Source organism: Chenopodium quinoa, unplaced genomic scaffold (genome assembly GCF_001683475.1).
Source record: "Chenopodium quinoa cultivar QQ74 unplaced genomic scaffold, ASM168347v1, whole genome shotgun sequence".
NCBI classification, from domain to species: domain Eukaryota; kingdom Viridiplantae; phylum Streptophyta; class Magnoliopsida; order Caryophyllales; family Amaranthaceae; genus Chenopodium; species Chenopodium quinoa.
Genome location: NW_018744093.1, coordinates 2,936,207 through 3,008,295, shown reverse-complemented (window position 1 = coordinate 3,008,295; position 72,089 = coordinate 2,936,207). Strand labels below are relative to the sequence as shown.

The window sequence follows — 72,089 nt, the reverse complement described above, 5'->3', positions numbered from 1 at the left end:
TCAAGACCCGCCCCTTAATTAAAGCAATTAACAAGCATAATAAACTTAATCAAACAAGACTAATTAAGAACAAGAATTATACCTTTGTTGCGTGCTTCGCTCCCGAAGAGCTCTTACTTCAAAATCCCGAAACCACGAGATCTCCGATGGATCATACCCTCGACCCGACCCGAGCGTCCTAAGTCTTGAAGATTAGTCAAGACCCGGAGAAAACAAAATTATGAGTTTTACGAACCAAAGGTTTACTCAAATTATAAGAGTTGCCTTTTTAATTCCACTCAAGGTAATCCATTTCCCAACACCCTTGAAGGGTATTTATAGGGAAATGGGTCCTTGGTTTTCAATCTCCCAGCAATGTGGGAGAGTTGAAAAATCAATGATTTATTTAAATCCAAATTAAATAAATAATCAAGTAAATCACATTGCGACAAGCGGCATGATCATGTGCAAAGAAGTAGTGCCCAAGGTTAGGTGGGGGGGGGGGGGGACCATGTGCCTTGCTCCCCAAGGGGTTGGATTTTGGTCCCCACACCCTTCCTCAATGCCGCCACACAGCTGTTGGGCTGGCAGCCAGCTAGCACATGCCCAGCAGCCCCAGCAGCCTAGCAAGCCAATGCGTGCTGGCGCTGGGCGATGCTGGTGCTGGTGCTGTGTGCTAGCGCCTAGCGCTGCTAGCACATAGTGCCGGCGCTGGCCCCCAGCATCCCACGCACAGGCTAGCATGCACACACCTTGCGAACCACGCACCAGGCATCATGCTATGCACCATGCACCACGCATCATGCTATGCACCACGCACCACGCACTAGCGCTATGGCCACGCACCACGCATGCACTAGGCACTACGCAGCATGCACCAGTGCCATGGCCACACATTGGCTAGGCAGCGCACATGACTAGCATGCATGCACCAGCCTCACGCCATTTCATTGCTAGCCCAGTGCGCCCACACACTAGGCCATACGCCAGTTCCTAGCACTGGCTGTGCTTGGTGTGTGTGGCCCTGCTATGCGCGCCCAGCATTGTCCTAGGGCTGCAATGGTGCCCAGCCATCCTAGGGCACGCATGGTGCGCCTAGAGATGTTGTATGGGCTGCGATGGTGCCCAGTCATCCTAGGGCACGCATGGTGCGCCTAGCACACCTAGTGTGCTTAGGCTTGCGCCTAGCCATGATGGGTGCATTTTGGCTCGAACTAGCCTAGCATCCACATGGCTAGGCCAGTGTGGTGCTAGGGCTATGTTCATATTTGTCGCCTTGCGATTTTGCGACGTTCGGTCTCGACGCCCTAGGCTCGATATCCGACGTCTGTATTCGTAAAACTCTGTCGACTCATTAAATCCTTTCGGATTAATTCGTCGTCTCGGATCGGTGATTCGATTGGGTTCGACCCGAAGGGTTCAGTTAAGATTAAGCTGTAATATCAATTGTACTTCGATATTACTGATCAGGAGCGGCCTCCACCTAGGCATTCCGATCACTTGACCTTACTGAAGAATTAGCTCTGTAATAATTCTTAACCCTCTATCGGAAGAATACACTTGTTGGAAGGACACCATTCCTTTCAATCTCCCACTTGTCCTTCCGGACAAGTGTGCATATTGTGTATAGCTCATTTCCTTTGTCACTTAATGTTTCTTCGTGAACTATAAGGTAAGATTCTTTGTCATCCTTATTACGTTCAGAAGTCGTCTCTGTCAGTACATGTAGGAGACTGTTAGTACATGTAGAAGACTGATCGTGAACTTATTCTTCATGAACTTGAAGTCGTCTCTGTCAGTCTGGAAGCTAGCGTCGGTGTAACCTTCAACAACCAGTTCTTTGTGGCCTCCATACACCAGGAACTTATCCTTGTTCCTTTTCAAGTACTTTAGGATATTCTTGGCTACAGTCCAATACGCCTTTCCTGGGTTCGATTGGTGTCGGCTCGTTGCACTCAGGGCATACGATACATTTGGCCTTGTACATATCATGGCATACATGATCGATCCGATCAGCGAAGCATATGGGATCTGATGCATTCTTTCTCGCTCAACAAGTGTCTATGGACACTGTTTCTTGTTGAGAGTTATGCCATGGGACATGGGTAAGTGCCCTCTCTTGGCATTCTACATGTTGAATCGAGCCAGTACCTTATCAACTTAAGTACTCTAGCTTAATCCAATCATCCTTTTAGATCTATCTCTGTAGATATTGATGCCCAATATGTACTGTGCCTCTCCTAAGTCCTTCATTGAAAAACACTTTCCCAACCAGCCCTTTACGGACTCCAGTAATTTTATGTTGTTTCCAATGAGAAGTATGTCATCGACATACAGGACTAGGAATGCAATATCACTCCCACTGACCTTCTTGTATATACAAGATTCATCTGGATTCTTGATAAAACCAAACTTGCTAATGGCTTCATTAAATCGCAGATTCCAACTTCTGCTGGCTTGCTTTAGTCCATAAATAGACTTCTTCAGCTTGCAAACCTTTCTAGCGTTGCCTGGATCGACAAAACCTTCTGGCTGTGTCATATACACAGTTTCTTCCAAAATTCCATTTAGGAAGGCGGTTTTGACATCCATTTTCCATATTTCATAATCGTAATATGCAGCAATCGCTAGGATGATCCGGACGGATTTTAGCATTGCAACTGGTGAAAAAGTTTCATCATAGTCAATCCCGTGGATTTTTCTATAACCTTTTTCCACCAGTCTAGCTTTATATATCGATACATTTCCATCCTTGTCTGTCTTCACTTTGAAGATCCATTTGCAACCAATGGGTGTATAACCCTCGGGCAAATTCACCAAGTCCCAGACCTGATTTTCAGACATGGAGTCCATCTCGGATTTCATGGCCTCTTGCCATTTTGCAGAGTCGGGGCTCGTCATAGCTTGCTTGTATGTCGCCGGCTCATCACCATCCATGACTAGGATGTCCTAATCATCGGTTAAGACGATACCGAGGTATCTGTCTGGTTGAGATCTTTGCCGTTGCGACCTACGAAGGGTAATCGGTTGAGCATTTTCATTGTCAGTTTGATTTTGACCGATCTTCTTAGATGCTTCCAAAGCATCTAGATTGTCAGTTTTGTCAGGTTGACATTGTTGCTCGTCTTCTCGAACTTCGTCGAGTTCGATTTTCCTCCCACTTGTCATTTTGGAAAGGTGTTCCTTCTCCAAAAAAAAACACCATCACGAGTAACAAATACTTTGTTCTCGAATTTATTGTAGAAGTAATACCCTTTAGTTTCTTTTGGATATCCCACAAAGAAACACTTATCCGATATGTGGAGAAGTTTGTCCGAAATTAATCGCTTGACATATGCTACGCATCCCCAAATCTTGAGAAAAGACAACCTAGGAGGTTTCTTAGTCCATAATTCATATGGAGTATTTTCAAAAGCTTTTGACAGAGCTCTGTTTAGTGTTAGTGCTGCAGTTTGTAGCGCATGTCCCCAGAAAGAGACAGAGAGTTCACTAAGACCCATCATTGATCGAACCATGTCTAACAAGGTTCGATTCCTCCGTTCCATTGAGGAGTTCCGCGAGGTGTCAACTCTGAAAGAATGCCATTTTCTTTCAAGTGATCGTCGAATACATGGCTCAAATATTCGCCACCTCGATCCGATCGAAGTGCTTTAATTTTCTTGCCAAGTTGATTTTCAACTTCTTTCTGAAATTCTCTGAATTTCTCAAAGGATTCAGATTTATTCGACATTAAGTAGATATAGCCATATCTACTAAAATCGTCGGTGAAAGTGATGAAATATTGGTAACCTTGTCTTGCGGGTGTACTCATTGGTCCACATACATCCGTGTGTATTAGACCTAATAAGTCACTTGCCCTTTCTCCCAACTTGGAGAATGGATGTTTTATCATCTTTCCTAATAGACATCCTTCGCAATTTTCAAACGACTCTAAGTCGAATGAGTCAAGAACATCTTCTTGAAGAAGTTTCTTGATGCGCTTGATGTTAATATGGCCAAGACGACAATGCCACAAGTAGGTTTGATTCGACTCGATGGTCTTAGTTCATTTGGTATCAATCCTATTGTCTTTGTGTAAAGCATGCAATTTAATTTGAACATATGTTTGAAAGATAATCTTTGAAACAACTACGTTAGAATTCTTCATTTCAAATATCTTGGTGTCCAACACCATCGATCAAAATATTGTTCAAAAGCATGACAAAACTAGGATTAGTTTTAATTACATCTCAAAGACAAAATAGTGCATGCAAGCACGACCGAAAAACCAACACTTGATAAGCTTCTCACTTGGTCCCTGAAAAGGCAACATAAAGTGAGTCATACTTGGTATCCAATACCTATGATAAGCTTAATTCACAAGTGTTTAGGAAGATACCTGAGGTAGATGCTCCATTCCTCTCTTCCTCTTCTCGAAAGAGCTTGCATTCTCTCTTGAAGTGGTCTTGCCTGCCACAATAGAAGCAACGCATCTTAGCCTTAACCTTGAAATCCCTCCTTCTTGACGGTCTTTTGGTTGCCCCAAATGAGTTGGCTCGGTGAAGTAGCTCCACCACATTCTTTAAAGAATGTGTCTCCTTCGATTCAGAAATATATGCCCTTAGTGCATCATATCCTGAGTGGAGTGAAGTGAGCATAATATGACGAGCCATTCCATCTTCTAGTGGAATTCCGAGGAGTTCCATGTGCTTTAAGAGCTTAGTCATTCTTGCCACATGGGGTCGGAGGGGCATACCCGGTCTCAATTTGGTGTTGCAGACTATAAACCAAAGATGGTACCTCTCTTTTGCAAGACAACCTTGATCCGATGGCTTCACATTCATGTCTGTAAGTAACCTAGTCACTTCAAACAAGAGTCCATCATTGTTGTCGTTGAAACTCTTAGAGAATCTCACACCAATAACATCCCTTAGTCCTCCAAGGAACAAGTCCGGAAAAGAGAATGGAAGTTTTTCTTTTCATTCTTCCGGGATGGAGTTAGCCATGAGTTGTGACACTAATTTGAAATCTTTTGACCATGCACAATAAGTTTTGTCACTTAAGTGTTTCTTGGTACAGAGGGTTGGGAGGGAAGTATCCTGAACATACTCCTTGGAACAACTCCGGAGAGTTCTCCTAAGTTCTTCTTCCCATTCTTCAAGGTTTGTTAAGTTAAGCTTGATAGCTAACTTTTCGGGGAGTTTCGGGCACACATGGTTGTTGTTTGAGTTACTTGCAGACATTGTTCTACAATTGACAGAATTTGAAGTGAAAAACCATTCATAAATCAATAAGTTGAAATTTAAAACGTTCATGCATATTTTCAATCTTATTGAGCATTTTATCCACGCATTTATAAAATTGTCCCTTTTAGGCGAGAATAAAGTGATTCCGAGATCCCAAAGATCAAGAAATGGTTAAGCATGCTTTGGCTTGTCTTAATCATTAAATATCTTAAGGTAAGCAATCCAATTGCTAATAGCTCCAAGCTACTCTCGGTTTGATAAAATATCGCATCTAATGCATCCTTGATATTTTATCTCTTTTGCCACGACATCTAAGGACTCCTTACTGATATCGTTGAGCTTAACCAAGACAACTTGTATACCTAGTATACCTTACGTTCCTAGGGAAGTAGTGATGTCTCGCTTTGGCGTAGTCCATCACGTACGCGCATTAGTTCGGTAAGTGTTGTTCTTGGAACGGCAAATTTTAGCTCAATATTATTAAGGGACCTAGGGTTTCTATGTTGGTTGATTTAAGTGAACTTAACTAATCGTCACAACATATAAAAATCCTAGACATGCATCTAGCAATCATATATAAATAACAAAATTATATATAAGGCATAGAAATAGATGCATTTGGCAACTAGCATGACCCCTTGAAATCTTCAATTTCCACGGGTCTTCATTTTGGCTCGTCTTCATCGAAACGTCGTCTTGAGACATCTTGGCCAAAATAAAATAAAGCTATCTAGAACGACTAAGATTAATCTAATGGTACAAAAATACTTAACGATTCGCAGACCGTATTTAGATTTACAAAAATATATAACGGAACGCAGTCCGTATTTTCTATCCTAGTCGGGCCCCACTAGTTGCCATTTTCAAAGACCTGTTTTGAATAACAATCTTACATTCACCCATTCACTATTTGTGAATGGCCCATGCAATTTTACGAAATACATAATTAAACACACAAAACTAGTAACTAACTTAGGTGGTTAATCTGATTAACGGGCCTAATTAAAACTAGTCAAAGTTGTTTAATCCATTATTTCTAAACGCAAAATGCTCACGCAATTAATTAAGCTCCCACTAAATTCCACATCCATACTTAATTAATCCGATTAATTAAGTCGGCATAACCCATAATTTGTCAAAATTTTGCAAAACCGAAAATCGAGGTTTTTAGCCTCGTTAAAATAATTACATAAAATATTTTAAAGACGGGATAATGCAAAAATCATAGCCCGAATTTTAAGCAAAAATGCCCCAACATAACCCTTTGAGGGTGCGCACCATGGCTGCTAGGCAGCCCATGGCATGGCTCCATGGTGCGTGGGCGAGGCCTGCTATGCCCAGCAAGCATCCCTGCTAGCCCAGATGCCTGCTAGCATGCTGGTGCTTGCGAGCAACTTGCGTGCTGGGCTGGCGCCTACTGATGCTAGTCAGCATGCATAGGCAGCCCTGCCCAGCCATTTCCCACGCAATGCTGCGCCCAGCAAGCTCCCTGCCACACAGCCACACGCATCATCATGGCACACCCCTGTGTGCACCATAGGCAGCCACATGTGGGTTGCTAGGCAGCCCGGCTAGCCTTGGTGGCGCTTGGGTGATCTTGCCTTGATTTGCGTGCCAATTCTCGCAATTTAATTTCGATTTATGTGTGACAATAATTAATTCTAAATTACATTTTAGAATCAATTTGAGGAAAAAATAAAATAAAATAAAATTAAGTCCAACTTAAATAAAATTAATTTTATTGGTGCACAAGCCTAAATTATCCAAAAATTTTATTTTGAACAAAATTAGGTCTTACTTTATGCTTAAAATAAAATGAGCTATGTCCATTATTAATCTTGCCAATATGCAAATTAATAATGGGTTTGACAAATGGGAGTTGGAAAAATAAATTAACCATCCAATGATAAAATTTTCCAACTTTCATACTTGTGTAAAATACCAAGATTACATCTTCTAATATGAAGATTAATCAAATTTTACTCACAAGTAATTGAACTTGATGGATTTTAATCAACCAAACATGAAAAATCCAAACTTTGTTCAACATGGAATTTAGGGTTAGGGTTCCAATCATTTAAACCTTTAAAGATTAGAACTTTAACATTATAGGAACTTAAAATTACAAGATCACAACAAGCTTTCACATTTTATTGCAATTTATTTGCAAAATTTGTGAAAAACAAGTTTATGTGAAAAATGGTATATCAACTTAAGCACTAATAAAAACTCCATTATTATGCTTAAGGATATTTTAAAACCAATAGATTAGTGATGCAAATGTGCATTTAATCTAACCTTGTAATGCTTGCATTAATCAAGGCTTAAAAAGAATTAAAATTTTCGTTGAAAAACGAAAAACCCCAGAAAAAATGGGTTTCTGGTTCGAATTTGGCTTCTGGACAGTTGTCGAAGAGGGTTGAATCTGTTCCAGAATGTCGATTCCACCCAAAAATCACTATTTTTGAGCCAAAATCTGGGTTCGACAGCCAAGTCGAGAATAAAATCGAGTTTTAAAATTAATTAAAACGAGCATTTAATCTAATTAGAAGAACATGAACCAAAAAAAAATAAATTCTTTAAAACACCTTAATTAAAAAAAAATTGCAAAAATTAAAAGGAGCGTGGCTCCGATACCGCTGTAGGGTTTCGTAGTGACCCGACACTACGGGGAAGGAAACCCCCCAAGACCCGCCCCTTAATTAAAGCAATTAACAAGCATAATAAACTTAATCAAACAAGACTAATTAAGAACAAGAATTATACCTTTGTTGCGTGCTTCGCTCCCGAAGAGCTCTTACTTCAAAATCCCGAAAGCACGAGATCTCCGACGGATCGTACCCTCGACCCGACCCGAGCGTCCTAAGTCTTGAAGGTTAGTCAAGACCCGGACAAAACAAAACTATGAGTTTTACGAATCAAAGGTTTACTCTAATTATAAGAGTTGCCTTTTTAATTCCACTCAAGGTTATCCATTTCCCAACACCCTTGAAGGGTATTTATAGGGAAATGGGTCCTTGGTTTTCAATCTCCCATCAATGTGGGAGAGTTGAAAAATCAATGATTTATTTAATTCCAAATTAAATAAATAATCAAGTAAATCACATTGCGACAAGCGGCATGATCATGTGCAAAGAAGTAGTGCCTAAGGCTAGGTGGGGGGGGACCATGTGCCTTGCTCCCCAAGGGGTTGGATTTTGGTCCCCACACCCTTCCTCAATGCCGCCACACAGCTAGCAAGCTAATGCGTGCTAGCGCTGGGCGATGCTGGTGCTGGTGTTGTGTGCTAGCGCCTAACGCTGCTAGCACATAGTGTTGGCACTGGCCCCCAGCAGCCCACGCACAGGCTAGCACGCACACACCTTGCACACCACGCACCAGGCATCATGCTACGCACCACGCACCACGCATCACGCTACGCACCACGCACCACGCATCATGCTACGCACCACGCACCACGCACTAGCGCTATGGCCACGCACCACGCATGCACTAGGCAGTATGCAGCATGCACCAGTGCCATGGCCACGCATTGGCTAGGCAGCGCACATGACTAGCATGCATGCACCAGCCTCGCGCCATTTCATTGCTAGCCTAGTGCGCCCACACACTAGGCCATACGCTAGTGCCTAGCACTGGCTGTGCTTGGTGTGTGTGGCCCTGCTATGCACGCCTAGCATTGTCCTAGGGTTGCGATGGTGCCCAACCATCCTAGGGCACGCATGGTGCGCCTAGAGATGTTGTATGGGCTGCGATAGTGCCCAGCCATCCTAGGGCACGCATGGTGCGCCTAGAGGTGTTGTATAGGCTGCGATGGTGCGCCTAGCACACCTAGTGTGCTTAGGCTTACGCCTAGCCATGATGGGTGCATTTTGGCTCGAACTAGCCTAGCATCCACATGGCTAGGCCAGTGTGGTGCTAGGGCTATGTTCATATTTGTCGCTTTGTGATTTTGCGACGTTCGGTCTCGACGCCCTAGGCTCGATATCCGACATCTGTATTCGTAAAACTCTGTCGACTCATTAAATCCTTTCGGATTAATTCATCGTCTCGGATCGGTGATTCGATTGGGTTCGACCCGAAGGGTTCAGTTAAGATTAAGCTGTAATATCAATTGTACCTCGATATTACTGATCGAAAGCGGCCTCCACCTAGGTATTCCGATCACTTGACCTTACTGAAGAATTAGCTCTGTAAGAATTCTGAACCCTCTATCGGAAGAATACACTTGTTGGAAGGACACCATTCCTTTCAAGATAAAGACAAGGCCAAACAAACATACAAACACACAATCAATAATGCTGAGTACATAAGCGTAAATAGTACACACTAACATGCTTTCATCCTATCAATACACAACTTACCTTGTTGCACCTATTTACAAGCATACAACACAACCAACCAATACATAGCTAAATAAATTGCTTATTTAATTTGATTACACATCGAACGGGTTTCAACCAAATTCATGCCCAAAATAAATTGAGGTAAACTACACCGGGAGCTAACCGGGTAGGCAAATGCCACATGAAAGTGATTGGACGTTTTGCGCATAAAATAAATAAAGGAAAATACAGCATCTTGTACTTCCAGTACAAGTTATGGTGAAATATAAAGTCGCATAACTCCTCCCATATGTTCATACTCGAGGTATATACATTCCAAGAGTTTTGGTGCGTAATCTCTTTCACTTTACGTGATTTACACATTTTTAGACTTGGTGATGACTCTCAAACCATAAGACAATTAATCATAATAAATTATTCAAGCAATCAAACACACCAATTTAATTCTTGAATAATTAGCGACCACATAAATTTAATGTTGAACCCTTTTTAAACTACCTCGACGTTAAATAGCACCTTAAGCGCATAAAGCACCGCAAATCCTATCCCTCAGTGTTTAGAACACCTTAAGTGCACTTAGGCACCGCAATACATTTTATTCATGTGTACTAAGACACTTAATAGCTCATTCCCCATGCTTAAAACATCAATAAACATTATATGAACCATAACAAATTCCCTTTTTAAATTCCAAACCAAATTAAACAGTTAGTTTAATTAAACATGCTTTCAATCATGCCAATAATAAAAGTGTGTCTCATATTCAACTTGCCAACATAATTAATTTCAATCATCAATTCACCACAAATAATTCATACTTCACAAATCAATCACCAACATCAATCCAATCAACAAATCCAACCAATACCTATCATGATACTACCTTGGAATTAATTAACAAAGTCTAGCATGCTTCTATACACTTAAATATTTACCGAGTACGCGAACGTACCTCGAATATGATCTCAAAATCGCCAGGATTACACGAAATCACTCACTTGGAAATCTCCTCCAACCCAAAATTACAAAGAGACATTAATACCTATTCAATATAAATTTCCAGCAATATATACACTCTTTAAATCACTTATAAACCCTCTAAAACAAGCTGAAAATTAATTTAAAACTCCTACTTTTTTTCCAATTAATGGGTAATTAAAAATCCTTTCAAGAAACATAATTCTAACCTTTATATAAAAATTTCAGCTTAATAAAAACATGTAAAATTGCGTAATTATGTTAAAAAAAACACCTATTTCAATAATTCCAACCAACTACAATCAATTTCCATCAATATACATCAATTTAGAAACCTAGGGTTTTCAATTTGGGGCTTTTAAATTCAAAAACCAAATCTGAAATTTATATACATAATAATCATAATCAAACATCATAAAAATCATCACAACACCCAAAAATAATAATTAAATCAAGGCTAGGTTAGGATTAAAACAAAAAGATTTTTTTTTTAAAAAAAATCGCACAACCACACGACGGGGAGGGGGCTGCTGCCGCCCTCCACGTCGGCGGCTGCTGCTGGTGGCTGCTTGCGGTGGTGGCCAGCCGGTGGGAGGTGGTGGTGGCGGCCGACCACCTTGTGTGTGCATGTGGGTGTGTAAAAAAAATAAAGGGGGGGGGGGGAAAAATTAAGGGAGAGAGAGAAAGAGTTTACCTTTGGGTATTCTACACCTTGGGCAAGATCTAACTTGCTCATAAGATGGGTATTTATACCCCCTCTCAAAACCCTTGTATCCTTAAATTCCCTTTCTACCCTTAATGATCCCTTCTCCTATTCAAATTAGTCATTTGACTTTCTTTTAAATACCATTGACTTTAAATTTCCTTTTATAAAATAATATGCCCCATAGTTTCTAAATAATAAAATAAAAATATTTTCAAAGCAATTAAATAAATAAAATGGACCTTAAATTAAAATAAATCTTTTTAAGTTAATAAAATACCATAAATAATTCATTTCAAATTATTTAAATGCTTTATAAAATAATGATTTAAATTATAATACGTATAAAAATACGGGGTATTACAAATTTACTCCAATTGGGTCAGTCCACAAATGATCTAATTACAAGCCCAAAGAAGGTTCAACCCAAAAGCATGTCAAGTCAGTCAAAGGCCCAGTCAACATGGTAAGACCACTTGGCTTCAAGGCCCACTCAATCTATTTGGGTAAGGTATAAAAGCCTTCACTTCTTCCTCTTAATTTATTCACATTAAGCCTCAAGCAATTAATTCTCCTGCATAATTTTCTCTCTCTAGAAAACACTGTACTAACTTCGGCATCGGAGCGACCTTCCTCGGCACAACCCCCGATGTCAGTTTACGTGTGTTTACTGTGGAGGAAACGCTCGTCTCAGTCATCATTTGGGCCGAGTCCAGTTTTCAGCCCACAGAAAAGGTCCAGACGAAGGACCCATTGTTTTCACCCGAAACAATTACGATTCCATTATTTGATTGACATGCTCCGTTGATCTAATAGATCAACTAGGGTAGCCTCGATGATTTGGGTTCCTAACTCGTACTCGCCCTAGTTTTTAGTCTAGGCTAAAATTCACTCAAGAGTCAAGACTAGAGTCAAGAATATGGCTCAATTTCTAATCAAGAAGTTAGGGGGGGCAAATGGGCAATGTTGAAAAAATTAGCGCGACACCTTGACCTTACAATCTCATTCTCAAGGCCACATTTAAACACTTTCTCTAGGTATCTCTCACACTCCCACACAAAAATGGCCGACGACCCCACCACAACGCCCTCTGCCGCCGCCGCCGCCGCCGCAACCGCCGAACCCGCAGACTTAGCTCCACCCCAACCACTCTCGAAGAGCGCCCAAAAGAAGTTAATAAAGCAACAAAGGTACGAGGCCAAGAAGGCGGAGAAGAAAGCTGAAGTGAAGGAGCACAAGATGAGAGAGAAAGAGAGGAAACGGAAAGAATGGGATGAGAAGCTCGCAAACATGTCTTCTGAAGAAGAAAAGTTGAAATTGATTGAGTCAAGAAAAGGGGTTCGAAAGGAGAGAATGGAGCAGCGGTCAGAGGAGAGAGAAAAGAAGTTGGAGCGTCTTTCTTGGGCTAAACTTCATGGTCAGAATATTGTTATTGATCTTGAGTTTTCTCATCTTATGACGCCTAATGAACTCAATAGCCTTATTCAACAGGTCTCATTTTTCTTTCTTTTTGTTCTTTTTCTTGTAATTTTATCTGGGTATCTTTTGAATTTGTATGTTATTATGTAGAATTTATGAATTTATTGGGTTTCATCTGAATTTCATTTCTGGGTTGAAATGAATTGTAGTGGTGAATAAGGTTTGTTCGTTTTTTAGGGCGATTTTTTTTATTTATTTTATTTTTTATTTTATTTTATAAAATCAGGTGTATCATACAGGCTAGAGCTTCATTTTTTGCTCATTTGCTTAGATGAGTGAGGTTTTACCGTGTATGGTACACTCGATGTATAAAGGACATTCTAGACTTTTATGCTGTGCCTATAAGATGGATGTGTGCTTTAGATTTCTAAATTTATATATCAGCAACCATTTTAAAAGAGTAAGTATAAACTAAGGAAATTTTAGGTTTCTTTAGGCTGAGAACACTACCTCATCCCCTGTCTTATGTAATGAATTGATTTTTTTTTTCCTTGGAAGATTGATGTGTTGATGATGAAGTTTAATAAATTTTTAAAAATGGAAATGATGGTAGAAAAATGCTTACTGTTGCTGCCAATATCTGTATGTCGCACATGTCTCTCCTTTTAAAGTTTTTCCCTCTTGTACGAACGCTGAAACAAATGCGTCTGCGTTTGTAGACAGTCATGTGAAGCTGTCGCCCAGCTTTCATATGGTCAAAAAGTAGTGCAGGATTCACATTTTGTTCAATGTTGTGCACTTGATCTTGTGAGCTACTGTGTTGTTCTATCTTCACTTTCATCAGTATTGAGTGTATAATGAAAAATGAAGTTATGTTTCATAGGAACCCTGAAACTAAGTGACATTGAAAACTTTTCTGTATGCTAAATGACATTGAAAACTTTGAGAGTTTGCTTGGATTTTCACATTTGTGATTTTGTTGAATTAAGCTTCCTTTTTTTTGAACTCTATCAATTAATTAATGCCAACTACAGATAATGTATTGCTATGCAGTTAACAATAGGTGCACTTCCCCTGGTCATCTGTGGCTGACTGGATGCGAGGGTAATATGGGAAGCCATTTGAATAGAATTCCAGGATTCGATAAGTGGCTCATTGAGAAAGAGAAACAGTCTTATATTGAAGCTTTGCAAGATCAGAAAGAGAATCTGGTTTATTTAACTGCTGATGCAGAAACCATCTTGGATGATCTAGACCCCAAGAAAATTTATATCATTGGTGGGTTGGTAGATCGTAACCGATGGAAAGGGCTAACTATGAAGAAAGCTGAAGAGCAAGGTGTTCAAGCAGCAAAGCTTCCTATTGGGAATTACTTGAAAATGTCCAGTTCACAGGTCAGTATCATAGTAGTTTGACCCCTCTCGTTGCACTAGCTTGTTTCTTTTGTTGGCTGTAACTAGCTGACCAGTTGTTTTTCTGTCAAATATCTTATTCCTTTTGGTCTACTTTATTTGTTGGTGAATTGAAGTATAAATCTACATTTGGATAGTCTGATGTGAACACATGTTTAATAGGCTTTAAGCTTTTCATTCATAGTTCACTTCACATATTAGTAGTCTCTCATTATTAAATCATATGATATTCTAATTGATGCTATCTTTCAAGTTTAATTTGGGCTGAAAGTTCCTTTAAAAAGCAGAAACATGCATAGTATAGTATTCTATTCCAGTTTGATGTTGACTTCCTCAAAGAAATACTAGTATCATATAACAATGGTTCTAGATTTGGGCAAACTGTCGTGATTCCTATGGAAACTGTAGATCAATAATTTCCTGAAAACCTGGTATATGTTTCATCTTAATGAATTTTGAAAGGTTGAGTTGTGTGCGGATTTGACCCAAACATTTGAACATGTCATAGACGGTTTTCCTTTTCAGACTCAAGAGAGAGAGAAAAAAAAAAAAAAGGTAATGAGGGGTTTTATTTTCCCTTTAAATATTCTGTTGCTAAAAGAGAAAGCATTGAAACTTCTGTTATGTCAATTTTAAGTAATAGTAAAAGTAGCTGAGTTTAGCACCATCCTTTACCTCGAAACTTTTGTTAAAGACATTTGGATGAGCATAGGAAATTCTCTTGCTTGGGGTCAGCTAGATGAATTTTTGCTCACTACTGAATCCTTCTAAGTATCATATACTTCTTGAGCTGTGAAACAGTGACATCCTACCTTAAGACCTTGTCCCTGCTCTTCTTTGGTCTACTTCTCCTTTTGCTATCCTTTGAAAAAAATGTTTTTTTTTTTCTTCTTTTGCTGAAGTCATCTAAGATCATTAATTATGAACAATATACCAAGCCTTGCTGCTAGTAAATACATATTCCAGCTGATCAATATTCTTCACTGTCGTACATGTTGAATAACAGAGTATTAGTGATTATATTATATATCATTGCCAGCATGATGAACGGTGGGAAAATGGTGGCTATAGTGCACCCATTTGAATCTAGAGAATTATGTGGTGACAAAATGGTGAAAAAATATGTAGGCTTACAAAAGTACTGGCACATCTTAATAAGCATGATTATGCCATAATGAAGAAGCAAGGAAACCAAAAGACACATGTTAAGACCATGTGCTGGTGCAGTAGCAAGATGGAGAAGTATCTTAACTTAGCAGTAGTCATGTAGTAAACTAGCCAAGCTTCCTATTATTAGGAATCTTAAAGATATTGTAAGCCTAAAAACAAATGCCACATAGATTAAAATACTTGTGTGGGAGAAGATTCTTGCTACGTTCATTAGTCTAAAAGGTCCTTAAGATGGATTTGTTTGGTAGGTAGTAATGAATGGTGGTAATGGGAATGAGTTTGTACATGAAGTTGTAAGAGAAATAATTTTTCATTCCCATGGTAATGATAGTTCAACCTCAATTATCTATTTTTCTTCACAAATTTTCATTACCATCCATTACCACTGGGGGAGTATTGGATGGTAATGGACAATAATGAAGAAAAACAGAAGTTTAAGAATGAGATTGCAAAACTATGGACACTTTGCTGTTAATTTACTTGCCAAATTAAACTTAAATTCATCCCATTATCGCCATTTTGTAATTGGCTACCAAAGGTCACCAAATTGTAATATCTTGGTTGATAGTTGTGGTGATAAAAATCATTATTAAGAACCTATCATGCAGTTATACAGGACTCCATGTCGGTTTTAAATTGGTGAATGGCATCAGTATCAATTGTGGTGATTGCATCTCCTAGTTGTAGGGATCAGAAAGGGGTCACTACGACACCCACAATGTCACACACAAGACAATAAACCAACAATTCAATCTAATCAACCCAAATTGTCACAACCAAATCACCACATAAAAAACATTAATAATGCAGTTTCAAACCAGCAATAACAGGAAGAACAAAATAGCAAAACACACACGAATTATACATGGAAAACCCCTTCAAAGGATAGAAACTATGAGACCGTTTGAGAAGTCCACCCGAAACTTCTCTTATTAATTATTAAGGGTAATATAAACCCAAATCAGCCATCAATAGATGGATGCTTTTGTGTATGCTTTCTTTAGCTTAGTTCTTTTCTAAACGCTATTGTTCCTTATTTTTGAACACTTTCTGGCTTTCTGCCAAGAAAAAGTGTTTGAAGTCTTTGAATTATTTAAGACCTATTAATTATTGCACTAGTGTGGGGAAACTGTTTGCTTTATTCACAGTGGCCTTTGCTTACAAATTATAAGTGCAAATATAAATTTGGGACCCACTTTGCAGTATATCACTCTCACATTCTATACTGCCATTACTACCCATACAACTCACCCATGATGAAATGGTTTATATGTAGAATTTTCTCCTTTTTTTATTTATTTTTTTTATTTTATAATTTTTTTTACCTATTATTATTATTATTATTATTATATTTTTTATTTTATTATTATTATTATTATTATTATATACTCGTGATCAGGTTGCCCTATTAATTTTACTCACTTCCAACAAATATAAGTACTACCTCTGTTTCATATTATGTGCAACAAAAGCCTTGTCACGGACTCCTAGACAAAATTTATTTGTGAGTGTTAAATAGAGAGAGAAAGTTAGAATTGCATGTGATGAGGAGAGCGATAGAGAGAAATGACAACTTAAAAGGAAGGGAAAAATTTGTTGCACATAATGTACATTATCCAATTTTGGTAAATGTTGCACATAGTATGAAACGGAGGTAGTATGTCAAATTGTCAACTATGCATGAGTCCCTTTGTTCCTTTTTATTTGTCTCATTTGAATTTTTGCACAATTGTTTTCAATACACACAGTATAGTACTAATATCTTCTAATAAGTATTACAAGCAATCATTAAAAATAGTTAATATTTTGATATTAATGTCGAAATGGATCTAACAATATTTCACATGTGCAATTTTTTCTCTTATATAAATTCATAGGTATTCATGGTCACTTTACGAAAGAAAGATTCTTAATGGGACAAGTAAAAATGAACATGATGAAATTATTTTTTTCTTTCTAATTGTCCCTTTTGCCTTTTTACACAACTTCCAATGCAAATTTTCAAGCATCAACATCCTCCTTCCAAAACTCCACTTTAGTATGTAGTAAGTACTCCTGTTTTTTAAAGTGCCCTACTTTCCAAATATGGTCATTTTTTTAACCGCTCCATTTCCAATTAAAAACCCCACTCACATTATATATTATTTTTTCTCTTTCTTTTTACCCCACTATCATTTTATAATATTTCTCTCTCTCACATTATACCTAGAGGTTCCCCATTCACAATCTCTCTCTTTTTCAAATTTTTTATTCTTAACCATACCCTACTTTCATATGACTTTATTCGTTTGCCTAAAACTCCGCATACAGCACAATGGGGCACTTAAAAAAGACAACGGAGGGAGTATAGAATTAGAATAGAGCCTTATCTGTTGGACTGGTTTTTATAATCAGATCTTGTAAGCTTTCTTTGTGAAACAATAGTTGAAATTGGACTTTCAAATTGGAGAAATTATTTATCATCTACCAAAACTAAACAAAATCTATCCTGTGTCCTAAACCCTTTTTTTCAAATTAATTTTAGATTATTTTGAAAATAATAATTGTCTTTTATATTTCCTACAAAACATTTATGACTACACTTAGGGGCTGTTTGGTTCATATAAGGGAAAGGAGAAGAATAGAATGTAACTCCCTTTGATTTACTATATTGTTTGTTTTATATAACAAAGGGAATGAGTGCCACCATACAACCACCATGCAACCACCTTTTCACTTCTCTTTTCCTCTTTTTCCGGACACTATGAAGACCCCACCACTCACCTTGGCCAGCTGCCCTTCCTCTTCCCCCCAAACCACCAGAAAACCCTTCCCCTTGGGAATTACTGGAGCTTGGTGAAAGTAAACCTTGTGGTGACAGTGACGAGGTTAGGGTGATGTTAAAAGGTGGTGAAATTGATTTCAATGGTGTAAGTTGTGGTGGTGGTGAAGGTGAGGAGGAGGAGAGAGAAAATGAGGGGGAATAGGAGGGGCGCTAGGGGTAGGGGAAAGGGTGATGCAGGAAGGCGGTGGGGTAGGTGGGTTTTTTTTGTGGTGGGGGTAGGGTAGGAGGGTAGTGGACTAGTGGGGATATGGTGGTGGCTAAGTAAAGGGAATGGAAATACTTAGGGTGGGTGGGGAATGAACTTGGAAGACTTTAGGGGAATGAAGAGGGTAAAGGGAATGCGAAACAAGGCCTAACAAACACCATCAAAGAGAATGAGAGCAGTTGATTCCCTTACCGTTTGATGAATACTCCTAACCAAACGGCCCCTTAATTAAAAAGTACCATTAATTTTATATCTCTCCATCCACTAATCTAAATAGAAATCTTTTGTGTGGTCAGCACATCATTAGTTAATGTTATGACCACTTTACATATAAGCAGTCTACGACAATGATAAAATTAAAAAAAAAAAAAAAAAAAAAGGGTTACCTTGACGGATGAGGGATTATACCCAAGGAAAAATGGGGTTACTTATATAAATAAGTGAGATTATTCTTTGAATAGTCAGAAACAAAAGAAGAGGGTTACTCAAATGAACAAATGGGTTTTTTTTTTTAATTAATTGATGTTACTCGTATAATAAAATGGTGAAACTCTTGTTGATAAAATATATGGTTACCCTTATAAACAAACGTGGCCACATCATGTGGCTATCTACATATAAGACTTGCTGATTATTGAATACACTAAAATTGTATATACAAGACTCTTAAAAACAAACTGCTCCTTTTTGTATATATATATATATATTTTTTGTTTGAGAAATATGTTGTATAGTACGAAGATGTTTAGGCTTTGTTACATGGACCTAGTAGATTTCAGGGCATACCTGCGTCGACAAGACACTGACACGGATAATCCGTGTCAGACCTGGCACTGTATAGTCGGACACGGCTATATCTTGAAACCCTAGATTTACAATTAGGCACATCAATTCACGAGAAATAGAAGTAAAATATTAGGGCAATTGTTTGCACTTGTGTTGCGTTTCCAATGGTTGTGTTGATTTTTGAGATGGTGGTCAGGAGTGGCTAGGCTGTGAGAATGTAAATTGATAACTTTGGCCGGGAAAAATGTTGTTGGATGGAAATGGTAGGTGAGGAAGACAGAGAAGATAAGCATTAATTTATGACAACTGTTAAATTGTTAAAGGTTAGAATGGTGGGGCAGGGAATAATAAAGCTAAGTTTATTCAGGGGGCTTTTGGTCGGGGGGTTTCAAGAAACGGAATGGGAATCAACTGCCATGATTCCCTTTAATGTTGTTTGTTTGTCTAATTTAATCATTCCCTTTCCCCTTTGATTGCCCAATTTTCTTCCATCATGATTCCCACCCCCCCCCCCCCACACACACAAGGGATTCCCCAACACCCCCCCCCCCAAGGGAATCATCCATTACCCCAAAATCCTCTACAACCATAACCAACTTTGACCACCATTAAAACACACACCACCACCTGACTTGGTCTACCAGCAACCTCCCACTGCCGACCCCACCGTAGCCGTCACCACCACCGACGACCACCACAACCACCTTCAAACGCCCCTAAAACTCAACCGCTCCATGAAACTACCATGATACCACCACAACCATTAATCAAAACCACCACAACCACCTCGAAGCCCCACCACCACCAGAAAAAACCACATACAACCTCCCAATTACTACTAATTTTAAAATTAAAAAAATTATAAGTGAAAAAATTACCTTTTTATATCATCAAATATGGCTTTAGATGGTCAAATACACCCATAAAAACTCCAGATCTAAGAGTTTTTAAGGGTGAATTTGACCTTTAAAACCTAAATTTTACATTTTTTGGTGGAGGTACTAGAATAAGATGAGAGAGAATGTCGGTTGTGGGGCCTTAGAGGGGCAGCGGCGTGAAAAAGTGGCAGTGACAACAGGGAAGGAATCCAAAAACGGCGTCAAGATGGAGTGGCTGGTGCTCCACTAATATGAGGGAGAAGTTTTTTTTGAGAAGTCGGTGGAAGATCTGTAACTTATTACTTATGTAACCCAAACAACATACTACAACAAAGGGTATCATTTCCTTTCCCCCTCAATCCCTTTCTTGATTCCATTCCGTTTACCCCGTCTGAATCAAACGGCCCTCAATATTTTTCTTTCACGTGTTTTAGTTTCTTGCTGTTTTTATTTTTTTATTTTTTAAGATAAGCTTCTCACATTTCGCATACATTAGTACTTTATTACTGCTATACTTTGTGTGTTTCCTCCTTATATAATTTTTTTTTATATTTTCTTAAAAAATAAATTTTTATAAATTAAAAAAATAATTTATTATACATTAATTGCTGTGACCCCGTACCAGTGTCCAAATTTCGAAAAGAGTCCCCGTGTCCTGGAATTTTGAGATTGAATCATCGAACACTCGGATACGGGTCCCTCCTTCCCGAGTCCATGCTACACATTATTTAGGTATTCTAAAAAAGAAAAGATTGAAAATACGCGTGTTTTTGTCATAAATTCCCAATTTATACCATTTTAGAGAGTATTTTTAGTGCTTTAAGGGTTGTATGTAGCATTAGTGCATTACCATACAAAATATAGGAATTGATGACCAATTTATATTGACTAAATTCCAATTTATTTAACCATTTATAATTTATAAGATCTAAGCATGGTACATGCATTAGCTAGTTTCTATAATAGGCTATACAAGAGACTTAATCTAAAAGTGTGCCACGTTTTAGAATATACCAAAATCAAACCCAAGCCTGATACTACATCGAGCAGACAAGCACTTATCAAAAATAATTTCATAATAACTCGTATTATGCACTGATAATTTCTAGATATAAACTTATAATGGTATATTTGATTTATTCTGTAATCAAGTCAGGTCTGCAACTGTAATGCAACTTCCTTTTATTCTTATCTAGCTAGATGTATTAGATAGCTGCAATTGCAACAAATATCACTAGTTCCTCCTTTGGCTCAATCTTTTTGTGTGAACCACAAATTGACCACCTGCTGTAGCTGATGGAGAAGAATAGATAGCACCCTTATACCTTTTTCATATAATAGCTGGAATTCTGATGTTGAACTTTGAATGCCTGTCCTTGTATCAAACGTCAGATGACAACACTAGACTATATGTTCTCAGCTATAACCATGTGTTTGGATAAAGAAAGGGGGAGAGAAAGGGAAAGGGAGGGGAAGGGGAGGGAAAGGGAAAGGGAAAGGGAGGGGAAGGGGAGGGAAAGGGAAAGGGAAAGGGAAAGGGAGGGGAGGTAAGAATGATGAGTTTTCTTTCCAAATCTCTCCATTGTTGGAGAGATCAATTTCTTACAATTTAATCTCTTCATTTAATTCCCTTCCTTCTTCTTTGTTATCCAAATGAAAGATATTCCTCCCCTCCATTTCTCTTCCCTTTCTTTCCCTCTATTTCCTTCCATCCAAACAAAGGGTAAACTAATAATTATCATTTGAGAATTTAGACTCCTCTAATTTTCTGAAATTCATAAAACATGAGGTGTATAGAATGTTAGTTTGTTATCAATGAGCTTTGTGGAGAAACTTTGTAAAGTAAATGTCCTAGGAATCCTAACTAACTTGCGATTGCAGAATGTCTTGGAAACTCCTATCGGCTTATCTTAATGTTTAATAAAATCTCAAGCTAGTTAATGCTTGAGCCATGCTTGGATTTTACAACCGTTACATGGTTTAAAAAATTGGAATATAAATTCGTCATTAATTGCTACTCCCTCTATTTTTAAATACTTGCTCCATTTCTATTTTTTGCACTATTCATTTGTCCTACTTTGACTAATGTTTGTGATTATACACAAGGGAAAATATGGTCTTGTGGGTACTTGTTGGAATCGTCTTAATAAATAGATTATTAATTTTCAATTGTTAGAATTTATATTTATTGATAATTAAAGATATTATTGATCAAAGATTAGCATCGACATACGTGGTCAAGAGAAATGGAGCAAGCATTAAAAAACGGAGGGAGTATATAATCTAGGGTAATGCTATATGCAATCCTTGAAGCACAAAAAAGTGGTATAAATTTGAGAATTTATGATAAAATCACGCGTAGATTTGTGTAATTAATGCTAAGTTAATCTCCAACTTTTCCTGGTTTAGCATTTCCGTTTTTTGAATATCTAGCTTAAGGAATACTATGTAGTATGCAATTACTTTTTCTGAAAAAAAAAAAAGTAAAAAAAAAAAAATGTACAAATAAGAAAAAAAAAAAAATTTACTGTATTCAATTATTAGGTTAGTAGAAAATATATATATATATATTTATATATATATATATATTAGTTCATAGGATATAGTTTGCTTTTAGAAATATACAAAATTGATCCATTATTTCTAAGTACACTAATTCTCCAAAAAGGCGGGTGTACGTTAATTTATTGTAAAATTGGTTAAAGTTATGTTAAAAGTACTTAAAGTCACCCTGTATACTGCAAAAGTTATTATTTTTCTATTAATAACTTTTTTCTTACAAAAAACTTATAATGTATTAGATTGATCATATTAGTCTTTATAGTATGTAATCCAGTATCTATAAGAAATTACACATTAAAATAAAATTCAAACCAACGACAAATTAAAAGTTACCCTTTAGGTGGTTAAAGTTACCATATAAATAATTAAAGTTACGCTTAAACGGATCGTTTTACAATAAAATTAATGTACACCCATTTTACACAAAAGTTATTCTTCTAAGTATACTTTACTTCAATATATAATAGGAAAAATGAAAATAAATAATCCCACCTTTGCTCAATCTTCCCAAAACAATTCCACCTTTATAGTATGTAATCCAGTATCTATAAGAAATTACACATTAAAATAAAATTCAAACCAACGACAAATTAAAAGTTACCCTTTAGGTGGTTAAAGTTACCATAAAAATAATTAAAGTTACGCTTAAACGGATCGTTTTACAATAAAATCAATGTACACCCATTTTACACAAAAGTTATTCTTCTAAGTATACTTTACTTCAATATATAATAGGAAAAATGAAAATAAATAATCCTACCTTTGCTCAATCTTCCCAAAACAATTCCACCTTCAATATATTCCAAAACAATGCTCCTTTGACATGGATTTTCTTTAAACTGTCTTTTTGATCTACAATCATTTTAAACAGATTTACCACCCTAAAAGCCTTTTGCCACCTACCACCTCACCCTGACGCGTTGCTACCTGCCGTGCTACCACCCTCACCCATTGCCGCTTGAGATGCAGCCCAGCCTGCCTCCAGCTGCCCCGAAAACCCTTGAACTCCCCAGCCCCACCCCAAAACCCCAACCACGCCGAAAACCCCACCCAGGAAACCCCACTAGCCACCCCCAAAAACCCCACCCCCATCCTGAAACCAGTCACGCCGGTAACCCTACCCCACCTCAAAAACCCCATCCCTGAAGCAGCAACATAGACATACCATCCCGGGGAAGGGGAAGACGAAAACGGGGGTTAAGTTGTCGGGGAAGGGGGGGTGGTCAGCCGGGGGGCGGCGCTGGGTGGGGAAGGGATGTGGTTTTTTTTTTTTCTTAATTAATTTTGTAATTTTTAATCATTAAAAAAATAATATAGACCTATTAAAAGTCGACACGTGACAAACAACCTAAGAAAACCGATTACAAACACTGTCAAGGATTGTTAAAAGATCCCTGTGAACTATATAAAATATGTTACTCTGACACCTTGCTGTACATTGAGTGTCCGCTGTCTGATCCTCCGACACTTTGACACAACACAACACCCGAATGTATAGTGGCCTTATATCAAATTTTATAAAATCTGGAGTGTCGAAGGATCTGACACCGTGTCAGACACAACACCCAAACCAAGTCTGTGCAACATAGCCTATAAAAGGTGGGATTGTTGTAGAATAAATTGAAGGTGAGATTGTTTTTGGAATAATTTAAAGGTGGGATTATTTATTTCCATTTTTCTTATATAGTATTGAACATCTCTATTTTGGATATATGTGGAGAAACTTTATTTTTGAACTCTATTTTTCTGAAATTCATAAAATGTGAGAGATACACCAAAGTAGTTGTTATCAATGAATTTGTTGGAGAAACTTACTCTCGGGGTAAAGTCTGAAGTTATCTAACAGACATGCCAACTGAGGACTTGCAATTTGATTTCAGGGCAATGAAAACTTTGTAAAGCAATAAAAGTCCTAATTTGCAACTGTAGATTTTCCTGGATACTCCTATCAACTTATCTTGGTGTTGAATAAACTCCCGAGCTACTGGAATATAAGCTTTCCTGAAGTCAATATACATCAATCATTTAGGGGAACTGGGGAAGTAACTTTATTTCTGTACTGGCTGAATGTGAACAATATAAGTGCCTCTTGATTGATATGATAGCCATTATGTGGTAACACTTATAAATTTAAAACACTGCATGCCTTGAGATCGGCATTTCAAACAGAATTGGACCGCAGTTTACTAATTAACTCGTGCAACCACATAATAACAAGGATCAATGATATAGGGACTTAGTGAATGCTTTCTTCTTCTAATGAAAAGGTAAATAATTTATGTCTATTCTCTATTTGTTACAAATTTGAGTTTTTTTTGTATGTACAGGTCCTCACTGTAAACCAAGTGGTGGAGATACTTCTCAGGTACCTGGAGATGAAAGATTGGAAGGCTGCTTTCTTTCAGGTGATTCCTCAGAGGAAACGATGTGACACAGACTTGGGTGATCATGATAAAGAATTAGAAGGCGATGGGAAGTTAGAGAATGACAGTTGTGCGGAGAACCAAAAGAAAATGAAATTATCTGAAACAGATTCTGAGGGAAGTGAAAGAGAAGTGGAAAATGGTGAAAATGTGAAGGATAATGTATCCAAACTGAGGGAAGATACAGATTCAGAGGCAAGTAAAAGGGAGATAGAAGTTGATAAAAGTGAGAAGGAAGATGTCTGATGAATACAGAGTAACAATATGTTCACTTCTCGTTTTTCTTTGATGTATTTCGCTTAACCTTTTCCCCTTTTATAGGGGGATTCAGTTTTAGATTAATCTAATTTTCCTCAACCCTGAGTATTTGCAATTTGCGAGTTCCTTACTTTTCTTTACTGGAATGCCTTGGCGTTTGTGTGGTTTTACCCCTCTCAAATTAAATGTGGCATCCATTAGGAAAGGTTGGAGGTGGTTTAGATTATTCTTTAATTGGTGACAAACAGGGACAATAGCCTGATATCTAAACCTGAGCCTTAATGACCCATTACAACCCCACTCCTGAACTGGGTGCAACGAACCAGCTCATTGCCTGCAGCAACTCCCAAGTGCCAACAAGAGTGCCTCCATTCGAATTTAATGATAGAACTTGTTGGAAAACCAGGATTATATTGGCGCGGGCTACTGTCTCATTGGCAGATTGTTAATTTATGAACGCAGTTTTGATAGACTGAGCCTTGGTTTTCACTGCTTATTAAACATGTTGTGTACTGTACGACTTAGTATATTAGGACAAATAATTAGTAGTTAATTATGAGTGTAAAGCTAATTATGGATTTAGAAATTGGGCTATTCAGAGTAAAGATGGCATAAAATTACTTCATCGCATAAAATTACTTCTTCAAAGTTTATACTTGTAACCTTCATGGATATTCCGTTTGCCTGTAATGGTATTATAGTCTGTCATTCTATGACGCTGAGATTGAGCTGTGTGAGACTAAAAGTGCAACCTTTCCTGTCCCTCTATGATTTAGGCTCTTGTTGTGAGGTTTTCTCTAATTCATCTTCTCCTTTTCAAAGGTTTTTCTTACCGATTTTCTTAGACCTTTGTGACAAGGGCTACTGTAAAGGATGAATATAAAGCGATGAAGTGATTGATACAAACAATATGAGAGCGATGTAGATTGGGTGGTGGATGTAGAAATGAGGAAAGGTGAAAGTCACTCTTAGCATGGTGATAAAGGTCTAGATGGGTCATAACATCAACTCTAATGTTCTTAATTGGTATAATGACACGAATTTGGAACCCTATACACGGGATGTAGGCAAATTGGATTGAGAAAAAATGTTTATGTTCTTCCAATTTCTTGAACAAAGGGGATAAAGAGCTTTTTTACCAAATCATAACAATGGCATTTTGATAAACAATATACGATTTTGAGCGAAATTATAAATAATGTCTAACCTTGAAAATTTCATTGTCTTAGGCATGGCATATTGATAGACATTCATTGAATTCGTGTAAAATTACAAGTGATGTTAAACACTTCAATATTCCATCGTATTATACGAAGTATCTCTTTTTGGGCAAGGAATCACGATTTGTCAGTTAAAGAGGGGTATGACAACAACAAAGTCAAAATGGAGCACTAATTAAAAAACGGAGGAAGTAGCAAACAAATTTGGAACTTTAGTGAGTGTTGATAAATATTAGGTTAATCTTTTCTCAAAACTACAATCTAAATTATCCAGAAAATGAGCATCAAATGTAATCAACCTAAGGTCCAAAGGTCTTATCAAGTCTACGTAGTCTCCAATTATATTTGGTGCTAACTTCCGTGTCAAGTAGTTGAATCTTCCAAGGGCAGGTATATGCAAAATCGTTGAATCTTCCAAGGGCAGGTATATGCAAAATCGTGACGTAGTTATCGTTGTTTCCATTCTTTACAACTCATTCGTAAGGTAGCTTCTCCTATTCAGGATTTCAGGCATGGATGTGAACCAAAACAGATAAGACACACCAAAATTGTTTCTAATTAAACATACAAGAAACATTTAATTATAAGAATTCTTCAGAAAAGGTGAAATATTTCATACATAATACAAAACATGATGGAGATATTATTGGAGGTAAAGAACTTGGATTAATTTAACAGACCACCAAATTCAATTTCCACTGAAGCATAGTGTAGCCAGTAACAACCTCACTGCCTTGCCTACCAAATAAAAAACAAATATTTCAATAATTTTTTTTTAAATAGGCTTGACATTGGACAGCTCAACTCTATCGAGTCTTTCTGTGAAAAAATATACTAGTATATTCTGAGTTGACCCAACAAAATGAACTTATTACATTCCTGTTTATAACTGCAAGTCAACATTGAGCTCTTTGCTCTTTAACCAGTTCTGGATAAAAACTCGGTAATGAAATTTGTAACCAAAAACCAAAAGGGGTGTGAACTGAGTAAACACAGTTCAAACTTTAGCAACTTTGTAGGGATGTAGAACCAGTCGGGCTATCACTACTCTGACATATGATACGAAAATCAATTTCACTCGAGCCTAATCTCTTACTATCAGGACAAAGATACACGCCCATCTTGAATAGACCAGCTTCTCCTGCATCTGATACCTCTACAGAAAAAGAGTCATCATACCAAATAGTGCAACAGGTTGTGGCTTCTAAAGATTAGTGCATTATCATTGTGGACGCAATTTGACATACTGATCAGCGGCTTTGGATAACGACTGTATTGATATAGGAAATCCTGGACCCATCTGTGCAAGGGAAACACAAACCATCATGGGATAAGAAAAAAAAAATCCAAGTAGATTCCTACAAGCAACTTAGCAGCCCCAGAATTTAATGGAAAAGAAAGAGAACAATTATCTGTTTCCAAAGAAAGCAATTGCATAAGCGCAGGTAGCGCAGAATATCCCATCACTTCCCAATTATAAAAGAAAACAAACATGTAGGCTTTCTTTATCATTTTGAAGGCTGTTGTACTATCTCATAAGGCAAAAGTAATATTCCCAATAGTATAGCTTACCTGGTTTGGTATAAAAACGCAACAACCTAATAGCATCAATTAATCAAATTGAAGTTCACAATTTGTGAAGATTAAGGCATTGGTGCACATCACATCATGTAATCACAGTCCTAGGATTGCCTGAGCACATTCTGTTAGCAACTTTCATAGTGAACCTAAAATGACCCACTTACAATCTTTATTGTTTCAACCTAGAGACTTTTCAATTTGTAATAGTATTCTCCCACAACCAAGTTGTTCTGCTGCAAGTTGCAACTAATGTGGGTCTTTCTTGAGTTAATATAGTGTGCCACATTGATTTGCCCATAACCCTACAACCTCATCCCAACATTGTTTAGGCACTTGGTTCGTAGATTTTAGGTATGAGGTATGGGTTTAGAATGGGTAAAACCCACACCTAATATCTTTTTTAAAGAAAATTTCAATTTCTAAACCCACACCTCAAACCTACAAGGTATGGAGTTTAAAAACCTAGGGGAGATTTGGGTATGACTCATACTATAGTAATTATACCTCTAGGGGCTCTAGGTATCAAATAAACAACAGAAAAAAAAAAATCATCCCCAAACAAAAACCAGACACAAGGTATTACGGAGTAAGAAACAAGTTCCAACACCATACGTCCATACCAACCTAGTTTCATTCCTGATTCCGAATTCATACTATTCTTTGAACGAAATGCCCCCTTAGGAAATTCTACAATCACTAGAATCAATATCTATTTGTCCGTAAATATAGTTTCTGTATTCCTTAGGCGTCCCTAAATGATGTTCCCGTTTCTTTTTTTACCCTTTATAGATGCCATGAAATGACCAAAATAACCTCATCTTTCTTTGTCTATTTTACTTTTAGTACCCAATTATAAAGGTACATGAACAGCGACTCAATTCTTCAGTAATACGGAATCAAATGTTCGAAAATGCCCTCATTTGACTCTTATCTATGTGCCCCCACTCATGTGCATGTACTTTAATTTTTTTTACATGTACTTATTGGTGGTCCACTCAAATTTTTAGTACTTTTCTCTTTTGTGGTACTTAACGTACTTGCTTATCCCTTTTCTTAATTCCCGTGAAATTTGGCATACGAGAACTGTATTTAGGAACGGAGGGAGCAATTGGTTTTATGGAAACAAACAACCGTGATCAAGCCATGTAGTCACCTCACATCCTCACCAGCTCAACCATTTTGACCATTTGTCTAGGTTTACAGATCCTTCAGCTTGGCACCCAAGTGCCATCAATAAACCAAGCCAGTTCATATAACTAAGTGCAGTTCTTAGTTTCTTACACTTCTTATCCAATAGAAAATGGATTCCATTGAATATTATGATGGCTAAAAGCATGGCAGAAATATCACAAATGGCCACAAACAGTGGATCCAAGTAAGGATATTGGTTTTGAGAGCTGATGTATCTCCCATCTATTTTTCTTTCTTGAGCCAGACATCTTGGTGTTCTGGTTTTTGAAGCTTTGCGCATAAAGATTTGATTATTATCAAAACAATATCCTTTGACCCTTAATCTTAGAGCTCCAATTTCATAAAAAAATTGAAGAAGAATGTGTTTTAATCACTGTTTATGATTCCAATATTCTGTATTTCATTCACAAATTGTTTGGGTTTCTAACAAAAAGGCTAAAAGCCTATAAGCTATACATTGTCTTATTCTCTTATATATATAGTCATTCTACCCTACTATAATACCTTAGCTATGAGTAGCACAAATGACAAAATACAAAAATCTTTGCATGAGAATAATCCTAGAATAAAGATCACATGATTTAATGAATATATATATAAAAAAATTGCCTAGGCAATCCTTGGACAATGATCACTTGATGTAATGAGCACCAATGTTGCACGCACCTTAATGTGCAACATTCTTCACACGATCATGAAAAAGGTAGATTTAATTCACACAGAACAAGTAATAACTCAAAATCGCATCATCCTTAATTGTAGGTTACATATAAACTAACCTAAAGTTGCTATAATTAGTCCACGTCTCCAACAACCAGAATAAAGACTGCTACAAGCATTAGGAGATGTGCTTCATTCATCCCCTAGAAAATGTGTGAAACCGCAACTAAAAAACAAACTTATGGGAGTTATGGCCCACTATTTCCTACTAAAGCAAGAAAACTAAATAAGAGAGCCTAAACAACAGTGTAACCCTTTGTGGATTTGGCCCCATCATTAACCATACACTGCTCAAACTTGCACCATGTAAAACCCACCAATTTAAGGGTAAAGTTAAAACCATGGGCTTATGCAAAAAGAAAACAATTTATACACAGATGACTTCGCAAGCCCACATGACTATTCAGCAAGCCAAGTAAGACAACTCAAAATTCTTGCTTAGACGCAAACAAATTAAAGGCTACTTAAGGATAGGTTATTGGCTTGTCAACTAAAATTGTCTCAGCATCTGTAATAAACTAGTTTATATGATATTTTCTTAGTTAAGCACCCCACCTTTAAGCTTAAAAAGGATTGTATTTTACTATTGATATAATTTACACAACTCTAAATTCCTCACAAAGAGTAGTAATCATCATCATTTTTGCCTTTAGCTAGAAATATGGTGAAAAAAAGAGAATCAATTTAGATTGCTTGATAGCTTAATGGTGGGGGTTCTATAGTAAAATAAATAAATAAATAAATAAATAAGGTTCATATACGCAGATTTTATTTGCAAAATGTATATACACAATTTTTTCCTAATCTAACAAAAGAAATCTATTTTAAAATTCGTTTAATATGTATCAATGATCATCATTAGTTAACAAACATTGACCCACAAAAGTCAAATACTGTAAAGCACATTGGCAAGAAAAGATGAGAAGATGACCCTCCTAATCCTCATAATTCACTTTTATATCAAAGATCAACCTGTTTTAAATTGGGTATGAGGGAGGGTGTTATCAGAAAATGACTGTAGTTCAATTGTGGATGAGAGAAGTGGGACATAGAGAGAGAGAGAAGGGAACCAGTGGGTTAACAAATAGAGGTGATTAGAGAGAGAAATGTATGACATTTTTTTATCGAGTGTTTCCATTTTGCTCAAGTGCTTAGTTGGGAAAGAATCAAGCCACTTGAAAGCTTGAATATCGTTTAGCATTTCTGTACTTTTCAAATCAATCAAAATCCAACTTGTTCTTCCCTTCAATTTTGTCATCAATTTCCAGTTTATCACAATACCTTGAAATGGAAATGAGCAAGAATAATTGTAGACTTGTAGTGAAAGAAGGTAAGGGGAATCTGAAGTCTAAAACATTTACCCCCAACCCCATTATAAGTGGAGGGCCAGAACAGGCAGTTAAGCGTCGAAGCATGGATTAGTCCACAATCATATATCAAGGAAAATATGTGCAGGAAATGTTACAGTACATATCACTTTAAACTCACCGTGCTACATAGATGGAAAGAGTTCACATAGCCAGCATATTTTGAAGCTGCAAAATACAAGAGCATAAAAGCGTCAGTTATGACATGCAAACCTATGGGTCAATCTCCCATTCTAAGTAAACCAATCATTATAATTCAAAGAATTTAGTAGTCATGCAAAAACAACACGTATGACATTGACACATCCATCAAATGACAAACCAACCATACAGAATATAGAAACAACTAGAGATCGTAGGCATTAAGATGGCATAATCAATTGGCCAAATTGAGCAAAGTTTCATATTGGCATATTGCTAATTTTCTACAAATGAAACTTCCATGCATGTATATGATTGGTCTCTTTTGTGGGTGCACAGGATTCTTATTAATGTAAGGTGCTCTACAGGAAGCAGTCTTAAGGAACTCATCCTTTCCTATTGTAAAAAAGGTGTCCATCTTCCTTGTCCCCACTCACAAAACCAGTCCTTGCGACTAATAAGCTTGAGATAGCAATTGGTATATAAAATTAGTGAAGGTATGTTCATTTCGCCTGATATAAGTCTATTACAACTTATAGCCAAAAAGCTCCTTTGCCATGGAGATATGAATTGCTTTGCCATAATATAAAGAAACAGTACCACAATAAATGATTATTTATGAAAAGCTTACAGACTTACAGTATACAGACATACACATCTCATTTATTGTGTCTCAAAAGCCTCAAGGCAACATAGAGTCAAGACGCTGTACACATCTCATCTATTGTATCTCAGAGCCTCAAGGCAATATAGAGTCAAGACACTGTGCAGCTTGTATCATAAACTTACTTGAATACACCCGTGTTGTGAATAAATAAATCTAAATATTATCTAATGTTTGAAAGAAATTGTAACGAAGACAATTGTTTCAGAACAGGGAAAAAAATGTTTCTACAGAAACTGTAGAACCACCTCGTCCACAATTATCAAGGGAACAAATAAATTTCAGAGACAACCTTGGCAATATTTAAAAAGAACCTAGGAGGCAAGGACAATATTCATCCCTCAGCCCAAGACCAAATCCTAGAAGAAGGAAGAAAAGGAAAAGGATGAAAGAAGGAAGAACAACATCAAAGAAAGGAGGGGGTAGAGGTTAGCAGTAATGCACATACAAGAAGATACGGAAAAAGAAGAACAGTATTAAAGAAGGAAGAGAGGGAAAGCAAGTATGAGCACACAAGACAAGCTAATAGTGCTATACAATGCAAATAAGAAAATCTGGTAACTTACTCTTCTTTAACCCTGCAGGCTTTGCAAGCAAAAGAGCATTCACAAATGCACCAACATTCGCTTGCAAAGCTTCCTCTGGAAAACTCACCTGCACATGACAGGCTTTACAGTGAGAACGTAGTTGCAGTATAAAGAGATGAGAATATTGAGGGAGCAAAGGTTGACAGAATACCTTCCCCAACCCCACATGAACAATAGCATCCTTCATTCTGAAATCAAGCAATCCCTGCTTTGCCTCTTGTACTGCCGCAGCAACATTGTTGGTCACAGTACCTTTCTACAGATTTGACTCTTAGTACATGAAATTGAATCATTCAACAGCTACAAACAATTTGAAATTGGTGAATGAGATTTACCTTGGCATTTGGTGTTAGGCCACGAAGAATTCTACCTATTTTCTGAAGAAACAAAAATAAAAAAAATTATTGCCAAGATAAATGGTAGTCTTATAATTTGCTCTAGACAAAGCAAAGTGGCAAACTATCTTCTTACCGTCACACGCTGCATCATTGAATGGGTGGCTATACATTTGTCAAAATTGATCTTGCCACCTACACAGAATCAAAGATGGGGTGTTGGTGGAACATAGCTTAAGCAGAATCCTTTTCAATAAACAAGAAACAGAAATGGGAAATTTCAAATACAAGTAACTTTATAGACATATTTTATCATAACAAATATTTCTAATATCGATATAAGAATATAGGATAAACTGTAATAAGATTACTTTCAAGTACAATCTAGACAATATACTTCAGAGCCTCAATAATTAAGTGGACTTTTCCAAATCGTTACACACGGACATTCTTTTACCAGAATTTGCTATCACAGAGAAAGAGTGCAATACACTATAAGGGGTACTGGCTAGGGAGAAGAATCAAACAAAGTAAGAGAGCAGTGTTCCTCACAATTGCTACTCAAGCACCTAGGGTCTGCCAGGGGTTTGAAATCCGCATTACAGCATTATGAAGGTTTTTTAGCTTACTGCAATTTGAGATATTAGGCCACAATGCCCACAAAAGCCACAACCATCCACACTGCCCACGAATTTGGTTTTCCAACCATTATCGCAATCTCAATATCATCCTAGAATTAAAACCATGGGTGTGCCTCTTTATTCTCTTTGAATCTTGAGTTGCATGAGGTGATGATGCTAGCACCATGAACCAAGGTGTGCACTACTTTTAAAACTAAGATAAAAGTAGTCTTCCTCTCTCTTTTTCTCCTCCACCCCAAAACCCTAGCCTCCATTGTTTTTAGTTCTAGGGGCTGCTGTTAGCTCTTGCTAGAGGTAAGCCCCAATAATCAACATTTTCTTTAGGTACTAATAATTTGGCCATAGTTTTCATGCCAATAATATTCATCTCTCCATCTGTGGCAGTTCTTTTCCCATCTATTGATTAATATCTCAGACTATCTTTATAGAAGACTTTTATTTATGTTATTACTTATCCAGTATTCTAAATGAATTATCTGATGATCGTCTCCTACTAGTATTTACAATAGTTATCAAGATAGATCTCCGCCAAAAGAAAGCTATTTGAGATCGTTAGACCCCATTGCAGGTCTCATCAATACAAAGAAAAACTACAAATGGCAGGCAAAAGTAAAATTAGCTTTCTTAAAACAGTGGACCTATTATAAATGTTAGAAAATCAAATAATTACTAGTTCTTATTTCTTCAATAAGCTCATCCGCTCCAACAATGTCAGCTCCTGCAGCTCTTGCTTCCTCAGCTGCAGCTCCATCAGCAAAAACAGCAACTTTGACAATCTAAAAGAAAAAGGAAATCTTAGGACCAAATTCCAACGAGAGTTTTTAAAAACATGGAAATAAAAAGAAAAAGGTCTCGTGCTTTTCATTAAAAGAGTACCTTGCCAGTGCCATGAGGCAGCACGACAGCTCCACTAACACCCTACATTTCAGTGCGATACAGCATTAGCACTAACCAAATAGCATAGTATACACCCAAAAATAAGCACCAGCATAACAATTTCAGGGAAACTATACATATAACACCTTGAACAAAAAGAAACGTGTCTGGAATCTAAATACAAAAACTGCACCATATTCATCAAAAAAAAATTCTATCCTATCTAGAACACAAAGAAATCTCACAATACCAAATCACTTCGGCGTCGATCAATGCCCAAATTTACATGTGCTTCCAGAGTTTCATCAAAATTTCTCTTAGCATTAGCCTGAAACAAATTAAGAAAGTTACTTCAGATATTGATCGCTAATTTTTAGTAAAAGAAACAACGGTGCAGGTAATATCACAAATCATTGAAACTAAATGAAGAATAACAGCAACATCAACCATTAAAAGCACTAAGTCCCCAGGAAAAGGCTAGCATAGTAGCAGTTACAATATGCTCAACCATTGACAACAATCAAAGGTTATCTAAGAAAATTTTTATTCAACCATTCGACAAGATATTGTGAAATAAACTATACTCAATACTCAATAACATTTAAACAGGAGGCATCTGCTAATTTTAGCAATGAGTTACCACCTAGTCATATGATCATATGTCAGGCTTTGGCAAACACGATCACCATGGCATTTGCATCAAAACTTACATGATAGTTAGACCACCTACCAAACAATAAAAGTCAATGATGCTTCTAAGAAGCTCACAGGAACCTTGACAAACATACTTCACAATGGGTGTATTCTTTTCAGCTAATATACTTCAGTAAATCAAAATTCAGCACAGCTTACTATTCCACCAACTTGAAATTATTTTATATTTAGCAGAACAAATTACTAGAGTGGCTTGAGCAGATAGCCTCCACAGGCAAGAAATCATGTTTTCAAGCTACACCAACTCGGCAACCAAGGAAAGCAACAGTGAATGAGCAATAGGGAGGCGGCAACTAAAGAAGCAATCAACTTCCAGTCGATTAGGTTATATGACCATCATTCCACCAAATTAATCAACAAAACTAAACCATATTTCAACATCCTATTAGTTCAGTCCTTAATATATCTTTCATACATTCAATTAACATTCATAAACAATGCCGAAAGATTTCAATCGATATTCCGATTATCCCATCCCACACCTATAAATTTCAAGATAAAAAAAGCAGAAATCTAACCTTACTAAAAAAAATCAAGTGACTAGTAATTTTTTTTCATAAATTCACAAAAAATAATGAATGTAAGGATGAAATGTAGTAAACCTTGACTTGGCGAATAGCTTCCTGAAGATCAAAAACCTTTCTCTCACCATCCCTCTTCTCCACCTTAATCAAAGTAGGAAAAGGAACCTCCTTCTCTTCCTCAACAACCCTAAAAACTCTCCGAACAGCTCGATTATTCGCTTCGATCGTTTTCGACTCCGTCTGCAGCTCCACTCTCTCCTCCTCCACTGCGACACGATCCTCCGGAAGCGGCGCAACCCTCTTGGAATACGAAACCGGTGTTATTGTCATCGGCGAATCCTTCAAATAGCGAAAATCTTCTCGCGTCAAATCCCTCGCCGAAAATGCATCTTCCGACGGAGGTGGTAAAGCGTTTTCCGGCGGTTTTAGGTCGGCGGCGGGTTTAGGTTTTGGTGCGTAGGAGACTGGTTGAATTGGCGGAGGTTGTGGAGAGTTGTTGGAGCAGAAATGGCGGCGGTGGTGGAGGAAGAGGGAGGAGATTTGGGAACGAGGGATTCGGCGAGTCTGAGAGAGGAAGTGTTCTAGGGCTGCGGCCGCCATTGATGGTGGTTAATGGTGAGAATGAGGTTTCTTAGTGCCGGGAAGTGTGAGAGCCAGGGGTTAACGAATGGGTTTTAGCAATACACTTTTTTTTTTTTTTTTTTTTTTTTTACTGTAAAATCTTTTTGTGAAAGTCAAAACCGGTGATGACCCCAGTTTTTACTACACGAAAATGGTGACTCTTTTAAAATTGAATTACACAAAATGACCCTAATTAAGAATTTTGTACCACTTTATAACCTTATTATTTCCTAAATATAGTAAATTAAAATGGTTAGATTTATTCAAAAAAAAAACCCACCAACAACACAGCCAGGCAGCCACCCCCACCACCTCCTCCAACCTCACGCTCAGTCGTCGTCTCCCCCACCCTCTTCACTGCCGGCGTCGGCCATCCTTCCCCACCGGCGTCCATGCCAATTAAGGTTAGGGTCGCCAGAGAGAGGGGATGCCTGAGCGCCAGCAGGGTAGGTGGGCCGGTGTCGACAATGAAGAGGGGATGGGGTGATGGGCTGGCACTCTGGCAGTGATGATGTGGGCGACTATTTGATGGTTTTGTTTTTTTAAGTTTTTTTTTTAAACCTAACCTTAGTTAGTTTAGGGTTCGTTTTGGCATCACTGTGGTTTTCTGTTTTTTGGCGTTTGTTTTTCAAAACCATATGATATATGTCATATAATGAATAAAAAATTAGTCAAATTTATTAAACTCATGGTAATTTTGAAAATTGATAACAAAAAAGTGGAAAAACCTTTTTCTTGTTTCCTGGTTGTGGTTTTTTGTTTTAAAAAAAAAAATACTGAAAACAAAAAACGATGTCAAACAAGCCCTTAATTAACCATTTAATGAAACACAAACTATTGGGTGCGGCAATCCGCACCCAATAGTTCGTGCGGCAGCCCATTTCTTCTACAAAAATCCTGCCATTTCTTCTTCTTTTTCTTCTCATTCTAAAACCCTAAATCTCTCTTCTTCAATCTCCTTAAACCCATCAATTACATTCATCAGAAGATTATTAACCACATTCCGATGCGAATCCCAAAATCGTCGCATTGGACGATGGTTGATTATCACATCTCTAAACTCAACCCAATTGAAATCATCCCCAATTCTCCACATTTCAAATTGTCGTCAAGGATTTGCGGTGCGGTGGTTGGTGATGCGATGCGATTTGCGGCTGGTAATGCGGTGGTTGGTGGGATTGGTGGTGGCATAAGGATTTGTGGACGGTGGTTGGAGGTGGTACCGCAATGGCTTGGTGATTTTGGGCTGCGATTTTGTGAACGTTGCTCATAGCGGGTTGGGTGGCAATTGGGGAGCAACGGTGGTAGTTTGATGGTGGCTAGTTGGGCGACAATTGGGGGAATTCCAAATACTTCGTTCCATATCTTATTTGGGGATATTGGGATATGTTAATCTTCAATCATAAAGCTCCTAGAAGAAACCCCACACTCATTTGAAAAAGAGAGAAAGAAAGAGAGGAAGAGGGGGAAAGAGGAGAGAGAAGGAGATAAAAAATATTTCGTATGTTGTTGATCATATTAGCCAACAAATGACGCATATCAGCGAATGAAATGAACATATCAGTCAACTAATGTTTGATATCAGACAACATTAGGAACATATCAGATATTAATAAAAACGTATCAGCCAACAAATGAAACATATCAGCCAATAAAAGAAATACATCAGCCAACAAAAGATACACATCAGCCAACATAAGCAACATATCATCCAACAAATGAAGCATATCAGCCAACAAAAGGATGAAATCAGCAAACAAAAGCCAACAATTAAATTATACATATCAGCCAACAAAATGAAACATATTAGCTAACAATTAAATTATACATATAAGCCTATAAAATAAAGATATCAGCCAACTAATGTCTTATAGCAGCAGCTAACAAAAGGAACATATCAAACATTTAAAAAAAAACATATAAGCCAACAAAAGGAATATATCTGCCAACATAAAATAACATATCAGCCAACAAATGAAACATATCAGCCTACAAGTGAAACATATCAGCCAAGCCAGTCTGCACACAATACCTTCACTTAATGAATAAGGTTACAAGTGAGATTAAATTCTCAACTAAGGTCATTTTGTATATGTAATACCCCATATTTTTAATGTATTTTATAAATTACTTATTTATTTATAAAATATATTTTGGGTTAAATTATTTTAGTTATCGGATTTAAATAAACAAGTTTTGATTTTTGGGCTAATAATTATTCAATCCGAATGTAGCTCATTTTCATAATGAACCCAATCATCCTATTTTTACATTTGGCCCAACTATTTTATTATTTAAGTTCATTTTTTTATGAAGTCCAAACCTACCCTAGCCTACTCTACACTATAAATATTTCATTTATCCCCAAAATTTTCCCACACAAAGTCAATAAGTCAAAAGTTTAGTTTTCTCCTCATTTTCCTTTTCTTTTTCTTTCTCTTTTTTTTTCCTTATTTCTTTTTCTCTTGTTTTCCTCCTTATGCGTGGGAATTGGATCAAGTGGATCCAATTCCACTTACTACTGCCACGTCACGAAGGCTAGCCACTGCCGGAGTTTGACTGCCCAACCAGCCGCCGACGACCAGCCGACCACCACTATCGTGACACCCTCCTTCTCCCTCCTCTTTTTATTTTATTTGTTTTAAGTTAATGATATACGTATGAGGTTTTGATTTAAATTGTTTAAAACATGGTTAGCTAGTTTTATAATGATGTTTCAAGGGGATTATTTCATATTACATATTATTATTATGGGTATATTTGCAGATTTCATAAATTATAAAGTTTAGGTTTTTAATTTATTCAAGACATAATTTTTTTGGGCTGTTATACAAATTGATTTGGGGCTTTTGTATACCTAATGATTCTATTGATTAATTGGGAATAAAAGTATATTTTAATAAAGTTTTAAGGGGTTTTTAATCAAGGAATATTGCTTGAATTTTATTTAAAGTAGTAGTATTGTGATTTTAATGAAAGGGTCTAATTACCCATTAAAAGAGAGGTTAATTAGGGGTTCAAAATAATTTTCAGATTATTATAAGTTATTTAAAGTGAGTTTAAGTTGCTGGAAATTGTATATACAAGGGTAATTGATGTAGGTTTGTTGTCCCTCTATGTAGGAGACTTGGTTCGGGAAGTGTTCTAGTGTAAACGGCAACTTTAGGAGCTTATTCGAGGTATGTACGCGTACTCGATATTTATTAAGCATGTAGAAGCATGTAAGGATTTATTTTGGTTGATTCTAAATTAGTTTCATGCTAGGAATTGGTTGGAATTGGTGAATTGAATTAGATTGATTTAATTGGAATGGTTTAGGTGAAATATTTGTGAAGCATGATTGGTTGAAATAATTTATTTATTGGTATTGGTGGTGTTGGAATATTGTTATTGAACAATACTTTTATTATTGACATGTTTAAAGGCTTATTTAATTAAACTAAATGTTTTATTTAGTTTGGAATATAAAAAGGGAATTTTGTTATGGTAAATACTACCTCCGGATTATATTAGATGCAACTTTGGAGCTCTCGTGGTCTCCTAGAAAATTTTGAGAAAGATAGTTTAGGTTCATAATTGTATGTGATTAGAATATGAGGAGAGAGTAAATCAAGAGAGAGAAAGTGGGGACATGTTTAAAGGTAGGAGGGAAATCAAATTTTTTTGGTGGGGATTTATTGTGGGGACCACATTTTTGTGGGTGAGGTTTTTGTGGGAAATTTTGGCTGAAGTTTGGAGTGGATACGTTTCCCTCCTAAATTTCATCCACAATTTCCCAAATTTAAAATTTTCCCCACATTCAAAATTTTCACCCTTTTTCATTTACCCTCCAAAGTACCACATTAAATTTGAACACACCTTATAAATTCATTGTCAACCACCACATTAAATTTGAACACACCTTATAAATTCATTGTCAACTACCACATTGTATATCATAAATTCTTACAACATCAGTTAAAATGTTTCAAACACACATGTCCTACAAATTAAAGTTTACATTAATTCAGACCTCTTAAAGAAAGAAAAAAAAGACCATCTTCATTAACATCAGCAGCATCATCAGAGTGCAACAAGAGAGACAGCAGCAAAAGGGAGAGCAAGTTCACTTCTTCCAGTCTTTTTCTTCATCACCAATTTATCAAAATCAAACAAAAAAAAAGAAAAATTCTGATTTTTTTTAGTACTGATCAAATTTTAATGGAGGAAGAAATAGGGCAATCAAGCAACCAACATGAAGAGATTGATCAAAGGAATAGACTTAAACCCAAAATAAATTTGGACACAAAAGGCATCTCATTGAAACCATGCTAGTAATGCAAACAAATAACAATCTCCCTAGAGGAGCAAAAGCCAAACTAGCAGCAAATTATAGTGTGCACAAGTCTACTATCACAAGAATTTATGCAAATTAGATCAAACAAAGAGAACAAGGGTGTAATACCCCGTATTTTTATACGGATATTAAATTATAACATTTTTTTATGAAGTATTTAAATAATTTGAAATGAATTATTTATGGTATTTTATTAATTTACAAAAGTTTATTTTAATTAAAGGTCCATTTTTATTTATTTAATTGCTTTGAAAATATTTTATTTTATTATTTAGAAACTTTGGGGCATATTATTTTATAAAAGGAAATTTTAAAGTCAATGAAATTTAAAGAAATTCAAAGACTAGTTTGAATAGGAGAAAAAATCATTAAGGGTAAAAGGGGAATTTAAGCTAGGAGGGTTTTGAGAGAGGGTATATATACCCATCACATGAGCAAGTTAGACCTTGCCCAAGGTGGAGAATACTCAAAGGTAAACTCTCTCTCTATCTCTTCTTATTTTCTCTCCCCTTAATTTTCCCCCCCTCCCCTTTTATTTTCTCACCTCCATGCCACACACCACACACGCCACCCACGAGTGGCCGGCCGTCACCACAGCCACTCACCGGCCGGCCATTGCACCTAGCAGGCGCCGGCAGCAACACCATCGGCGGGCGAGCGCGGCAGCAGCCCTGCCATGGTGGTGTGCGTGCACAACCTAAAAAAAAAATTCTCTTTCTATTTTAATTTAATCTAGCCTTGATTTAATTATTGTTTTTGGTGTGTGTGATGATTTTATGGTGTTTGAATAATGATTAGTATGTATATAATTTTCAGATTTAGTTTTTGAATTAAAATTCCCCAAATTGAAAACCCTAGGTTTCTAAATTAATGAATATTGATAGAAATTGATTGTAGTTGATTGAAATTATTGAAATAGGTGTTTTTAAACATAATTACAGCAATTTTATAAGTTTTTACAAAGATGTAATTTTTATATAAAGGTTAGAATTATGTTTCCTGAAAGGATTTTTAATTACCCATTAATTGGGAATAAAAGTAGGTGATTTAAATTAATTTTCAGCATGTTTTAAAGGGTTTAAAAGTGATTTAAAGAGTGTATACATTGCTTGAAATTTATTATGAATAGGTATTAATGTCTCTTTGTAATTTTGGGTTGTAGGAGATTTCCAAGTGAGTGATTTTATGTAGTCGTAGCGATTTTGAGATCATATTCGAGGTACGTTCGCGTACTCGGTAATTATTTAAGTGTGTAGAAGCATGCTAGCCTTTGTTTAATTAATTCCTAGGTAGTATCATGATAGGTATTAGTTGGAATTGTTGATTAGATTGATATTGGTGATTGATTTGTGAAGTTGGATTATTTGTGGTGAATTGATGATTGGAATTAATTATGTTGGCATGTTGATTATGAACCACACTTTTATTATTGACATAATTGAGAGCATGTTTGATTAAACTAAATGTTTACTTTGGTTTGGAATATAAAAAGGGAATTTTATTATGGTTCATATAATTTTTATTGATGCTTTAAGTATGGGAATTGATCTATTAAGCGTCTTAGTACACAGGAATAAAAGAAAATGCGGTGCCTAAGTGCACTTAAGGTGTTCTAAACACCGAGTGATAGGATTTGCGGTGCTTTATGCGCTTAAGGTGTTATTTAATGCCGAGCTAGTCTAAAAAAGGTTCAACATTAAAATTATGTGGTCACTAATTATTCAAGAATTAAATCGGTATGTTTGATTGCTTGAATGATTTATGATGATTGATTGTGTTATGGTTTGAGAGCCATCACCAAGTTTAAAAATATGTAAACAACGCAAAGTGAAAGAGATTACGCACCAAAACTCTTGGAACGTATATACCTCAAGTATCAACATATGGGGAGAGTAATGGGGTTTTATATTTAACCATAGCTTCTACTGGGAATACCGGACGTTGTATTTTCCTATTTATTTTATGCGCAAGACGTCCAGTCACTTTCATGTGGCATTTGCCTACCCGGTTAGCTCCCGCTGGAATTTACCTCAATTTATTTGGGGCAGGGATTTGGTGGGAAATCCGTTCGATGCGTAATCAAATTAAATAAGCAATTTATTTATCTATTGGTTGGTTGTATGGTATGTTGTATGCTTGTAAACAGGTGCAACAAGGTAAGTTGTGTGTTGATAGGATGAAAGCATGTAAATGTGTACTGTTTACGCTTATGTACTCAGCTTTGCTGATTGTTTGTTTCTATGTTTGTTTGGCCTTGTCTTTATCTTGGCTCTATGACGACCCATTTCAAATGGCGAGTCGTGGGGGCAAATTAAAGGGAAGCTTTTCAGGTGATGAAGCATTTTATGATGGGCATGAGTGAAGAGCGATTCCTGTTTAGTTTCCATAAGAATGTGATGTGTTTTATTCGCTTGATTATTATATATTTGCTTGTGAGACTAACACAAATATTTTAACATTCGTTTTGAGTTTCGATAAGGGCCTACAATGGTTCCAAATTGTAGGTTGACTTCGTTTGGCTTTGGTTTGACTTTTTAGGTTAACTTATTTTGAATGGTTTTTAAAGTGAGTCTTCTGTTGTGTGTCTTTGATAACTGCCTTAGCCGTTTTCACGGTGGCAGTAATGTCTTAGATTTTCCTATTTCGAATTTTTCAAAAGAGAAAACCAGATATTTTAAAGGAAAGGAATTTCTAGGTTGTTACAAAGTAGTATTGAGATTTTTATTACCACTAAAGCCAAAAACGTGTTTTAAAATATTTTGTTTTAAGCTTGGCCGAGTGTTTATTTAATTGAGTAATTTTAAAATTAAGTTATTTTATTTTAATTAAATGAGGGTCGAGTTTTTTTTTTATATATATTTTTGGAAAAATCCTATTTTTTTTTATACACTTGGGGTGTCGAAATTTTTTTAATTATGGCCGAAAATTTGGCCTTTCCGGAATTTATTTTCGAAAATTTTCTTTTAATAAAGAGGAGTCAAAAATATTTTTAGTTTGTTCATTTTACAGGAAAGCGAAGGATTAAGGTAAGAATTATGTGTTAAAAGCTTTAAAAAGCATGTTGTGAGCTTGGGTAGGAAAGAATTAGGGGCATATAAGTTAGAAATAATCATGTTCTTGTATGCATTAATATTTAGGTTGTGATGTTTGATCATGTGAGTTAATTGATTGGAAGCATGTAATTATGTGACTAGAAATAAGTAAAATTGTTTGATTGAACATTTAACCTAAATTCATGCAAGAACTGTGTTATTTTATTTTCTTTGGGAAGGGAATTCTTTTCTAAGTCTTTTCCTTTACAGGATGCCAATCTTTTGTAGCAAACACTCTCAAATTGGTACTCTAATTAAGAAAGATTTTGAAAATCCCTTTGACTATGTCAAGAAAATTCGTTTCTATTGTTCACACATGAGCGATGTCTTAGAAGACAGACATTATGACCTTCCTGATCGTGTTTCAGTTATGATAATTCATTATTTTCCTGACGAACTACCATATCTTGTCGTCAAAGCAAAATTTGTTGATTTCTATTTGCCTAGGGGCATTCCCAACTATTCCAAATACAAATATTAATTTGGACAGTGGTACCCTGACTACATATACTTGATTTTTTTATCTCGTTCGAGTAGAAAAGTATCACTGCGAGCGTTTACATATTCCATATCCAAATTATTACTATGATAACCTAGCAGGGAATAATTCCCCTTCCACTAGCAATCAATCAGGAAATTCTTCCCCACTACAGGGTAATCAAGTAGGAGCGAATGGAGGGCAAGAGGAAGGAAAGCTAAATGATGAGAGTAACCATACTGTTGATAGTTCCATTATGGAAATTCTAAATCTAAATCCACCCCCAACTCCAATTATAATTGACATTTCATCTGACAATGAGGAAGATGAAGAGTTCATTCAAGTAGAGCAAAATCCAGAGACACCTGAACCAATAGAGGAGGAAGATGACCCTGACTTCGATCCTGGAAGCTACAAACAATCGAAGGACAATGTTCGAAAGGACTAGATTTTTTTAGTTTCATTTCCTTTAGGATTATTAATTCATTTTCGCATCTTAATTATGTCCTTTTCAGTGAAGTAATAAGTGGCATGGCCACAATGAGTCAATAAACCTATTCAGTTGCGTAGGTTATTCATTCCTATTCATTTTCTTACTCAGCAATAAAATTTTTATTCATTTCCTTGCAAAATAATTCATTTTACTGCCAAACAATTCATTTCATTTCCAAATCATTCATTTCATATAACTACTCCAATGAGCCATTTCTTACTCAAATATTCCAATAATTCATTTCTAAACTCTGGGAAATAATGGGAATTATTTTTATTTATTGATGTGATGCTTTATTAAATGCATGGTTGGTTAGCAATCAAAACTTGGATGATAATGCTGCAAATTTTGAGAGTTGTAATTTTGCAATCTCAATTTGTTAGCTTAAATTAAGTGTGTGTGTGTGTGAAAGGTATAAGTTAGTTAGATGGGTGTCTAACTTGAGAGCTAACCATGACCATAATTAATAAAGACCCCTTATTTTTACTTTAGGAGATGGAAGATGGCAAAAGGAAATGGGAACAACAATGAAGGGAATGAGTTGAGTGAAGTTGTAAGGCAGTTGACAGGGGTCGCTCAACAGTGGGGATGCTTAGGGGGGAACTATTTAAGAAGGTGGCGTTAAGCAAGCCACCAACCTATCAAGGCGAACCTGATCCAACCGTGTTGGAGAACTGGTTAAGGGAATTTGAGAAACTGTTTGGGGCAGTAGGATGCCCAGAAAATTCGAAGGTGGGCTGTGCTACCTATTATCTCAAGGGTGAAGCTAACCTTTGGTGGCAACAAAATGAGACTACCATCAAAGCACTACCTGGTTTTAATTGGACTACGTTTCAAGAGAAGGTCAGGGACATGTTTTACCCTAATTTCCTACAGAAACAGAAGGCTAAGGAATTTTCTAACCTAACAATGGGGGATATGTTAGTCACCGAGTATTATAACAAGTTTATTGAGCTGTCAAGATTTTCCAAGGAGTTTGTTGCTACAGAAAAGGCAAAAGCTAGGAAGTTTGAGAGTGGATTGACCACTGATTTGCAGCTAAAGCTGTGTGGACAAGTGTTCGAAACCTTAGATGAAGTTTATGGGAGGTCTGCACACCTTTATGCGTTGGAGTTGAAGAAAAGGAAATAATTAGTTGAGGCAGAAGGGAAGGAAAAGAGAAAAGAGATAGGACAGAACTCTAGAAACCCTCAAGGTAACCAGAATAATTTTAAGAAGCAGAATTACCACCACAACAACAACAACTTCAACACCATCAATAACTTCCACAATAACAATCGTCAAAGTGGACGAAATTTCAATGGAGGGCCTAAGAACTCCAACCAGGGAAATAACAAGGGTCCAAGGCATTTTTACTGCAAGAGGCGTAGGAATGATCACCCTGGTAAGAGACTGTGAGGGTAACTTGGTTACTTGTCGCGCTTGCAACAAGTCGGGACATAAGGAGTACGAGTGCTTCTCTAAAGATTCTAATTGAAACAAGTAAGACAATAATCAAGGAAGGTCTCAAAGGAACTTTTAGGGGAACAACATCTATTTAGGGAACAAAAGGGCACAACAGAATGGGGTGAAAGGCAACAATAATGGGAATAATCAGGTGAAGAGTGGAGCTCTAGAAAAACTGAATGTGATCCATAGGCACGAAGCTGATACTACAAAGGATGTTATTACTGGTGCTTTTTCTATTAACTCTATTTCTGTTAAAGTTTTGTTTGATTCTGGTGCAACTTTTTCTTTCATTTCAAAAGCCACTGTTTCAATGTTATCACACTGTCTGAGAACCGTAGATGTCATAAATGTACCTATAGTTATTCCTAGGGGGGGAGGTAGTACAGTGTACCAAAACATTTAAAAATGTGCCATTAGAGACCAAGGGGAAGGTTTTTTTGTCTGACCTCATTGAGTTTGGGTTAAGTGACTTCGACGTTATTTTGGGAATGGATTGGTTGAGTAAGTATAGTGCGGAGATTCGTTGTCAATCGCAGAAGGTGCAGTTAAGTACAACTGAGGGTGAGTTGGTAACACATTAGAAGCAAGGTGAAACAAAGTTCCCAAGGATCATATCTATGATGAAGTCGCAAAGTATATTAAGAAGGGACATCCAGTATATTTTTGTAGTGTAAGAAACTTGGAACACGAAGAGACATCTAAGCCTAAGGACATAGAAGTGGTAAATGAGTTTCCAGATGTGTTCCTAGAATAGATTCCAGGAATGCCACCTAGAATGGCAATTGAATTCACAATAGAGTTGGTCCCGGGGACAACACCGATTACCAAGGCACCATATGGAATGGCATCTGCAAAAATGAGTGAGTTAAAGGAGCAACTGTAGGATTTACTAGAAAAGGGATACATTAGACCAAGTGCATCGCCTTGGGGAGCTCCAGTGTCGTTTGTTAAGAAAAAGGATGGGAGTATGAGGTTGTGTATTAATTATAAGGAGTTGAATAAGGTCACCATAAAGAACAAGTACCCATTACAAAGGATTGATGACCTATTTGACCAATTGAGGGGCGCATCTATGTTTTCCAAGATTGATTTAAGGTCTGGATACCCTCAGTTGAGGATCGCAGATGAGGATATTCCCATGACTGCATATAGAACAAGGTATGGACATTATGAGTTCACAGTAATGCCATTTGGATTGACGAACGCTCCAGCAATCTTTATGGACTTGATGAATAGGGTGTTCCATCCAGTTATGAAAAAGTTTGTCGTGGTGTTCATAGAAGATATACTGGTGTATTCAAAAAATAAAGAGGAGCATGTGAAACATTTTAGGGCAGTTTTACAAACTTTTAGGGAGAATAAGCTTTATGCGAAGTTTTCCAAGTGTGAGTTTTTGTTGAAGAAAGTAGCATTTTAGGGTCACTTTATGTCCAAGGATGGGGTAGAAGTAGATCCAGCAAAGATTGAGGCAGCGAAAGGATGGCCTACACCAAAGACGGTGTATGACATTAGGAGTTTCTTAGGTTTAGCAGGAAATTATAGGCGTTTTGTGAAGGACTTTTCTAAAATTTCTAAGCCTATGACCTCTTTAATGAAGAAGGGCAAGAAGTTTGAGTGGGATGAGAAGTGTGAGGAAGCTTTCCAACTCTTGAAGCAAAAGTTGATGACAACACTAGTGCTTACATTGCCAGATGATAGTGGAATCTATGATGTATATAGTGATGCATCCAAGAATAGTCTAGGATGTGTGCTTATGTAAAATGGAAAGGTGATTGCATATGCATCAAGACAGTTGAAACCTCATGAAGTAAACTACCCTACTCATGACTTAGAATTAGCTGCAATCATTTTTGCACTAAAGATTTGGAGGCATTACTTGTATGGGGTGAAATGTAGACATATAATACCATGAAGGGAAAGCAAATGTAGTTGCAGACGCTCTAAGTCGTAAGACTAGCCATGGACTAAACACTTTGATAGTGGCTGATGAGTTGTGTAGGGAAATGAAGAAATGAACTTGGAAGTGGTAGAATGCGGAGTGCTAGCAGGTATACTTGCGAATCTAAGCATTCAACCAACAATATTTGATGAGATAAGGGAAAGTCAGGAAGGAGATGTTAAGTTGGATAGGATTCGTGAGAAAATCAAGCAAGGAAAGGCTACAGATTTCAAATTTCATGAAGATGGAAGTTTAAGGTACAAGGGTAGATGGTGTGTACCACAAAAATGTGAGGAAGAAATGAGAAATTTAATGGAAGAAGAACACAATACACCATACTTAGTACACCCAGGAGGGGACAAGCTATACAAAGACTTGAAAAAGATGTATTGGTGGCCTAGAATGAAGAATGAAGTTGCGGAATTTGTAGCGAAGTGTTTAACTTGTCAAAAGGTGAAAATAGAGCACAAGAGACCACAAGGAACCGTGCAATCATTAGAAATTCTTGGATGGAAGTGGGATTGCATTTCGATGGATTTTGTGACTTGCCTCCCAAAGTCAAAGAGCGGAAATGATACCATTTGGGTCGTGGTGGATAGACTTACTAAATCTGCAGTGTTCATACCAATGAAGGAGACCTGAAAGATGGAGCAACTTGCAAAAGCTTACATCAAGAATGTTGTGAGGTTACATGGAGTTCCAAAGGGTATTGTGTCTGATAGAGATTCTAGGTTTGTTTCAAAGTTCTGGAAGAGCGTGCAGGAAAACTTTGGTACAACACTAAAGATGAGTACGACATTTCACCCTGCCACAGATGGACAAACTGAGAGAACTATTCAAACCTTAGAAGATTTGTTGAGAGCTTGTGTCATAGACTTCCAAGGGGGATGGGAAGATAGCTTAGACTTAATTGAACTTTCGAATAACAATAATTATCATGCGAGCATTGGCAGGCTCCATTTGAGGCATTATATGGAAGGAAGTGTCGCAGTCTTGTATGTTGGAACGACATAAGTGAAAAAATGATCTTAGGGTCTCAAATGATTGAAGATACAGTTAAGCAGGTAAAAGAGATTCAAGCAGCACAAGATCGTCAAAAGAGTTATGCAGATTTGAAGCGTAAGGAAGAAGAGTTTGAAGTTGGTGACAAAGTATTGTTAAAAGTATCACCAATGAAAGGTTTCATGATATTTGGGAAGAAAGGGAAACTTAGACCAAAGTATATTGGTCCATATGAGATATTACAGAGTATAGGCAAAGTAGCTTATAGGTTGGCCTTACCTATGGAACTAAGTAAAGTGCATGATGTATTTCATGTGTCTTAGTTAAGAAGGTATATACCTGAAAGTCACATGTGCTACAACCTGAAACAATTGAGTTAGATCAAAGCTTAACTTATGAGGAAAGACCTGTCAAGATCCTTGACGGTAAAGTGCGTAGTACACGCAACAAGGAAGTTAAGATTGTTAAAGTGTTATGGTCTAACCAAGAATATGAGGAAGCAACTTGGGAAGCCGAGGATGAGATGAAAAAGAAGTACCCTGAGTTGTTTGAGGTATGTTGGGTTACAGGGACGTAACTCATTTTCTTTAAGGGGGGTAAAATACGGTAGATTTTCGTGCTTTTTCCCTTTATTTTCAGTTATTTTAGTGCTTTTTGCACATTTTAATGGTTATTTCGAGTACTTTGATTTCAAGGAGACATTAAAGGTAAAAGTATGTCAAAAGAGTACAGTAATATTACACTAAGTGAGGAAAAATGTTGATTTTTCGTTTTTTTAAGGGGGGTAGATTGTAACAACCCCGTATTTTTATACGTATATTAATTTGAAACATTATTTTATGAAGTATTTAAAAATTTTGAAATGAATTATTTATGGTATTTTATTAATTTAAAAAGGTTTATTTTAATTAAAGGTCCATTTTTGTTTATTTAATTGTTTTAAAAATATTTTATTTTGTTATTTAGAAACTTTGGGGCATACTATTTTATGAAGTTTTAAGGTCAATGGAATTTAAAAAAAGCCAAAGACTAGTTTGAATAGGAGAAGGAATCATTAAGGGTAGAAGAGGAATTTAAGCTAGGAGAATTTTGAGAGAGGTATAAATACCCATCACATGAGCAAGTTAGACCTTGCCCAAGGTGGAGAATACCCAAAGGTAAACTCTTTCTCTCTCCCCTTAATTTTCCCCCTCCCCTTTTATTTTCTCACCTCCACGCCACACACCACGCACGTCACCTACGAGTGGCCGGCAGCAGCACCACCAGCGGGCGCGCGCGACAGCAACCCTGCCGTGGTGGTTTGCATGCGCAGCCTTCAAAAAAACAAAAACTTCTCTTTCTATTTTAATTTAATCTAGCCTTGATTTAATTATTGTTTTTGGTGTGTGTGATGATTTTATGGTGTGTGAATAATGATTAGTATGTACATAATTTTCAAATTTAGTTTTTAAATTAAAAAGCCCCAAATTGAAAACCTTAGGTTTCTAAATTAATGAATATTGATGGAAATTGATTGTAGTTGATTAAAATTATTGAAATAGGTGTTTTTAAACATAATTACAACAATTTTATAAGTTTTTATAAAGCTGTAATATTTATATAAAGGTTAGTATGTTTCCTGAAAGGATTTTTAATTACCCATTAATTGGGAATAAACGTAGGTGGTTTAATTTAGTTTTCAACATGTTTTAGAGGGTTTAAAAAGGATTTGAAGAGTGTATATGTGGCTGGAAATTTATTATGAATAGGTATTAATGTCTCTTTGTAATTTTGGGTTGTAGGAGATTTCCAAGTGAGTGATTTTATGTAGTCGTAGCGATTTTGAGATTATATTCGAGGTACGTTCGCGTACTCGGTAATTATTTAAGTGTGTAGAAGCATGCTAGGCTTTGTTTAATTAATTTCAAGGTAGTATCATGATAGGTATTGGTTGGAATTGTTGATTGGATTGATTTTGGTGATTGATTTGTGAAGTATGGATTATTTGTGGTGAATTGATGATTGGAATTAATTATGTTGGCATGTTGATTATGAACCACACTTCTATTATTGACATAATTGAGAGCATGTTTGATTAAACTAAATGTTTACTTTGGTTTGGAATATAAAAAGGGAATTTTATTATGGTTCATATAATTTTTATTGATGCTTTAAGTATGGGAATTGATCTATTAAGCGTCTTAGTACACAGGAATAAAAGAAAATGCGGTGCCTAAGTGCACTTAAGGTGTTCTAAACACCGAGTGATAGGATTTGCGGTGCTTTATGCGCTTAAGGTGTTATTTAATGCCGAGCTAGTCTAAAAAGGGTTCAACATTAAAATTATGTGGTCACTAATTATTCAAGAATTAAATCGGTATGTTTGATTGCTTGAATGATTTATGATGATTGATTGTGTTATGGTTTGAGAGCCATCACCAAGTTTAAAAATATGTAAACAACGTAAAGTGAAAGAGATTACGCACCAAAACTCTTGGAACGTATATACCTCAAGTATCAACATATGGGGTGAGTTATGGGGTTTTATATTTAACCATAGCTTCTACTGGGAATACCGGACGTTGTATTTTCCTATTTATTTTATGCGCAAGACGTCCAGTCACTTTCATGTGGCATTTGCCTACCCGGTTAGCTCCCGCTGTAATTTACCTCAATTTATTTGGGGCAGGGATTTGGTGGGAAATCCGTTCGATGCGTAATCAAATTAAATAAGCAATTCATTTATCTATTGGTTGGTTGTATGGTATGTTGTATGCTTGTAAACAGGTGCAACAAGGTAAGTTGTGTGTTGATAGGATGAAAGCATGTAAATGTGTACTGTTTACGCTTATGTACTCAGCTTTGCTGATTGTTTGTTTCTATGTTTGTTTGGCCTTGTCTTTATCTTGGCCCTACGACGACCCACTTCTAATGGCGAGTCGTGGGGACAAATTAAAGGGAAGCTTTTCAGGTGATGAAGCATATTCATGATGGGAATGAGTGAAGAGCGATTCCTGTTTAGTTTCCATAAGAATGTGATGTGTTTTATTCCCTTGATTATTATATATTTGCTTGTGAGACTAACATAAATGTTTTAACATTTGTTTTGAGTTTTGATAAGGGCATACAATGGTCCAAGTTGTAGGTTGACTTCGTTTGGCTTTGGTTTGATTTTACTTTCGTTTGCTTTAACTTTTTAGGTTTACTTATTTTGAATGGTTTTTAAAGTGAGGCTTCCGCTGTGTGTCTTTGATAGTTGCATTAGCCGTTTTCACGGTGGCGATAATGTCTTAGATTTTCCTATTTCGAATTTTTCAAAAGAGCAAACCAGGTTTTTTAAAGGAAAGGAACTTTTAGTGTGTTACAAAGGGGGAGTGGTTGATGTCAGGACTAAGAAGCTTGGGAAAACTAGCCCAAAGCCAAGAGAATACTCAGCAGAATGGCTGCAATCAGTGCCTTGTCGTTTGAGGAAAACCAAAAGAAGTTATGCCGCAACCCTCAAAGTCAGCCATTCAACTGTGCATCTAATGAAAAAAAGGGGAATTCTAGAAACCCACACAAGCAATAATCATCCAAAACGGACATATAACCACAAAGTAGCAAGGATCAAATGGGTGTTGTTACACAATGAGCCAAGAGGACCAAGAGCATATCCAACATTCATTGATATGGATAATGCCATCCATATAGATGAGAAGTGGTTTTATTTACACCCCAAAGAGAGGAGGTTTTATCTTCTTCCTAATGAAGAAAATCCTCATAGATGTCAACTATCGAGAAGGTTTAAATTGAAGGCTATGTTCATGGCTCTTATTTCAAGGCCACATACCTACACAAGAGGCTTCATGACTTTTGATGGAAAATACGACATTTTCACATTTATTTTCCATCAAAGAGCAAAAAAAAAAAAAAAAAAAAAAAACAACAAAAACAGAAGTGCAGGAAATGAAAGCTATTTAAAAACAACAAAAATGAGATCAAGAAAATGCTACTATAAAAGGTGATTCCAGCAATCATTGCAAAATGGCCAGCAAACAAAAGCAAGGATCTCTACATTCAATGGGATAAAGCAAGACCACACCAAATTCCAAGAGATGATGAGTTTATGGCAGCATTTACACAAAATGGCTTCAACATTCAAATGGTATATCAACCCCCTCAATCCCCTGAACTGAATGTGTTGGATTTAGGATTATTTAGGTCTATTCAATCAATTCAATATCAATCATTTCCAAATAACTTGAGTGAATTAGTTGAATTGGTTGAGGAAGCTTAAGAAACTTTTGACCTAAAGGTTAACAAGTTTGTGAGGTTGACATTGCGAAGAACAATGGTTGAAATTCTTAAGCATCAAGGAGGAAACAATTTCACACTACCCCACATGGGAAAAGATAAACTTCAGAATCTTGGTTTGTTACCATATAATAATTTAAAGGTAAGCCTAGAAATTATGGAACATGCTAAGCTACTAAGTTTCTTAATGACATATTTATCACAGTTGAATCAGAAGGTGCTTAATTGGAAGTGGATGCGGATTAAATGCAGCAACAAGAGCAAGGAAGGAGCAACTAACACAGGGGGCAGACTGCCACACATAACTTCAGTAAAGACTTAGGTGGAAGGCAAGTTTAGTAGGTTATGTGTATTTTGGTTTTATTTTTCCCTTTGTACTTTTTTTTTTATTTTTTTATTTTTTAACTTAGGTAGTCAGGAAGCAACATGTGCTAAAACTTTTGCATAGAACTTATGCAGTCAATTAGTAACCTGTGTTAAACCTTTTGTGAATGTGATTAAATGACAAATCAATGAATGAATCACTTTTGAGTATATCTAAATTCAATTTTAAGAACACATTCAAATCATTGGAACAGGGCAATATAATCCATCAGATAGGTTTATTCTAATCAGCTAACAAGATCATATATATTACCTCAACCATAATGTGTTTAACCAAATATTAGAGCATACACACATAACCTTTGTATGATCATTCTAGTTACCTTGATAAACATTTGGAACACATTATAGGAGCATCATACATAACTTCATTATGATCTTATGAGTCCCTTCATCACTTGGATATGGGAGTTAACCTTAATTATAACAACAAAAGGGACTTTAATTCATTCCCAAACAACTTTACTTGGGACTCTTAAATGCATATAAAACCAAGGTCCCTCAATTATTGTCATTAAGACCAACAAACCACATGAAAAGGTCCCTCAATAATTGTCATTGAGACCAACAAACCATTACACCAGAGACATCATCATCCATCAACCACATGACTCCCCAAAACACAAATAATTTTTCATTTTTAAAACAAAAAGGGACTCAAAAAAATACACCAAGGGGAGTGAAAGGCAACCAAGGGACTCATTGGCAACCATAACTCAAACACACAACAAACCAGTAAAAGAATATGCAACCAGAGAACATAACATAGCAGCCAAATTGACTACTATACTATATTCGGAGAATCATATTGACTAACACAAAGCAATATGCAAACAATACCTTTTGACTATAATCTTTAGACAATAGCAATTGCAATTTTTAAACTCTATATATAGTCAATTCAAATCTCTTATCAGAAAAACTCGCACAAGCAATTTTGTCAACCAACACCTTAAGTCATATTTTTTTCCACCAAAATCTGGATTATTTGATTACCCAAATTGAATTTTTTTTTTCCACTTATCATAATGAAATTATCCCAGATCAGTAGAATCTTGCAGTTTTCTTTCCAGTAAATTAATCAATAAAACTAAAAAATAAAGATTCAAGCATAAATATTAATCATCCAAACATAGACACTAAAAAAGTGAGCATCTTAGAAACTTATTAAGTCAATGGTTGGACGTTAATTAAATGCAACAAACAATCTCCCACAATCAAGCACACAACAAACTAGTATGTGAATATGCAAACAGAGAACATAATAATCAAGCAACCAATAACCATCATAATCATTAAGTAACCATTAAATTCAAAAATCAGTCTCCAACATCAAGCAACCAATAACCATCATAATCATCAAGCATGAAAATAAACATAAAAAGGGGTTTTGAAATTGTTACGCTGAGGACTCATTGAGGCGGACGGTATCTAGATCTGACTCATTTATCCCCACATTTTGGTTCATTGTTATCAGCAGTAACAGAGGCAGCCTTACTTTCCTCCTCTTCAACACTATCAATGATTTTTGCGCCGGAACCATGAATTCTTCTAAGGACTGATAACGGTGCTCTGAGAGTTAATGGAATTATAGATCTACGCTTTCTGGACAAAGAACCCCCAAAAACCTTCTCTTTCGAAACCAATTTTTTATGGACGAAAGCTAAAGCCTTTTCTTTTCTCTTGGTCTCCTCCTCAGCCTCAAAAGATCTGAGCACTTTCCCTAAAGCTCTGATGGAATGAACACTCAAAACGTGATCACTAAATATTCAAAAATTAAATTAAAATGTTTGATTACTTGAATGATTTATGTTGATTGGTTGTGTTGTGGATTGAGAGTCATCACCGAGTCTAAAATATGTAATTAATGTAAAAAGAAAGAGAATACGTACCAAAACTCTTGGAACGTATATACCTTGAGTATGAACACATGGGGGAGTTATGTGGTTTTATATTTAACCATAGCTTCTAATGGGGGTACAGGACGCTGAACTTTCCTTATTATTATTATTATTATTATTTATTTATTATTATTATTATTATTATTATTATTATTATTATTATTATTATTATTATTATTATTATTATTATTATTATTATTATTATTATTATTATTATTATTATTATTATTATTATTATTATACGCAGAACGTCTGTCACTTTCATGTGACATCTAAGCCTACTCGATTAGCTCCCGGAGTAGTTTACCCCAATTCTTTGGGGTAAGGATTTGGTTGGAAACCGTTCAATGCGTAATCAAATTAAATAAAATAATGATTCCATGTTGTGTCTATTGTTTGTAGGTTGAACTCTGAGAAAAGGTAAGCTTTGTTGTTATTGCTAGGATGCTATCATGTTAGTGTGTTTCCTTTTACGCTTATGTACTCAACATTGCTGATTATTGTGTGTTTGTATATTTGTTTGGCTTTGTCTTTATCTTGGTCCTACAACGACCCATTTCTAATGGCGAGTAGTGGGGACAAAGTAAAGAGAAGCTTTTCAGGTGTTGCAGCATATTCAAGTTTAGGATTGAGCGAAGAGCGAATCTTGTTCTAGGTTCCATTAGAATATGAATGACTTATTTTCTTTAAATATTTATTAATTGATGACAACACTAACATATTGATTTTTAAATAATGGCTTGGCTTTGAAAGGACCTACAATGGTTCCAAGTTGTTGACTTTACTTTCGTTTGGTTTGACTTTAGAACTTGGTTGTTTTGAATGATTTTAAAAAGAGTCTTTTGTTGTGTGTCTTTGATAAATGCCTTAGTCGTTATCACGATGGCGGTAATGCCTTAAATTTTCATATTTTGTATTTTAAAAGGGTAAAATAGGTATTTTAAAAGAAATGAATTTCTAGGGTATTACAGTATAATTCAATTTCAAGAGGGTCACCATTTCCGTGTAGCAAAAATTGGGGGTCACCATTGAAAATTTCCCAAAATAGTATCCCCTTATAGCATGAGATAAAATATGTAGACCAAAGAGCGATGGAGGCCTTGGCCTTCGTCGAACCTTACCGCTTAACAAAGCTTTTATCGCTAAATTAGGCTAGAAAATTATGACAGACCCAAATAATCTTTGGGTGAAAGTCGTTAAGGATAAATATCTTCACAATTCATCCTTTTTTTAGTGTAAACATGGTGTGAAAGATTCCCATATATGGAGAAAAATTCTTGCTCAATTTGAACTTTTAAGAAAAAGGTATTTGTTGGAAAATAGATGATGGCAAAGATTTTTTTTTTTTTTTTTTTTTTTTTTTTTTTTCTGAATAGAATAATCGGGTGGCTAACTGTATGTAATTTTTCAACTCTTTGAGCCCTATTGTGGTTCATGTTTTTAAGCATGGCGACGCTCCAATGAAAATAAGCTAGAGATAGAAGAGTCGCTAACAAGTTTTAGGAACATGTAAATCGTTCACGGGTGTGAAGGTTATACCCCATTCAAAATCACAGAGATTGCTAACTCCATAGTGGTCCGGAACCATGACTGGATATTCGGGGATGATGGTACAAATTAAACCTAAAAGAGATTGAACCCGTCCTGTAATACCCCATATTAATTTAAAACATTATTTTATGAAGTATTTAAATAATTTGAAATGAATTATTTATGGTATTTAATAATTTAAAAAGGTTTGTTTTTAACTAAAAATCCATTTTTATTTATTTATTTATTTGGTTTTGAAAATATTTAATTTTATCATTTAAAAACTTTGGGTCATATTTACTTTATAAAAGGAATTTTTAAAGTCAATGGAGTTTTAAAGAAAGTCAAGTGCCAATTGGGACAGGAGTAGGAATCATTAAGGCTAAAAAAGGGAAATTAAGTTAGGAGGGTTTGAGAGGGAGTATAAATACCCATCTTATGAGCAAATTAGATTTTGCCCAAGGTGGAGAATACCTAGAGGTGATAAAAAATAGGGCTAGGTCGGGCCTTAACAACATATTTCGCTCCCAAACCCGCAAAAAAGTAGCAGGCTTGTCGGGCCAAAACAGGCTTTTCGAGCTTTTTTCAGGCCGGGCTCAGGTTGTTTTACTAAAAATGCATTTTTAGGCTTGCCCAAACTCGCCCTATTTTCGTGCCGGATCAAGCCGGGCTAGCGGGACGGGCCAATGTTGATCACCTCTAAGAATAACCAAAGGTAAACTCTGTTTCTCTCTCCTCTTATTTTTCTCTCTCCCTTAATTTTTCCCCTCTCCCTCACAAACACACACACACGCACACTAGGGTGGCCGGTCGCCATCACCACCACCACTTCCCACCGGCCGGTCACCGCCACCAGCAATAACAGTCACCAGTGTGGAGGGCGACGATAGCCCCTCCCAGTGCGTGCGGTTGTGTGTGTAAAAAAAACTTCTCCTTTTTGTTTTTAATTCAATCTAGCTTTTATTAATTATTGATTTTGTGTGTGTGTGATGATTTTATGACGTTTTAATAATGATGATTAATATGTATATAATTTTCAGATTTGGTTTTTGAATTAAATAGCCCTAAATTGATAACCCTAGGTTTCTAAATTGATGTGTATTGATGGAATTTGATTGTAGTTGAATAAAACTATTAAAATTAATATTTTTAAACTAAATTACAGTAAGTTTAAGAGTTTTGTATAATGCTGGAATTTTTATGTAGAGGCTAGAATTAAGTTTTCTTGAAGGTATTTTAATATCCATTAATTGAGAATAAAAGTAGATGGTTTTAATTAATTTTCAGCATGTTTTAGAGGATTTAAAAGTGTTTTAAAGAGTGTATATATTGCTGGAATTTATTATGAATAGGTATTAATGTCTCTTTGTAATTTTGGGTTGTAGAAGACTTCCAAGTGAGTGATTTTGTGTAGTCGTGGCGATTTTGAGATCATACTCGAGGTACGTTCTCATACTCAGTAATTAATTAAGTGTGTAGAAGCATGTTGGGACTTGTTTAATTAATTCCAAGTTAGTATCATGATAGGTATTGGTTGGAATTATTGGTTGGATTCTTGTTGGTGATTGATTTGTGAAGCATGAATTATTTGTGGTAAATTATTGATTGAAACTAATTATGATGGCATGTTGAATATGAACCACACTTATATTATTGACATAATTAAGAGCATGTTTAATTAAACTAAATGTTTAATTTGGTTTGGATTATAAAAAGGAAATTATATTATGGTTCATATAATTTTATTGATGCTATAACCATGGGAAAGGAACTATTTAAGTGTCTATGTACACGAGGATTTATTGCACTTAAGGTGTTCTAAACACCGAGGGATAGGAGTTGTGGTGCATTATGCACTTAATGTGTTATTTAACACCGAGGTAGTTTAAAAGGGTTCAACATTAAATTAAATGTGGTCACTAATTATTCAAGAATTAAATTGGCGTATTTGATTGCTTGAATGATTTATGATGATTGATTATGTTATGGTTTGAGAGGTATCACCAAGTCTAAAATATGTAAACAACGTAAATACGCACCAAAACTTTTGGAACGTATATACCTCGAGTATGAACATATGAGGGGAGTTATTTATATTTAACCATAGCTTCTACTGGGAGTACATGATGTTATATTTTCCTTTTATTATTATGCGCAGGAATTCTGCCACTTACGAGTGGTTCTTTTATACTGGCACGGTTAGCTCCCGTGTTAGTACCCCTTTATTGGGGCAGGTTAGGGGGAAAATCCGTTCGATGCATAATCAAGTTAAATAAGAAATGTAAATGTCTATTGAATGAAATATGTGTTGTATGCTTGTAAACAGGTGCAACAAGGTAAGTAGTGTGATGCTAGTATGTATGCATGTTAGTGTGTACTGTTTACGCTTATGTACTTAGCATTGCTAATTGTGTGTTGTATGTTTAGTTGGCCTTGTCTTTATCTTGACCCTACGACGACCCATTTCGAATAGCGAGTAGTGGGGACAAAGTAAAGGAAAGCTTTTCAGGCGATGAAACATATTCATGATGGGCATGAGTGAAGAGCGAATCTTGCCTAGTTTCCATAAGAATATGATGTGTTTTATTTGTTTTGATTATTATATATTTGCTTGTGAGATTAACGTAATGATTTTAAATATTTTTTTCGGGTTTGAAAAGATCCTACAATGGTTCCAAGTTGTAGGTTGACTTTGTTTGACTTTGGTTTGACTTTACTTTCGTTTGGTTTGACTTTTAAGCTGACTTATTTCAGTTGGTTTTAAAACAAGTCACCCGCTGTGTGTCTTTGATAGTTGCCTTAGCCGTTTTCACGATGGCGGTAATGTCTTAGATTTTCCTATTTCGTATTTTAAAAAGAGCAAAATAGGTATTTTAAAGGAAAGGAATTTCTAGGGTGTTACATGCCCTAAATAGGCCTCTACTTAATTCTTATGATATTCATGTGCGCTTTTCGATCAACATACATACATCAAGTTAATCCTAAACCTGTTTAATCTACATCGGTTGATTATTAATGCACAATACAAATCTATTATTGGTGATCACTTGAATTAAAATTATATTAACCTAAATCAAATCATTAATTATCTTATTAGGCGTGATTTCAAGTACAAATTCCCTTTAAACCTGCAAGAAAGGGCGTGATCAAGAAGTGACAATGAATCATGAATAATCAAGCAACATATGATATTATGGCTAATGCAACAATCATCATCATAACAACATCATCAAAATATCGTTAATAGTAAGATCCTAGGCATGATACTAAACAAATTAATAACAAATCCTAGCATGTCACTAATAATCAAATCAAAACATTATCCTAAACACGATACAAGAAATCATAATGAGCATCTTAAACATGATACTAGGAATAAAAACTAAAGTTTTACGAACTTAAGGTTTTCTCACTTTTCTAAGGAGATGCCTTTTTAGTTCCACTCAAGTGTTCTTCCCAAATCCCAAAACCTTGGTATTTATAGGGAAATGAACCTTGAATTCCCACTCTTGATCAATGTGGGAGATTTGTAATTTTCCCATTTTATTTTAATTAAAACAAAATTTAAATTGCAAAGCAATCAATAAGTTACAAGTGGCATAAGGAGGAAGAGAGATAAGGTGAGGACCATTTCCAAGGGGGGACCATGGCCTTGGTGCCCAAGGCAATGCCCACAACCCTTTGGTCCCCACTAATACAAAACCGGCATCCTCCATGTGGCTGGCTGGCAGCCTGCCTTGGCTACCAAGGCTGGGTAGCTAGCCAACACACACAAGCAAGCATCGCAGCCAGCTAACAAGCATATCACGCACAGCCAGCATGCATGCTGCTAGCGAGCCACGCATGCTGGGCGCTGTAGCTAGGTGCGTAGTGCTGGGTGCTGCAATGCAAGCCACACGCACACGCATCATTGCTGTTGCCTAGTGTTGTGCTAGCTAGGCACACACACATGCACATGCTACTGCGATGGTGTTGTGCTAGCGATGCACGCACACACGCACACGCATGATGCTGCTGCGATGGTGTTGTGCTAGCGATGCACGCACACACGCACACGCATGATGCTGCTGCGATGGTGTTGTGCTAGCGATGCACGCACACACGCACATGCATGATGCTACGATGGTGCTATGCTAGCGATGCACACGCACACGCACATGCATGCTGCGATGGTGCTGTGCTAGCGATAGTGCGACAAGCAGTGCTAGGCCTTGCCTAGAGCCAACGCCTAACATGCTAGCAAGGCGTAACATTGCAATGCTTGGGCGCATGGCATGGCTTGCTAGCACACACGATAGGCCCTAGCACGCCTATCATGCTAGGCTTTGCGATGGGTCTTGCCTAGCCTAGCACTCACATGGCTAGGCCAACGCGAGGCTACGGCTAGGCTCGTACTTGTAACTTGATTGATTTCGCGTCTCGTCGAATTCTAAATTCGAATCAACTTGCGACATTCGATCTCGACACTCTAAGCTCGATATCCGACGTCTTTGTTCGCTCCGATGACTCATCAAATCCTTCGGATTGATTCGTCGTCTCGGATTGGTTGTTCGATTGTGTTCGACCCGAAGGGTTCAGTCAAGATTAAGCTGTAATATTAATTGTACATTAATATTAGTCATCGGAAGCGGCCTCCACCTAGGCATTCCGATCACTTGACCTTACTGAAGAATTAGCTATCCGATAATTCTGAACCCTCTATCGGAATAATACACTTGTTGGAAGGACACCATTCCTTTCAATCTCCCACTTGTCTTCCAGACAAGTGTGCAAATTGTGTATAGCCCCTTTTCTATGCCGCTTAATGTCTCTTCATGAACTATAAGATAAGATTATTCGTTATCCTTATTACGTCCAGAAGTGTTTCTCGATTCCCGAGTTTGACTGTCAATAAACAGATGATTTCTAAAATCCATCTGAGCACGGCCATGCATTTTCACAGTCTCGCTCATCGAGAGGCCTTGTAAACAACAAAGACATATTCCCTATTGTTAATAGGGGGACATTCCCAGTCTTGTACTGTAAGCTTCCCTTACTAAGAGGACCTAGTCGCCTGAGTGTTGCCGTTATAATCCTCATTTACGGTAGACGTTTGACAACAGCAAAACGACTAGTACTCAAACAAGAGAACTTGCAATACTCATGGTCGAGGAAAAAGGTTCCGATAGCAATAATGAGAAATATACTTATGACGATTTGATATCTCTTAAAGTATTCTCATAAGTCTATCCGGTACAGTTCCAAACTAATACCTATGCAAATGATTTATGACTTTCATGTCCTCGTAGCACAAGAAACGGTGCTATAAATCATACTACACACTAATCTCAAGTGGCCATTAATCGTCCATCGTTTAAATGACCTCGATTAGGGAGAATTTTTGATTAAAATATTCATTGTTCACTTAACAGGTGTTTCTTTATCCAAGACATGGTCTTGATACTCTGTTTTGAATATTTTTCAAAAAATCAAATGGACTCATTATTTAATTCTAAACCATAATTAAATAGATATGGAGTAATCATAAATTTGCTGAAAATTTAATTGCTCCAAAATTGAATGGTTCAACATAGTGTTTTACATTAAGACATCAAGTTTAATTAAAACATCTATATAGGGAAATCAAAGCCAATCTCCAATGTGCTTGATTCTCATTGCCTCAATGTGCTTGTTGTGCTTCACTTGAGACAAAGGTTTAGTCTGAGGATCGGCTACATTGTCGTTCATTCCAATCTTACAAATTCTGATTTCACCTTCGGATTTCCATTCCCTTATCATGTGAAATCACCGCTTGACATGTTTGACCTTCTGGTGTTCCCTTGGCTCCCTGGCCTGAGCAATAGCTCCATTGTTGTCACAGTAGAGGTCTATTAGACCCTTGATTGAGGGTACAACACCAAGTTCACCAATGAACTTACGAATCCAAACTGCCTCCTTAGCTGCTTCCGAAGCTGCCAATTATTGGGATTCAGTTGTAGAATCTGTAGTGGTGCTCTGCTTAGCACTTTTCCAACTAAAAGCTCCTCCATTAAGGCAGAATATGTACCCCAACTGCAACTTGGAGTCGTCTCTGTCAGTCTGGAAGCTCGCGTCAGTATAACCTTCAACAACCAACTCATTACAGCCACCATAGACCAGGAATTTATCCTTGTTCCTTTTCAGGTAATTTAGGATATTCTTGGCCGCAGTCCAATGCGCCTCTCCTGGGTCTGATTGGTATCGGCTTGTAGCACTCAAGGCATACGATACATCTGGCCTAGTACATATCATGGCATGCATGATCGATCCAATAAGCGAAGCATATGGAATCTGACTCATTCTCTCTCGCTCATCAGGTGTCTGCGGACACTGTTTCTTGCTGATAGTTATGCCATGGGACATGGGCAGGTGCCCTCTCTTGGCCCCTTCCATGTTGAATCGTGCTAGTACCTTATCTATGTAAGTACTTTGGCTCAATCCAATCATCCTCTTAGATATATCCCTATAGATCTTGATGCCCAATATGTACTGTGCCTCTCCTAAGTCCTTCATTGAAAAGTAGTTTCCCAGCCAGCCCTTTACGAGCTCTAACAGTTTAGTGTTGTTTCCAATGAGTAATATGGCATCGACATATAAGACTAGGAATGCGATGTCACTCCCACTGACCTTCTTGAAACACAAGACTCATCTGGATTCTTAATGAAACCAAACTTACTAATGGCTTCATCTCGCAGATTCCAACTTCTACTTGCCTGCTTTAGTCCATAAATGGACTTCTTAATTTTGCATACTTTCCCAGCATTTCTTGGATCAATAAAACCTTCCGGCTGTGTCATATACACAGTTTCTTCCAAAATCCCATTAAGGAAGGCGATTTTGACATCCATTTGCCATATTTCGTAATCGTAATATGCAGCAATCGCTAGGATTATCCGGACGGACTTAAGAATTGTAACTAGTGAAAAGGTTTCATCATTATCAACTCCGTGAATTTTCTTGTAACCTTTTGCCACCAGTCTAACTTTGTATATAGATACATTTCCATCTTTGTCTGTTTTCAATTTGAAAATCCATTTGCAACCGATAGGTGTAAAACCTTCAGGCAAATTAACCAAGTCCCAGACTTGATTTTCAGACATGGAGTCCATCTCAAATTTCATGGCCTCTTGCCATTTAGCAGAGTCGGGGCTCATCATAGCTTGTTTGTATGTAGCTGGCTCATCTCCATCCATAACTAGGATGTCTTGATCTTCGGTTAAGACAATACCAAGGTATCTGTCTGGTTGAGATCTTGGCCGTTGTGACCTACGACACAGGGTAGTAGGTTGAGCATTTACATTGTCAGTTTGACTCTGACCAATGTCAACAGCTGCTCCTAAAGCACTTCGATTGTCAGTTTTGTCATGTTGACTTTGTTGCTCTACCTCTCGAATTTCGTCGAGTTCGATTTTCCTCCCACTTGTCATTTTGGAAAGGTGTTCCTTCTCCAAAAAGACACCATCACGAGCAACAAACACTTTGTTCTCGGATTTATTGTAGAAGTAATACCCCTTGGTTTCTTTTGGGTAGCCCATAAAGAAACACTTGTCCGATTTTGGGTGAAGTTTGTCAGAAATTAATCTCTTGACATATGCTTCGCAACCCCAAATCTTAAGAAAAGACAACCTCAGAGGTTTCTTGGTCCATAATTCATATGGAGTCTTTTCGACAGCTTTTGACAGAGCACGGTTCATTATTAGTGCCGCAGTTAGAAGTGCGTGTCCCCAGAAAGAGATAGGAAGTTCACTAAGACCCATCATTGATCAAACCATGTCTAACAAGGTTCGATTCCTCCATTCGGACACTCCGTTCCATCGTGGAGTTCCGGGAGGTGTCAACTCTGAAAGAATACCATTTTCTTTCAAGTGATCGTCGAATTCATGGCTCAAATACTCGCCACCTCGATCCGATCGAAGTGCTTTTATTTTCTTGCCAAGTTGATTTTCAACTTCACTTTGAAATTCTCTCAAATGATTCAGATTTATTCGAGATAAGGTAGACATAACCATATCTACTATAGTCGTCTGTGAAGGTAATGAAATATCGATAACCTTGCCTTGCGGGTGTACTCATTGGTCCACATACGTCCGTATGTATTAGACCCAATAAGTCACTTGCCCTTTCTCCCTACTTAGAGAATGGCTGCTTTATCATCTTGCCTAATAGACATCCTTCGCAATTTTCAAACGACTCCAAGTCGAATGAGTCAAGAACACCTTCTTAAAGAAGTTTCTTGATGCGTTTGACGTTAATGTGGCCAAGACGACAATGCCAAAAGTAGGTTTAATTCGACTCGATGGTCTTAGCCCTTTTGGCGGTATCATAAATTTGTCCAAACATATGCAATTTAATAGAACATATAAACAAGACATTTCAACAAACCAGCTATTAATTAAGTCTTGTGATCAAAATAACTTGGTGTCCAACACCATAGATCAAAATATGTTCAAAAGCATAAAAAAACAACCATTGTTTAATTACAAATCATAGACAAAATAAATGTGTCTACAAGCACGATCAAAAGACCATCTTTGTCGTCTGCTTGTAGTCGCACATCCACTTGTGAAGCCATCTCACTTGGTTCCTGTAAAGGCAACATAAACTGAGTCATATGTGGTATCCAATACCATTGAATAGCTTTAAACACTAGTGTTAATGAAGATACCTGTGGCAGATGCCACATTCCTCTCCTCCTCCTCCTCCTTTAGGAAGAGCTTGCATTCCCTCTTGTAGTGGCCTTTCCCACCACAATAGAAGCACCGCGTCTTTGCCTTATTCTTGAACTCCCTTCTCCTTGCTCTCAAGGGCCACTCGGTCACTCCATAGGCGGTGGCTCGGCTAAGTAGTTGCACCACCTCCATTAAAGAGCGTGTCTCCTTTCCCGCAGCTATATGCACTCTAAGTGCATCATAGCCCGAGTGGAGCGAAGCAAGCAAGATATGCCCCGCCATCTCATCCTCCAATGAGATTCAGAGAAGCTGCATGTGTTTGAAGAGCCTAGTCATTCCAAGCACATGAGGTCGGAGGGGCATGCCGGGTCTCAATTTGGTATTGTAGACCTTTATCCAAAGCCGACGCCTTTCCTTAGCAAGACAACCCACATTCGGTGGCTTTATCTTCATGTTTGAGAATGACCTAGTTAAATCAAACACAAGTCCATCATAGTTGCCATTGTCACTCTTGGTGACTCTTACATTGACAACATCCTCCAATGATTTGAGGAAAATATCCGATAGATAGAAGGAGAGCTTTTCCTTCCATTCTTCCGGGATGGAATTAGCCATAAGTCGTGAGACTTTCTTGCAATCGGAGGACCATTTTTCATGAGCCTCATCGGTCATGATCCCCTTAGAGAAGAAACTTGGCATGGGAGTATCAAGAGTATACTCCAAGGAACAATTCCGAAGAGTTTTCCTATGCTCCTCCTCCCACTCCTTGAAGTTGACCAAGTTAAGGCTAAAAGCCAACTTGTTGGGGAGTTCCGGGCACATAGAATTGTTGTTTGAATTACTTGCAGACATATTTCTACAATTGAAAGAATTTGAAATGAAAAACCATTCATAAACCAGTAAGTTTGAAATTTAAAGCGTTCATGCAAATTTTCAATCTTATTGAGCATTTTATCCACGCATTAACATTAGTCCCTTTTTGGCGGCGAGAATAAAATGATTCCAAGATCCCAAAAATCAAAAAGAGATTAAGCATGCTTTGGCTGTCTTAACACTTAATATTTTAGGGTAAGCAATCTAATTGCTAATAGCTCCAAGCTACTCTTGGTTCAATAAAACGTCGCATCTAATGCTTCCTTGACATTTTATCTCCATTTCCACGACATCTAAGGACTCCTTACCGATATCGTTGAGCTTAACCAAGATAACTTGTATACCTAGTGTTTCGGGGTTTTCTGATGTCCTGCGGGAGAGTTACAATTTCGAGACTGGAACCGGACGCCTGTACCTGCAAAACAAACGGATGCTCCGGATGGTTGGAGATCCGCCTCCAACGGTCAAGTTAGTACTTGATTAAGGAGTAATTAATGCGGAAAATGTAATTTAGTCTCTCTAGGTGAGAGTGTTAAATGTGCGTAATCCCCCCTTAATGAGGATTAATGAGCATATTTATATGCCTTGGGATGCGTGCCAATACTAGGTTTAGGTTAAACCTAAGGCTGACTGGGCTTCCCAAAGATTGGGCCTTGTTGGCTGATTTTCCCATTTGGCATGGGTGGACACGTGTCGCGTCGCAATTGGTCCATGGAGGACGTATCTTTGATTGACACGTGGCAGGCTCCGATTGGCCTACATGAAGGACATGATACGTGGACCAACCAGGTTTCGCCACATGTCCTTCATGTAGGCCAATCGGAGCCTGCCACGTGTCAATCAAAGATACGTCCTCCATGGACCAATTGCGATGCGACACGTGTCCACCCATGCCAAATGGGAAAATCAGCCAACAAGGCCCAATCTTTGGGAAGCCTTGTCAGCCTTAGGTTTAACCTAAACCTAGTATTGGCACGCATCCCAAGGCATATAAATATGCTCATTAATCCTCATTAAGGGGGGGGGGGATTTTTATCCACCAATCACCATCTGATACGTGGACAAACCAGGTTTCGCCACATGTCCTTCATATAGGCCAATCGGAGCCTGCCACGTATAAATCAAAGATACGTCCTCCATGGAACAATTAAGACGCGACACGTGTTCACCCATGCCAAATGGCAAAATCAGCCAACAAGGCCCAATCTTTGGGAAGCCCAGTCAGCCTTAGGTTTAACCTAAACCTAGTATTGGCACGCATCCCAAGGCATATAAATATGCTCATTAATCCTCATTAAGGGGGGATTACGCACATTTAACACTCTCACCTAGAGAGACTAAATTACATTTTCCACATTAATTACTCCTTAATCAAGTACTAACTTGACCGTTGGAGGCGGATCTCCAACCATCCGGAGCATCCGTTTGTTTTGTAGGTACAGGCGTCCGGTTCCAGTCTCGAAATTGTAACTTTCCCGCAGGACATCAGAAAACCCCGAAACATTTTGGCGCCGTCTGTGTGGACATAGCCGAGAACGTTGAACCAGGAGTTTGGGGCTAACTGCCATAACCCCAACTCATACCCATCCAAGATCCGCTGGACAACCGGATGTAGTGGGAAGCGCAGCCCAGCTCTGATGGCCGCCTCGTAGCAGCCGAAGCAGGCACTATCGTATCTGGTACCAGCCGGCCAGACGACTGTGCCCTCTAGATCCGGCACAAAAACTAAAAATCCGGGGCCCATTGTGTGGTTCGCAATAAAGCTCCCCACTTTCTCTTGCATGGCCTTGATCCGGCCTTTTGGGACAGTGCAGTAGTAAGGGGTATTTTGCTCTCTGTAAGAGGCGGACGGCTCCGCCCAATTGTCCCCCTTCTCAACTGCGTGAGAAAGCCTCGCCTCTTGTAGGCGGTTGTTTTTCTCTTCTGTGTCTAGAGAAGTATGACCAGAAGAACTAGACTCAGACTTGTCCTCTGACGAATCCGAAGAGGACGACTCCTCTCCTCTCCCAGAGGGGGCCGCCTCCTCTCCTTCGATAGGAGCAGGAGAAAAGTTAGACATGTCAACTGTAAAATGGGAAGGGACCACCTTGACCCCTCTCCCAGAGCTGTTGGCGGTCAAGCCGCCTTGGTTTACTTCAGCATCTGGCGCCTGGTCAGATGTCTCACTAATCGGTTCCTAGTAGGAGGAGCCGTCTGAGTTTGTGATCCTAGCATTTCTTTTTGTTCTGGCCATTATGTTCTGCATAGACACAGAGACAGTCGGACTTTGTATAAAGGGCAAAGATTGGTTCGGAAAAGGGCAGGCGGCACTCCTAGTCCTAGATTCAGTCGTCCCTGGTGACCGGCTGGTCACTAACCTAGGTCGTGTCGTGTGCTTCCGTGGTGCCATTTCAAAAAGGAAAAAATAAAGAAAAATTAAAAGAGTGAGAGAACCGACGGTTACCTGAACGAGTGAGAAGTTGACGAAGTTCTGAAAATTCTGAGAAAACGGCCGACTTGTCAGAGCAGGCGGTAGGTAGAAAGTATCCGGAATGTCAGAGCAGGTTCAGGGGTCCGAATGTTCTCTTAAAAAGTTCTCAAGTGTGAAAATGACTGAAGTCAACACACTCTTATATAGGCAAAATGAGAAGGCGAAGGGTCACTCCCAAATTCGAAATTTGAGCGGGAAACCTCTCGGCCTTTCATCAAGTGACACCTGTAGCAGGCCGTCGCCTGTTACGGTGCGACACCTGTCACAGGTAACACGTGACCAGTCACGTGCCACCTGTGAGGGGCAAATGATTAAGGGATTTTTATCCACCAATCACCATCTGATACGTGGACCAACCAGGTTTCGCCACATGTCCTTCATGTAGGCCAATCGGAGCCTGCCACGTGTCAATCAAAGATACGTCCTTCATGTAGGGCTACTTTTGGCCTACTCTAGAAGCAGATGCAATGGAGATGGTGAAAAAATGTGACAAGTGTCAAAAGTTTGGAAAACTAATTCACCGTCCGGCTACTGACCTCACTACCATTCAAAGTCCACTACCGTTTGCTAAGTGGGGCATGGATATTCTGGGTCCCTATACGCCTGCTACAGGTGGTAGGAAGTACAAACTTATTGCAGTCGACTACTTCACTAAATGGGTGGAGGCGGAGGTTGTAAAAGGAATCAAGACGAAGGATGTAATTTCGTTCATCTCGAAAAATGTCATCACTCGGTTCGGGGTTCCCATGTCTATGGTTTTTGATAATGGTCCCCAATTTGAGACGCCTGTTCTCAAAAGCTGGTTGGGTGACCAAGGTATCGCACACTACTTTGCATCAGTCGGCCGTCCACAAGCAAACGACCAAGTAGAAGCCTTCAATAAAATCATCTCAGACGGTCTTAAGAAGAAGATTGAAAGAGCAGGCGGCCTATGGGCGGATGAACTACCACATGTTCTCTGGGCCATTAGGACGAATGAAAAAGGGGCGACTGGAGAGACTCCATTCCTCCTAACCTATGGTGCGGAAGCTGTTCTTCCAATTGAACACTACGAGCCGACTCTTCGAGTAATGTTATACGACGAAGAGGAGAACTGGGAATCCATGCGCCTGGCATTGGACTCACTCCCAGAAAGAAGCGGCAATGCTGTCTTGCGCCATGAAATTTACCGTCTGAGAATGACCAGATCATACAACAAAAAAGTACATAGGCGTCCACTCAAAGTGGGGGACTTTGTACTAAGAAAAATGGAAGCAGTCGGTAGGGCTAATGAGTCTGGAAAATTAACTCCCAACTGGGAAGGACCCTACCGAATCTATGAAGAGGTCAGGGACGGTACCTACCGTCTGGAAGCACCAGACGGCCAACCGTTGCCTCGAACTTGGAATGTAGATAATCTTAAGAAATATTATTTTTGAATGATGTAAATAGCCGAGAGCTACTTAATAAAAGTTTGTTGTTTCATTCAATTTTATACTAAGAGAGGCATGCCTACTGACAAACAGTCGGCTACTCTCCATGTTTTATTTTCCTACTTAAGAGGGGCATGTCGTTTGTTCCACACAACCGACTACTCTCCCATAACATGGTTCACCAAGAACTATCAAAGGCTTATGGCCGAAATGATCAGATCAGGCGCCATGCCAACTGATTCAAACGATAAACTAATCCGACCTGTCCCAACATCATAGCAGGCGTCCGGCGGCATCCATCCTGATGAAATTCGTCGCAGAGGGCAACTCCCTTTTGGGTGGAACATTGTTCTATAAAATAATTACACGGCACCTATACGACTGTCTAACCAAGACAGCCACGTAGCCGTTTCTCAGACAAGGATACCTCTCACTTAACCTAGTAATTAGGTCCAACAAGTGTTTGCAATAACCATCCGTGTCAGCCGACTGTCTGAACTACTTGGGATAAGAACAGTCGGTACCTTATGAGTTAATAGCCAACAAACATTGGCGAATAAAGGGGAACAATCGGTACCCACCGTTTGAAGCCCCTACTACTCAGTCACTCGGCGTCTAAGTAACAACCATGTTTACTTGGTCACTCCTTAAAACTTGGTATAAAACTAAAAAGGTGTTCATATATCGCCTGTTCTCACTAAGTTAACACAGAGGGACTAGCCGGCCCAGACCGCCTAGTTTCTCTCGCTTAAAACCATGGCAGGCGAGAAACCATCTTCCTACTTGGTTAATACTAAAAATGACAGGACCGCCCGCCTAAAGGGGATCCAGTCTTCAAAATAAGTCAGATACCAGTTGAATAAATGGTCGACTGATCGCCTAGCCTAGAAACAGACAACCAGTCGTCCAGGGGCATAGGCAGCGTGACTACCTCTTACCTGTCTAGCGTGACTACCTCTTACCTGTTTGCAACTATCGGTCATGCAAGAAACAATCGGTATAGTATGCAACTGGATATCAGAGTTTCGATACTTAGCAAAATAAAAGCGCAAATTCGAAGAATTCGAAGCATTTTGGCAAAAAAAGGCGACCTAAAATAATGGTCTCCTAAGTTATATTAACAGCCGGCCACAAAGACCGGCATAAATATTCAAAACCCCGGCCCCTTGGCCGGGTAAAAGATACAAAAGAATCCGGCCATTAAGACCGGCAAAATAGTCAGAGACCGGCCCCCTGGCCGGGTAAAAGAAAGCAAACGGCACGCAGGCCGAAGAAGACAAAGCTTAAGATGGGGGCAGATCTTCAATAATAGCAGCTGCCGCCTGGTCAGCATTCTTCTTTCTTGACTTGGCCTCAGCTGCATCTTTTTTCGACGCATCCACCCCAATCGGCACTATGGCCACTATCGGATCCTCATCCTC

At 37.6% G+C, this 72,089-nt stretch overlaps 4 protein-coding genes across 4 annotated transcripts; 3 read left to right on the top strand and 1 right to left on the bottom strand.

Moving 5' to 3' along the window:
* The first annotated feature begins 12,189 nt into the window (after nucleotides 1–12,189).
* Nucleotides 12,190–25,773, top strand: LOC110692146 (tRNA (guanine(9)-N1)-methyltransferase-like). The gene is made up of 3 exons (XM_021869147.1): nucleotides 12,190–12,722; nucleotides 13,685–14,044; nucleotides 24,815–25,773. Exons 1-3 carry the CDS (start codon nucleotides 12,195–12,197, stop codon nucleotides 25,154–25,156), a joined length of 1,230 nt encoding a protein of 409 aa, XP_021724839.1. The 5' UTR covers nucleotides 12,190–12,194; the 3' UTR covers nucleotides 25,157–25,773.
* A 1,235-nt stretch (nucleotides 25,774–27,008) lies between these two features.
* LOC110692145 (50S ribosomal protein L1-like) lies at nucleotides 27,009–36,686 on the bottom strand. The gene is made up of 10 exons (XM_021869146.1): nucleotides 35,808–36,686; nucleotides 34,742–34,819; nucleotides 34,492–34,533; nucleotides 34,286–34,391; nucleotides 33,111–33,169; nucleotides 32,975–33,016; nucleotides 32,791–32,895; nucleotides 32,619–32,706; nucleotides 31,369–31,415; nucleotides 27,009–27,688 (listed from the first exon to the last, which is right to left on the bottom strand). Exons 1-10 carry the CDS (start codon nucleotides 36,327–36,329, stop codon nucleotides 27,611–27,613), a joined length of 1,167 nt encoding a protein of 388 aa, XP_021724838.1. The 5' UTR covers nucleotides 36,330–36,686; the 3' UTR covers nucleotides 27,009–27,610.
* An 8,651-nt stretch (nucleotides 36,687–45,337) lies between these two features.
* Nucleotides 45,338–47,615, top strand: LOC110692088. Its single transcript, XM_021869072.1, has 3 exons — nucleotides 45,338–45,837; nucleotides 46,388–46,532; nucleotides 47,082–47,615. Exons 1-3 carry the CDS (start codon nucleotides 45,338–45,340, stop codon nucleotides 47,613–47,615), a joined length of 1,179 nt encoding a protein of 392 aa, XP_021724764.1.
* Nucleotides 47,616–47,624: 9 nt separating this feature from the next.
* On the top strand, nucleotides 47,625–48,779 carry LOC110692087. Its single transcript, XM_021869071.1, has 2 exons — nucleotides 47,625–47,909; nucleotides 48,198–48,779. The coding sequence occupies exons 1-2, from the start codon at nucleotides 47,625–47,627 to the stop codon at nucleotides 48,777–48,779; spliced, it is 867 nt and encodes a 288-aa protein (XP_021724763.1).
* Nucleotides 48,780–72,089: the final 23,310 nt, after the last annotated feature.

Coding starts and splice junctions, on each gene's coding strand:
- LOC110692145 (XM_021869146.1), bottom strand. CDS start 36,329: ATGGCGGCCGCAGCCCTAGAACACTTCCTCTCTCAGACTCGCCGAATC. Junction 34,820..35,807: donor AAGCTATTCGCCAAGTCAAG/GTTTACTACATT, acceptor AATTTGTTTCAG/GCTAATGCTAAGAGAAATTT. Junction 32,707..32,790: donor TTCATGTGGGGTTGGGGAAG/GTATTCTGTCAA, acceptor TGTCATGTGCAG/GTGAGTTTTCCAGAGGAAGC.
- LOC110692088 (XM_021869072.1), top strand. CDS start 45,338: ATGCTTAGGGGGGAACTATTTAAGAAGGTGGCGTTAAGCAAGCCACCA. Junction 45,838..46,387: donor TTAGATGAAGTTTATGGGAG/GTCTGCACACCT, acceptor TGTGATCCATAG/GCACGAAGCTGATACTACAA. Junction 46,533..47,081: donor TATCACACTGTCTGAGAACC/GTAGATGTCATA, acceptor GAGCAACTGTAG/GATTTACTAGAAAAGGGATA.
- LOC110692146 (XM_021869147.1), top strand. CDS start 12,195: ATGTTGAAAAAATTAGCGCGACACCTTGACCTTACAATCTCATTCTCA. Junction 12,723..13,684: donor TCAATAGCCTTATTCAACAG/GTCTCATTTTTC, acceptor TGCCAACTACAG/ATAATGTATTGCTATGCAGT. Junction 14,045..24,814: donor TGAAAATGTCCAGTTCACAG/GTCAGTATCATA, acceptor TTGTATGTACAG/GTCCTCACTGTAAACCAAGT.
- LOC110692087 (XM_021869071.1), top strand. CDS start 47,625: ATGTCCAAGGATGGGGTAGAAGTAGATCCAGCAAAGATTGAGGCAGCG. Junction 47,910..48,197: donor ATGATAGTGGAATCTATGAT/GTATATAGTGAT, acceptor TGAGTTGTGTAG/GGAAATGAAGAAATGAACTT.